Here is a 72,089-nt window from a genome sequence, read left to right as displayed (position 1 = left end):
ACCATCAGGCAGTAAGAGAAGAGATATCCCCTTTGTGGGATTGTGTATGCGTTGCTTTTTAAACTGGCCAGTACTCCTGCGTCATTCCCTATGAGATAATGCGAACATGCTACTATGCAGTATATACAGGGTGAAGTGTCCGTATGTCTGTCTGCTCCACCTAGAAACTGGTCTCAAGGAATTCTGTGTCACTTCAGCTGTTTTGCATCCTAACTAATTCAGAAAGACGTAGGCACAATCTGTCTTCAATATTCTTCATGGTGCAGTTAAAATGGATTTCCAACCAGTTGTAAAATGCATTTGAAACTGGTTCTAATCCAGCTTCCTTGGAAATCATTTTTAAATTGGTTTTAAAATAACCAAAGGGTCGCTCTCCGGTCAACAAGGGAGACTTGCTGTTAGGTTAGAAAGAGAGGCGCAGGACTGAGGGCATGGCAAATTAAAATAAGGGAGGATTTGATATTTATTCTGGGGTTTTACAGTGCTCTCTGGTTCAGGCCTCAGTTGATTGCCACCTTTGCCCGTTTCCTTGGATGCCCTGCGGCTGGCGGGAAGTGAAAATGAAACAGAGGTTGGAATTAGCGACGCTTTCACTCTGCTGTTCCTCCCTTAATTCTTGCGCCCTGCGGAACATGTCAGGTGTGCTCGATGCTTTTGTCCGGCAGTGAATAATCAGGTCACGTGGGTAAGTAGGAAGAGCGCTACCATGCACTACCGGAGCCCGAATTTGAGGGCATTTAGCGGTGAACTGTTGCACAAAAAGAATCAGAAGTCACTGAGCACCTTCTACTAGAGCTAAAGTTGTTGGTTAACAGTCAGTGTGATTTTGTGAAACAGACTTTTTACCCCCCCCCCCCCCCCGACCCTGTGAACTGGAGCTGAAAGCTGCTGATGTTTCGGGGGCTCGCATCAGTTCAAGAGAGATACCGTGGCTTTTGGATGGATGATAGCTCTACCATTTGTGAAATCCTCATGTAGTCCGGGGTCAGAAAACGTGATATCTAACAGGATGTCCAAATTTAAGATCTTGTGAGGATGGGGTTGCAGCCCGGCCCTTATCTTCTCATTAGAATAGGGTTCATTTGTTAAGACACCTCGGGCCGTGGTTCCTCGGCATTTTTCCCACGATACAGATCGAGAGAAAACTTGGAGAAGTCAATTATCAAAGTGATTTATGCGAGTAAAAAACCTGTTTTCCCTGCATCGATCGGCCACCAAAGAGCACCCTCTTCTCTCAATGCGGGTGAAAGTCCCTGCGCTCGTCCACGACGTGCACGCTTTTATCTGCATTGAGAGGAAGCGTTCACAGCGAGGAGGGGGGAAGGGGTGGAGTTTAGGTTGTGGGAGGGAGACACTCTTACCAGGCTGATGCAATAAGAAGTGCGGGAGAGCCAGTGCTCCGAGTTGAGTGCCCGCTCTCCCGACGTGCGCCCAGGCACCTCTCCTGGGCGCACGATTCAAATGAGGCCGCGCGCTATTAAGGAGGCGCCTCCTTATTAGCGGAAGCAGCAGCTGTCAGCAGGTCCGACAACCAATGCCGAATTTTACTAGCTTTGGTTTTCAAACCCACTGACAGCCCAGGGTTAGGAAAATGGACGCCGGCAAAATTGAGCATCCATTTTCGAACCCGCCAACTGGTGGGCAGATTTTTTTTTTTAATTATTTTTGGTGCCTCTGACTTAATATCGCTTCGATATTAAGTTGGAGGGTGTACAGTAAAGCAGGTTTTTTCTGCTTTTCTGTACCACTTTTCCCCGTGCTTTCAAAGTTAACGCCTGCCGCGTTAATTTCTGAGAGTAAAACGTGCGGCTTGGCCACACATTTTGCTTTCTGTATTGCAGGTGACTACCTAATAGGCTCATCAACATGCATTTGCATGTGATGAGCGCTATTAGTTTCGAGGGGATTGGCTGCTCGTTTTCCACGCGCTATTACTACCCCTTACAGTATAAGGTGTAATAATAGCGCGTCTAAAACGTGCGGCCAAACAGGGGCTAAATGATGCGCTCGGCTGAGCGCACTGTTCTGTATCAGCCTGTATATGTGTTATTTTCCATGAATAAAGCGTGCGCAGGAAAGGCTGGTGAAAAATGTCCATGGGCAGAAAGGTACGCTCAGGAACTTTCAAAGTGAAAGCCCACGCCTACCTGTGTTTTAGAAATTGGTGCAGAGCCTGCGGGTTGAAAGTAGCTACGCATTTTGTCCCAGTGTGGAGAGTCTGAAAATGCCCCCTTTAGGACCTTGGTCCCATAATGCCCCTGGAGCTGGAGTATTACAGTCATGTAGAGATATGGAGGTAGAGATTCAGTGGGCTGGTGAGTTGGTAATGTTACTGGGGTAACTTTACATTTATTCAGTTGCACTTATCTGGTTAAAGCTGCGACTGAATAGACCCTGATAAAGTCATCTGGAGAAAGTTTTCTGCAATAAGACTTACCCACTGCCCAATTAAAGTGTTAATTGCGTCCCAGGAATGCCTCCATCCCTGCCTCTTCCCATGGCGGATACATTTTGTCTAGGCCATGATTTGACCGTACAAAATGCACCTACTCAGAGGGAGGAGGTGCATTTGTCCAGCTAACTCTGATAAGGTAGTCAAACAATATGGACCTCCTGGTGCCTAGACGGGCATGACCGAAGGACAGATTCTGTTTTCAAATTTTTATTACAAATAAAAGTACATTTTTTTAAAAAGTTCCTTTTCCAGAAGGGTTAATCATAAAAAAACCAAAGGCAGTTGTGTGATCTATATGGCACTGCCTTCAAAACAAGGAGCACGCATTAAGGGATCGATTTTTGTTAAGCCAGATGGTGACAAAGTACATGGGTACTTGTGTATCATGTGCTTTTAGCGAGTTTTTAAAAGGTGATTAACCTGATGGGGTTGGGTTTGAGAACCTACAGCATATATTTGACACCAATTTATCCCCTTCATGACTGTGTAGTCAACTGAAGGTGTGATCCCCAAGGCCATTAGTAGCCTGTATAATGGCAAAGCAAGTCTGACAGAGTCCAACTGGAACAACAGAAGGGCATCTTCTGCCCGCGATAGCCATCTTCTCCATGGGTTGATGGTGACCAGCAGGGCTTAGGGAGGAGGGGCCAGAACCAGCACTAAACAGGGACACAGTTGGAAGTACAAGAAACACTGGAAACTGGAAGGCTAGATGAAATGAATCAGCAGATCCAAAGAAGAAAGGAATATGCTGAAGTCAATGCAGCGAGATGAACTCTGGAAGCAGGACGTCAAGGAAAGGGCTGGCGAATGAGAGCCTGCTGATTGGAAGCCTGGAAATTCTGTGTCCAGACAGGAAACAAGATGGCCATCAGCAAGAAGCTGATAAGACTGACCAGATAGTCTCAGATGCCCACAGAGACTCCTGCTGGTGGGATGCAAAAACTGCCTATCGGGACCTCGCACCCCCTAACCGTCTCCTGAAATGCCCATTTTTGGGGGCTAGTAATTATATCTGTACAGTGAAACTTACAGCATCAAATTATTAACTAAGAGATCTAAACACCTAACATCATGGTAAAACACCTGAGACATCTTTGAAACACTGTTCTCCCCAAGTACATGTGATTTCCCCATAGATATAACATGCAAAGTGCAAACCACATCATTTAAAATGCCCATCCACTGCACAAATTGTAGAGACCTCCCCCACAATGGTCCATGGTCTAGTATCCAGCATGGCCAATGACGAGCAGGCAGTATAATATACAGGGGGTTTCTGTTCCTGTTGGCATCTTTTGATAAATCTCAGGAAACAAAAAGCATGGGATAGTCTGGAACTTTTAATCTGTTTTGTGTATTTGTACATTGATCTTGCACTGCACGCAACAGGGGGTAAAACAGTCGCCTACAGCGAGGCACGTAAGCCCCATGTTACATATTTTCTAAATGTGAGGCCTACATGTTCCTTGCATGTGACACATGCTATTCTGCAGGCATTGTGCACACACACACACACACACAGGCCATGAACCTCGTGCACACAAGAAATTCCAATATTATTTGCATAATAATGGCTTGAAGCACACAAATGTAAACTCAGTTTATAAAAGGTTGCACAAAAGAGACATTTTTTTTGTGCATATACTTGTCAAAAATTAGAGTGAACATTGGCTGAGGTGGGGGAGGGAGAGGAGTATCAGCTTTATCAATATGGAAGCAGCTTCAGGGATCATTAAAAAGAGATTTCGTATGGTGATGAGCAGGGCCCATTTGATTTTGCTGCAAAATCCTTTTTGTACAACGAAAAGAAAATATCCATTTCTGTACGCTTGCCTTCCAGCTCATCTCATGGTATTGCAGGAGGTATATGGAGAGCAAGGGCCTGGTTTGGCAAAGATGTTTCTGGTAAACACAGACGTAGGGGAAAACACCGGGATAAATCAGGCTAGTGGTGTGTTTCTCCCGTACAGTGTTCATGGCAGGGTTGCCATCTAGAAGGGTCAAGATTGCCTATAAGATCTTTCCATAATGATATTCCTTCCCCATCATAAATCTATCTCTCGAATGTCTTGACTTTCTTGGGACATCTCTTCTTGTGTGTACCATAGTCCCATCTAATGAAAAAAAAAAACACCCCCACAAAGAAAACCTCATTTTTTTAATGCTATGGCTTTTTATCTGGCTCTGAGAAAAAAGTCTCCCAGGAATTATCAGGAAGTAGTCATTTTTTAGAATGCCAATTTTAATGGACCTCATCAACCGTGGTTGTCACACTTGAGTGAACTTGTACATTTGTTTAGTGCATGGTCAAGTGTAAAATTGTTATTGGTCCAAGTGCCAGTCAATCAAATTCCAACCTCGGGGGTCGCATCGAGTAGAACAGAAGAGGTAAAACATATTCGGTGTGCTGCCAATGTCACTTAAACCGATGGTGACCTTTAAGCAGGCGCGCAGACTCGCATGTGCGCGCGCTTGCCGGCTCACGCCCGTGGACACAGCCGTTTTATAACACGGGCGCCTAGATGCGCGCACGTTATAAAACAGGCTGAGCACGTGCACCGTTTTAGGTGGGCCCCGTGCATAGGCGCGCAAATCCCGCTTCCACCGTGGCCAATTTCACCAGTTCATTCTCAGTTCGCCCAGGCAAGGGATAAGACTTCCAAACCCTTCTATTTTAGCAGCCTCCTTTTTCGTCAATCCCCACCCTTAAAACCCTGACGTGCCTTATATTTTTTTTTTACGACTTGCACGCCATCCGTAGCAGAAGTAAAGTTACGCAGCAGGGAACCCCCAGCGCGCGCTTGTGCCCCACCCAGATCATGCGCGTGCTCCGCCCCCTTTTTTTGGGGAACGTTCCATTTGTGGGCCCAGCAGGAGATACTCACCTACCCGGGCGGCTTTTAAAATCCGCTCGGCGCGCACCGGCCCAACATATTTGCGTACCTCCTGGTTTTTGGCGAGCACGGGGCTTTTAAAATTTGCCTTTATGGCTACAAGAGGTTGAGTAGTTACAAATACATAAGAGCGTAACAAGATGAACTGTAAATAAAGTCAATAGCAGCCTCATTGGAACTATGAAAGGGCGGTAAATGGGAGCAAAGAAACAAAATCAGTGTCCCTGGAAATTTGACGGATTCAAATTAGGTGTCAGCAAAATTTTCCATTTTGCTGACACCTAACAAATGTCATAACAAAACTTAGTTTGCACAAGAAGTTTCATTAATGCTTTGTTGAGTCTTTGCTAAACTGAAGTCCTGCCGTTGCCTGGCAGGAACCAGTGAGCAGTACACAGAAGGTTGAAAGGGGCCAAACAGTTGCACATAACAAGAGTCCTGGGTTCACTTCTTGGCTGCTTCTCTTGCTATTCAAGATGGCACTGGCGAGAGCTCTGCCAAGCACTGAATCTACCAATAGTCCAGCAAGGAGCTCTGAAGAGAGCGACTGCTCCCAGCCAAGGAGGGCACCTCAGGCCTTCAACTGCGCTGTACATGGGGGGTGAACAGAGGGTAAAAGTAATAGAAGGTGTGTACGATGATTCATTGATGAAAGCCAATGCAAAGAGACAGTTTATAAGGAGAAAAGCCCTGTCCTTCCAAGAACAAATGCATAAACGCTGTAGACCAGAACCCTCATCTCGTGCAAAGGCAGTCCAGCCCATTGCACAGCCTGCAAAATCCCGCAGAAACATCCCACATTCTGTTCTGCAAGCTGTTTCATGAAGTACATTGTGACTTTCATAAGAGATTTTATTTTTTTTTACTAGACATAGGAAATGCACAGACTTAATTGAAAATTTCTCCGGCAGCTCAGAGTCTGCACAAGTGCTTTCTCCTTCGAACCTCACTGCAAAACGGCTGAAGGGAGTTGGGGATTTTTCGAGTCCAATTGCATTGGTCTCATGTTCTGGTGTTAGCAGAGGGTGAGTAGTCTGAGCTGATGATTTTCTACTGCTGTAGGGCTGTGGGAAAGGCACTGAAACCTCTCCACTGCTGTCACTTGGCACTTGCCTTGCTATGGCTGCATTTTGGGTCAGAACTGGAAGAGTTTCAGGATGAAGACAAACAAACTGGATTAACCTATTTTCATTTTCAGCAGTTGCTGCCTTGGAATTGTAAGAGTGAGCTTTTCCTGCATGATTTGCGGGTATTTGTGAGTAAATGGGATGGCATATAGCAGTGTTGGATTTGATCTGTTTGATCACAGTCTCAAATCAACTTCTATCGACACATCACAAGCTGAGTTACATAACCATTCCATTCCTTCTAGAAAGTGGTGTGCAATGAGAGAACCCAACTTCGACCAAAGAGTACGAGTAGTGCCGCAATCTTCCAGTAAAAGAGGGTATGCTTCACCACATGTGAATGGATCCATGAAAGACTCTCAGAGGTCAGAGCAACATATTCATCTGGGATATTTAGCAGAGCGGGTGGGCTTTTGAATATAGCTTGCTACCTTAAAGTTAGTGGGATAGGTTTTGGACTACTCGTCAACTGTCCTAACATTATCTGGCTACATTAGCCAGACAATGCTGAAATTCAGTGTTATCTAGCTAACTTAGCTGGATAACGGTGCTTCTGCCTGGAATCCCCCACTCCCTCCCGGGACATAGCCAGTTAAGTTTTTAGCTCGCCAAAACGCACTGAATATGGACCTTTCTGTGTTTATAGTCCTTCAGGTAATCCATACACGTTCTATTGAGGTGACCACCATGAATCTGAAGTGTTTTGAGGTCAGCAGATGTCTAGGAGAACCCTTCATATCAGGATAAGAAGGTCTCAGCTAACTTTGCAGATGTACGGTAGGGCACATAGAAATAGCAATGAGATGCCAGGAGTTGCCAGTGTTTTACAGTTTATCACTCCAGCGGACAGTTATGTTTGCGTAGTAATTTGTATTTGAGAGAGTCTCTGCCACAGATATGAGGCTCTGGCATGCAAAGTGATGGAATCAGTTGATTGGCTGATGAAGAGAGGTCATGCAGTTGAACAGTTCTGAGATCAAAAGCAAGACAAGCCAGTGCACTCTTTCCATGCTAAGAGGGATACATGGCCCCCTCCATTATCATGAAAAATAAGCACAGGGGAAAATCTGTCACTCAACATTGTTGGTGCTGACAGGAGAGAAATTTCTTGGTTTCCTACTAACCTCTCTTGCTTTGGTCATCTTTTAATGCAACTGAATAAAGATGACTAATTATTCTTCACGTTTTTATGCTTTGAGAAATCCCTGTATTTTTTCTGCCCTTTCTAAAAAGGACTTGGCACATGTAGCACACACATTTGGGTTGTGCAGTGCGTGCACATCATGCCAAGATTTCTACTGCAGAGGCGCACATATATATATATATATATATATATATATATCTGTAATGTATCCTATCAGCATTTCAGTTTTAATTCCACATCTGTTAGCAATGTGAAAGCCAATTAAAAAATAAGGTAATGGTGGCATCTTATTGGCCATTGCCTACTTGTACCTTGCTGCCTTCATGAACTCATGAACAGTTTCAGTGTATTTCAGCAATAGTACAGTATTATATTCAAGATAGAGATATGCATAAGCCTGGAATTCAGAATTCTATGCAAAATCTTATTGGGGCAATGATTTTCCAGTTTTCCTACAAGGATTGTGACATGACATGATGTGGCTTCCCAACTTATCCCCTTTGTGTTATCCCCTTTGTAATTTATGACATTTCACTTGATGTGTCACAAAGCAGAAGACAGCAGATAACACCCAGTTGTGGCCCATCCAGTCTGCCCAGCCTAAGCTGCCACACCAGGGGTAATCCAGGATACTGCAGACTGGTGAGCCTGGCATCGGTGCTAGGCAAAATGGTAGCAGCTGTTCTGAAGAACAGCATTACTTGGCCATCTGAGTAGGGACAGAGCCAACATGGATTTAGCAAAGAGAAGTCTTTCCCTACAGATCTGTTGGAATTTTTTTGACGGGGTTAAAAAACATGGACAAAGATGATTCTGATGATATAGTGTATCTGGATTTTCAAAGGGCGTTTGACAAAGTTGCTCATGAGAAACTATCAGGAAATGTAAAAGTCATGGGAAAGGAGGCAATGTTTTGTGTGGACTGGCTAAAAGACAGGAAAGAGAGGATAGGACGGAATGGTCAGTTTTCCCAAATGGAGAAAGTCACTAGTGCAGTGCCCCCCCCCCCCCCCCCCCCCACCCGTGATCTGTACCAGGACTGATGCTTTGTAATCTATTTATAAAACGATCTGGAAAAGAGAGCGCTGAGTGAGGCGATCAGGTTTTCAAACGACAAAAAAATTATTCAAAGTTGTTAGATCATGAGCCGATTGTGAAAAATTGCAAGAGGACCTTGTGAGATTGCAAGATTGGGCATCTAAATGGCAGATGAAATTTAACGTGGACAAGTGCAAGGTGATGCATGTGAGTGCACAGTGCTGGGTTCCATATTGGGTGTCGCTCCCAGGAAAAGGATGTTTGGGTCATTGTACACAGTACTTTGAAATCCTCAGCTCACTGTGTGGCAGTGGTCAAAAAAAGCAAATATTAGGGAAGGAATGGAAAATAAAGCATATCATGCTTGTAGCTCTATATCGATTCCTGGTATGACCTTGAGTATTGTATGCAGCTCTGGTCGCCCCATCTCAAAAAAGGACATAGTGCAACTGGGAAAGGTACAGACAATGAAAAAGGGGATGGAATGGTCCTCCTATGAGAAAAGGGTAAACAGGTTAGGGTACAAGTTGGAGAAAAGAAAGCCGAGAGGAGATATGATAAAGGTCTATAAAGTCTTGGATGGAACAGGTAACTAGGAAATGGTTAGTAACCTTTTCAAATGGTACTAGGACTAAGGAACACGCCATAAAGCTAAGAGTGTATCTTATTGAAAACAAATTAGAGAAACTGTTTTTTTCACTCAGTGCACAATTGTGGAATTTGGTATGGGAGGATGTGGTGAAAGCAGTTAGCATAGCAGGGTTTAAAAAGGGTTTAGACATTCCTGGAGGAAAAATCCATAAGCCATTATTAGCTACGTAGACTAGGGAAAGCCACTGCAAGAAGGATTAGATCTATTCTTTGGGATCCTACTGGGTACTTGGGACCTGGATTTGCCACTGACGGAGACAGGATGCTGGGCTTGATGGACCTTTGGTCTGATCCAGAATGACAGATGCTTAGCTGCTTGTCAGCTGTCACTTCTTATCCAAGAAGCATGTCTCCATTGTATGGATTGCATAGTCCTGGCCAGTAACCTGAACGCCAAAAGATGATCATGTGAATAAGTATCATCTGTATGCTAATGACAACAAAACGGGATTATGAGCAACAATAGACACATTATGGATGTAAGGGACATATTTCACTGTAGGTTGGAGAGTGGATGCAGGCCGAAGGAAATCATAGTCCCCATGCAGTAATCCCATCTGGTTTGATCTGGCTATCTGGGAAGGAAAGGGGGTGCTTTCCCCTGAAGCTGCCTTCTAGAGATGTGAATCGTGTCCTCGATCGTCTTAACGATCGATTTCGGCTGGGAGGGGGAGGGAATCGTATTGTTGCCGTTTGTGTGTGTAAAGTATCGTGATAATCGTTAAAATCGTGAGCCGGCACACTAAAACCCCCTAAAACCCACCCCCGACCCTTTAAATTAAATCCCCCCCCCCCCAATGCCTTAAATTACCTGGTGGTCCAGCGGCACACTAAAACCCCCTAAAACCCACCCCGACCCTTTAAATTAAATCCCCCCACCTTCCCGAACCCCCCCCCCAAATGCATTAAATTACCTGGGAGTCCTCCGTAGCGGCGGTCCGTGGCTAAATCGGGGGAAGGGGGAGAGCACGAAAACCGGCACACTAAATCGTGAGGTCTTCAGCCGGCGCCATTTTTCAAAATGGCCGCCGCAAAATGGCGGCGGCCATAGACGAAAACGATTCGAAGCAAGAGGTCGTTCCGGACCCCCGCTGGACTTTTGGCAAGTCTTGTGGGGGTCAGGAGGCCCCCCCAAGCTGGCCAAAAGTTCCTGGGGGTCCAGCGGGGGTCAAGGAGCGATTTCTTGCCGCGAATCGTTTTCCGTACGGAAAATGGCGCCGGCAGGAGATCGACTGCAGGAGGTCGTTCAGCGAGGTCCGGAACCCTCGCGAGAGGTCCGGACCTCGCTGAACGACCTCCTGCAGTCGATCTCCTGCCGGCGCCATTTTCCGTACGGAAAACGATTCGCGGCAAGAAATCGCTCCTTGACCCCCGCTGGACCCCCAGGAACTTTTGGCCAGCTTGGGGGGGCCTCCTGACCCCCACAAGACTTGCCAAAAGTCCAGCGGGGGTCCGGAACGACCTCTTGCTTCGAATCGTTTTCGTCTATGGCCGCCGCCATTTTGCGGCGGCCATTTTGAAAAATGGCGCCGGCTGAAGACCTCACGATTTAGTGTGCCGGTTTTCGTGCTCTCCCCCTTCCCCCGATTTAGCCACGGACCGCCGCTACGGAGGACTCCCAGGTAATTTAAGGCATTTGGGGGGGGGTTCGGGAAGGTGGGGGGATTTAATTTAAAGGGTCGGGGTGGGTTTTAGGGGGTTTTAGTGTGCCGGTTTTCCTGCCCTCCCCCTTCCCCCGATTTACGATTTTTTGACGATAAATCGGGGGAATTGGTATTGTATCGTGGCCCTAACGATTTTTGACGATTTAAAATATATCGGACGATATTTTAAATCGTCAAAAAACGATTCACATCCCTACGTGCCTTCTAGTTATTAGCACTGTACTTGCTGAGAGAGAATAAGAAAGCCATTCAATCGGCTTTAGAGGCGAGAACTGTGAAGAAGGGTTGAATCATCATGGTTGCACTTGAGCACAGAGTGAGTTTCCTGTGAGATAGGAGACACTTTGCTGCAGCAGCAGCAAATACTATGATTAAATTCACAAGACATGCCATGTTGAGAATGTGAATGTGCCCTTCAGTTCGTTTTACTAATTCCTCATTTGCTCTTTGAAGGCTGGGGCAAGCTAGGCGAAGAGCTGTTTCCAATTATAATCTGATTGAAACCAGCCCCCAAATTAGGCTTTAACAAATTCCATATTTACTATCGGAGATTTTGATTGAATTTAACTTGATATTTTAGGTTTCTTCAGGATTGACACAGTTGGACTCCCCTCCCCTCTGAGGAGGGCCAGCCTTCCGCATGCATGAGCGAACTCCTCTCTGATTCATGCTACTGAGCGAAACCTTCTCCACTCAGCTTAATCTGATTACTCTGCAGGCTTTGCAATATCAATAATGGGAAGCTCCTTTATTGTGGTCAATAAAATATGCCTCTCTTATCTGGGTACCTTATCTTAATCTAAGCATATGGAAATATATGACACTTCTCTTAAAAAGAAGGCTTTATAACAACTAAATATGGAAACGGTTTGTTTCAGCCATGAAATGTAATGAATGGACACCTTAAATCAGCAGTTAAGTGTTAACAGAAGGCTAAGGGCTGGGTTCACTCAAATTACATTAGCTTCTGGAGACTGAACTGTGAGAAATATTTAGGTTTTGCTGAATAGCAAATGCTGTAAAAGTAGCTGTTCGGAAGAAAACAAAAAGGTATTTCAGCACAGCCTGAAAGAAATCCATTAAGAGCGTGCAGAGGGAGAAGCCACAACAGACGCTCCGGTTCTGCTCATCACTCTGCCCCCAGACATGCCAACAGCACTTAAGCTATCCAGACACATAAGGGCCTTTTATTAATCTGCAACGACCCCCCCCCCCCAGGCTGAAAACCCAATCTGTAGGCTTTCTTCCATTCACTCCTGCCAAGGTTTGACAGAGGCATGCACTCCCTCTTTTGATATTTTTTTTCTGACGTTAACATACGTCCTTAGCTCCTGTGAAATATAACCGTCTAAGTTATGACCTTATAAAATTATTTTCATACACAGTATAGAAACAATTTCTATTCTCCATTTATTTATTCTTGTCTTTTTGTTGATTCCTATGAACATAAGAACATGCCAATACTGGGTCAGACCAAGGGTCCATCAAGCCCAGCATCCTGTTTCCAACAGTGGCCAATCCAAGTCACAAGTACCTGGCAGGTACCCAAACGTTGGATGACATATTTAACTAAGGCAGCTTGTGATGGAAGTGTGGGTGAGGGTCCTTGCCTTCTTGCCCTTAGTTTGAGCTGACGTCACAGCCAGAGCATGCTCGGAGCCCTTCCTCCGTCTACCTGTGAACGTTGGAGAAGTGAAGAGAGCAGCTCTGTTTCTGAAAAGCAATTATGAAACTCTTGCATGTTAAACTAAAGCTTATAATATATTATGTGATTCCAAGTAGAACCTGGTCTTAAAACCAGCATAAAAGGGGGTTAGATTTTCTTGAGGCACACAGGGCTTCCAAATCATGTTTTCTTAACACCAGATTGGAACATCTTTATTCACCAAAGCCAACAAATATATTGTTTTAAGTCCTTATTTTGAGTGAATCAAGCCAAAAAGTCAGTTATTAATGAGCTGCATTAGCTCATTAGACTTCATCGGGGGTCACTCTTTTTGTAGACCATCAGTAAACTACTCCTATTTCAATTTTTAGTTACATTTTTAAATGCAGTTCCCATCCAATCCTAAATAATTGGCTGCATGGTTTAAGTAGGCATTTTTGTAAAGTATTGGTCAGACTAGGAAACCTCCCAGGCTGTGAAATGCATTCACTTGCATTTCTCCATGGGCCAATTTCCACTGGAGGGAAGGTATTTCACAGCCTGTTTGCTATAAAGGTTGGAAAACCTGATATGGGAATTTTCAAATTAACGTGTCCTTGAGAAAAAAAAAAAAAAGAATCAACTTTGCAAGAAGAAAGTAGGGAAACAGATGATTGCAAATTAGGATCTTAATATAAAGCCAGGCGAGACCATTAAAATTCCCTAATTTAATGACATCTTATAGGGCCTGTAACAAAAATATATGTATTGTAATTTCTGTTATCAAAAAAATATTAGCTGTTACAAAGAGTAGGAAAAGCTTACAGGTTGAAGCAGATTAGTTATTACAGGAGCACACTGTTATGTTAATTTTGCAGAACTATCCATCCCCTCAATAAAGAAGCACCCTGTACATTATTCTGACTCCTGCGTGGTGCAACAGATGTCCTTGAAACACCAGCAACACAAAAATCAACTAAGTCACCCGTGCCCTTTCCAAGCAGCTGGGCCACTATTGATGTCTCCCCTGCTCAGTGCTAATGTTATTTTACCTGTAAAACAGAAGAAGTTTAACATCTGGAATGTGGGTATGGTTCTCCAGGACACAGACGGAGCTCTCAGCAGAATGGCAACATCCGTGGCCAGCCAATCTCATCAGAAGGAACAGGGCTTATACCAGAGGCTCTCAGATAGGGGAGCAGACAGAGCTCGTTTTTAGGATGTGCGTTATGAAAATTCTAAAGAACAAAGTCTAATGGTCTATGAACAAGGTCTAATGGTCTAAGAACAAGGCTAATTTGCCAAGCTAAGTTACCTTGAAAACAAAATCCATTTGTAGCCCCTGTAGATCAGAGCTGAAATGCCCCTGGTTTATGCAATTGTCCTTGAGCATGTAGGTGCCTTCACCATTTAATTGGGACAGTTACACAATCACTTGGTGATAGATCTCTTTTCTGTGGGAACTAAACTTATTGTGATAAATATTCAGCCGCTAAGCGGTTAGTTAAGTTAGCCGGATACCTATATCCAGCTAACTTGACCGAGATATTCAGCAGCACAGTCATGCTACTGAATATTCACGGATAAGTTACAGTTAGCTGGATATGTTGTCTCTGGCTACCTTTGGATCTGCCCTATGGCACGCCTAGAGTTAGTTAACGTAACCAGCTAACTCAGCTCCTCCCCAGAACACCGACCTCCCACCACAGGAACGCCCCTGCCTTACCCACCTAAATTGTAGCCGTATAATTTATCTGGCTAGAATTTAGCCACGTAAGCATTTTACAAATGCGGCTTAAGCCATTTAGACAGACAACTTTCCTGATATCCGTCTAAATGGCTTTTGAGTGCGTACCCCGTTGTTTTCAAAGGAAAACTACGTGAGGCATTTCCCTTTGCAAATGAACCTGCAGACATGCAAAATGCACACGGCCTGCCAACTACCTGCAGGGTTTGTGCCACCATTCGTTTCATTTTGGGTACGTTCATTATTTTAGCGCTCACTAAAGTTATTTAGTGCACGGCAATGTCAAGGCACACAATGGTCCGTGGCCTGTGCTAACACCATTTACCGCGTGCCAAAATGAAACGAGACAAAACGAAATGGGAAGCAAACAAAAACAAAACAACAGAAATGGAAATGTTTCGGCTGCACAGTCCTGTTGAAAATTGCCCTTATGGTGACTATGTTGCTGACTGTTCACACTCAGGACCCCCGACACATTTTATACTAAGCATTTTGTTCACATATTTTCCTGCTCGTTGCTATCTAGGTGGACGGCATGTTTACTGGCACAGAGGTCTGACTACCAGATTCCTTGCTTGTGAAAGAGGAGTGTAATTCACAGTGCTGATGGATTTCTTTCTTTCCCTTCCCACTACTGAGGGCATCCCAGTCCCAGACACTGCAGCTTTCATTAAAATCCACTGCAGGTTTCATTAAAATCTCGCGTCTCCGTAGTGATATTTTGCATTCCAGTAGCTAAGCAAGTGGGCTAAGCTTTGGTACCACTGGTTCCTTCTAGTGTTTCTCTCATTACGCCTGCTGCCTCCATTCCCCCACAAGGTGAGGAGAGACCAGTGGTCCAGGTGCCGAAGCTTCATCCAGTGGCAAAAACTGATCCCGTGCCGCCCTGCAGATCTCAACACTCTCTGCCCTTGTCTCTGCCAGTGCCTCTGGCTGCAGGAAGTTCCAGCTGAGCCTCAAATCCACCAGTTCGGGATATTTGCATGTTAGGTCCTGTGATTTTATCGGCACCGATCATAAATGTTTTTCAAGTGTGGATAATAATGTAAGTGCTTATCAGAAATGTCTCTCGGCATAAATACTGCAAACTAAAACCCATGACCCCCAAAATAAATAGATGAAGTAACTAAAATACAGTGCAGGGTAGGTGTGACACCAAGCAAGTCCAGGAAAAAACAAGTGTAGTGAGACAAATGAAGAAAAGCTGACAGAAGTTAATGACCTTCTGGACTCTGAGATAGCAACTTGATGGGCCACAAGGAAGGAGAACACAAAATAGGCAAAGTATCCTAGTTTGCAGAGTAATCGCTAGGCAGATAGATCTGATTCATTCCTGACATCCTGACAACCAAATCCATTCGTGGCCCTCAAGAAGCAGAGTTTCCTACTCCTACAAGTTTGTCCACATTCCCAAACTACAGCAATACCACAGTCATCATCATCTCCGGCTTTCCACCTTTGTCAAGAATTTGATTTGATAAGGGCAATTTTGAGGGAATAGAATTAAGTCTGAATATTTGGTGCTTTTTACTGCATTTGTCCCAGTTTGCAGGGCAGACGCACAGGTTTGCATATTTGCACAAGTTTGTGTGTTTCTTGCCGGGTCTACATTGTACTCACGTAGATTTATAGGTATAATATAGTGGCTTGGTTTGTAGTGTATTTGCTTAAGTTTCTGGGGAGGTTAAAAAGCCTGATTATATGTTATATATGTTTGCAAGTTATTTGCACAGGTTTGCCTGGGATTTGTATGGTGTAGCGAGGTATTTATACAGTCTTGAATGGAGATTGAATACATTCCGACGGTACTATAATTGCACAAGCTTGCATCGCTTTTAAGTCTTGCTGAGATTTGCATGATATTTGCACAGGTTTGCTTGGCTTTGAGGTACGATTGAAAGGGGCTTCAGAAGGTGTGCATGGTATTTACATAGATTTTAATGGGCTTTAGTGTAGATTTGCAAAGTGTTTTTGTGGGATTTTATTGGTGTTTTCAAAGATTTGGAAAGCAGAATATCCTGAATATGCAAATCACTAGTGTCCTAGCCAACATCCCAGAGTGCTACTGGCTGGTGAATGGCCTTACGGTTATCTGGCCATGGCCTCCTGCATTGCTTGTATATCATTTCCCAGTGTCATCCTTTTAAAATAGGTATTTACAGCTTAGTTTAGAAGTGCTATTGGGCAGCATTTGACTGCACAATAACAATTTCTAAAAAGGCTGACAACCATTAACTTTTTCAACAAAGTTCTTCAGCATGAAGCACCATTTTAAGATCAATTTTTGCTATAATTTAAAAAATGCTTTTGTTTTGCATTGCAGATTTTCTGTCTGATTGGTTCTTAATAAACTCTAATCACTTGGGGCTCAATTCACCCAGACTTGGAATTAAGAAAAATGCTTGTCAGAAAGATAGAGGTGGTGTCAGTGAATAAAACTCATCACACCCTCTGTTAAAGGAAAATGTGGCTTAGATGCCCTGTACATCCTGTAAAAAAATGAATAAACCACTTTTACCTTCTTTGGGGTTTTTTTTTTTTCCTGGCCTCCACTTGTTCATACAATTCACTCTCAGCCTAATTTTGTTATGCACAATGTTTGTTATCCCTTTCCCGATGTACAGTCACCTTGCTGGTGTCACTGGATCCCAGAACTGGGCAGAGGAAGCCTCCTGAGAATGATTTAAATATGCTCAAGGGCACGCCGCTCAGGGCCCAGAAATCAGGTGGGGGGAGAGTAATGAAAACTGGAACTACTGCATGCCGGGCGGGGAAAAAAAAATCTCACGCCATAATTGCAAGGAAGTTATACCGGAGTCAGGAAAGCTCATGTGAAAAAAAAAAAAAGAAAAGAAAGTGTCTTTGGAGCCCAAGAGTGAGTGCACGAGGAATAGTAGAATAAGAATGAAAAGTTACTAATGAAAGCAAACAGAATAGGGCGAGAGAGATGTCGCATGGACCAACGTGGTCCTTAAATGCGAGCTCTGTGATCCCCAACAGGAAGCGGTGGCGTTAGCGTTTGCACGGGAAACAAGACCGTGTTTAATACCGGGGGAAGGTTGTTACTTGTATTCAGTTTTGGTGTTTCACAATAGCTGTCCTTTTACGCCATCCTTTCTGGGTTTCTCGAAAAACGAAAATGTGCCCAAATTGCTGACCTAGACGTGGAAGCTGCCTGGCCGGGACTGCGCTCTGAAGCAGCCTCAGTCAGGAGGAAATAAAAAGGGGCTTTTGTGAAGGGAGTCTATATGGGCAGTATCTGGGCCGGCTTTTCCTCTTGCAGACTCAAATGTCTTTTTTTTTTTCCCCAGAGATGAAAACTGTTTTCTTTCTCTCTTATTGCCAAATATTTGATGTTCTCCTTTCGTGTGAGTTGCCGTTCTGCAATTCCAGAATATTTCGTCGACCCTGAAGACCAGACAGAACGTGAGCGAATCGGGCCCCGTGCGCATTTTGAAAAGAAGCGCGCGTTATCCCGTCAGCGCGGGAATCTGTTGGGCATTCATGCAGCCCGTGTGATAGTCCACCTGACTCTGCTCCTGGCAAAGCCTTAAATATAAAAAAAAAGCATGCTGAAAGTGTAGCGCACCGGTCAGAACTCGGGCCGGGTCATTTTCAAAGCCATTTCCATGGAAATGGCCTGCTGTAAGATTACGCTCCCAATAGGGAGGGTAAACGTGTGCGTTTACCCACGGAGAGTAGAGGGGGTTCACAGGGGTGGAGTTGCCCTTTGCTCATAATTTCGCAACTTCAAAATGTTGCACCTGTTTCCCCACCCCACAGACACACTCAAAAATAAAAACTCTGTGAACAAATTGTGTGCAGGTAGTCGTGATGGGATATTTTTCAAAGGGAGCGTACGCACGGACTTCCCCTTTGAAAATGGGTGTAGCTTACACATGTGCTTGATTTAAAATGTGTGTATGGGTTGTGACAAACTTAACTCCATAGGGGGTCATTTTCAAAGGAATTACGCATGTAAATGTGACATACTATCGTAGCAATTTTCAAAAGCTATTTAATCGAGTAAAGTGCACTTACTTGAGTAAATCCTATGGACAATTCAATGGCATATATTGTAGCAATTTTGAAAAGCCCACTTACTTGAGTAAAGTGTATTTACTCGAGCAAAAACCAGTTTTGCTCGAGTAAATGCTTTTTAAAATCTACCTCATAGTGAGCACATTTATTTCCATGTCAGCCATGGATTTACCAATCATCACATTGCTGAAAGCGCGGTGGTTGCCAGGTGGCTATGTGTTGAGCCTCACGTTGGAAGAAACAGATTCTAGGCAGCCAAGCCTGCGTCGCTGTGGCTTGGTGCCTTAACCTTCAAGTTTTGCCGCTTTTTTGTTGGCTTGCATCTGGCTCTTGGTATGGTTTTAATGTAGTTTTTGTTTGTTAAAGAACAGATGGATGGACAGACAAATGGAGGTCCTTAAAGAAACATAGTAATATGATAGCAGAAAGAGGCTACGAAGCCCATCTACTCTGTCCATTTCCCCATCCTGTCACACATCTTACACTGGGTTCGGTATACAGTCCATACATGTCTGTATTTACAGTGGGTGGAGTAGCACAGGATCTTATGAAGCACTGGGTTGGACACTTTGTGACCAGCATGTCACCTTGCCTTGGATTTATTGTGGACAAGTCCAAAAGTGTGTCTGCTCAAAAGCAGGCAACAAAACCCTTTCCTGGGGTCTATCCAATGACTCAGTTGGTAAGTGCTGTGCACTGCCATGTGCAAGGTGCCTGGTTTGATCATTAGATCGGATCTTCCGCACCCTGAGTTCGCCAGGACCCGGGTGTGATATGGGGGCAGTGTTCACAGTCCCTGGAGCAGGAGGGAATTGTGCTGATTGCCTAAGGGTGACATCCAGTGGCTGGTTTCAGGGCTCATGATTGCAGCTTTTTGGAAGAAGCCCTGATGCATGCCCCCCCGGTTCAGGACTGCCGCTGCAGTGACCAGACCAAAGATAGGAGGGGAAATAAAACAGGGAAGAATTCCCAGGTAGTTACAAATGAGAGCTCATGGTGTCAAACATAAGCCCTGGAAGTACAAAGGAGCAAGCGCAGATGGCTGGGTCCAAAAAAAAGTAAAAGAAACCTTTTCCTACATAAGAGGAGAGAGGTGTGGCCTGATGGTTACAAAAGGGAGCAAGATCCTTACAAAAGAGTCTGAATCCCTGCTCGGGCCACCGATTCTCCCTTTACACTTGGCTAGGCCATTTCAGCCTCCCAGGCCTCTGATTTCGATGCAGAGGCCTGTACAACGCTTTTATCTCCCTTTTCCAATTGTAATTGGACAACAGCCAGATCAGAAATGTTTCGTTCGCCTGCACCTAACATAGTGAATGGCAGCAGCTATAGATTAAATGATCCATCTAGTCTGCCCGGCAAGTTATTTTTGGCAGTAATGGCCGGGGGAGGGCGCGAAGGGGCGAGCCCCCAAAAACCCCTTGAGTCATTTTATGAAATCAAATAATGTTTCCCTGTGTGACGTGCGGGCAACACAAGCCGCTTGATAAGAAATTGATAGCATTTGACTGCCTGTCCCCCTTTAAAAGTTGTTGTGCCTCTCTTGCACCTCAGAGATGGCTGTAGATGTATGGATATGAAGCACATATGCTATGCTAGAGATCAATCAAAAGCCCCAATTACAGTAATTATAGTAAATACTTATGTGTATACAGATATCTATATCTAACTAATAAGTTCCTAATACTACTTATAAAGTCCTATGTATAACCACATACTGTGTTGCACAAATTCACTTGATTTTACTATATTTTCTGATTAGTCTTTGCTGTTTCCTAATTGGCATGTGGCGCTTGTACCTCTGGTAACCACAGGGGTCTCAACATTCCCGGCCAATGCTACTAGCAAAATGTAAAAGAAGCATTAGCAATTCAAAGCTGAGCAGGATCCTCCAGGCAGTTTAAAAAACTCCCCTAAGCACAGAGGGGAATCACCTGTGTCAAGGAGAGGCTGGCAAGCAGCGTTTGCCCCAAATATTCCCCCCCCCCCCCCCCCTGGCCTACCAGAGGCTATCTCTTGTCGCAGGTGAAGCTCTGGAACGAAGGTGATGGTTTGGGGGGAGTCCTACGCATCGCTGTTTCTCCGTGTGCAAGTACCCAAGACGTTTTCCAAGTTCGCCTACGAACTGCGTCTTAAATAGAAGACGTGAAGGGCGGAAAATACGCAAGTATACGTCATTAAACGTTTTACCGCCCGATGAGAGTTTGTCTCGGTTCAGATCTCATACTTCCTGCCTTTAATATGATGTTCAGGGGGGAGTGAGGGGAGGGAATATGGCAGAAGTGTTTTAAAAAAAAATGACAAGAGAATGGGCGAGCCGCTTTTCTGGGCCAATAAAGATGCGACCGCATTGAAAACCGCACGGCTGCCTTCCAGAAGACTTGGGGGGGGGTTGTCTGTTTCTGCTGTGCGCCCTGCTTTCGCGGGAAAAGAAAAGCAGGGAGCATTCCCAGACGGCAGCGGGTACAGCTCCGTTATTTGGGGCGTGAATCCTCCACCGCAGGGGGTGAGATGCCGAGCTCCAGCAGGTGAATAGGGAGGAACCCGAGAATAAATCGGCAGTAAAGCAGGACAGGGCTGGCAAGCGTTGGGAGTCTCTGTAAGTTCTGATACCTTTCAGGAGACCCACAAAATTGTCTGCGTCTTACCTTGTGATGGGGCCCTGCAGATTCCCCCCTGCATAGGTAGTAGACCCCATTTGAAGGCTTCTCCACGGCAGCCCAGCTGCCCCGTGCTCATTTTTATTTCAGTGGCTTTTATTTTGACCTTTCTGACCAGAACGATATCCTGGCATTCTCCCAGTCCTGATTATCAGTGAACCACGATTCAATCACTGCAACCGGGGTGGAAGAGTGTCCTCTTCCACCCCGGTGCTAGACGAGGAATGTTACAAGTAGCTTTTCCTATTTTCCTCTCCCATATCCTCTTCATGCCACACTAGGTCAGACCAAGGGTCCATCAAGCCCAGCATCCTGTTTCCAACAGAGGCCAATCCAGGCCATAAGAACCTGGCAATTACCCAAACACCAAGAAGATCCCATGCTACTGATGCAATTAATAGCAGTGGCTATCACCTTGTAAATTGACCCACCGTCACGCTCTCTAAAGACGTGGCTGCACATATATGCCTGCGCAATAATTTACTTCTGGCATCGTAGTGGCGTTAGCCCCCTGGCTCCCCCCCAGGCAGGCCCTGGCCTTGCCCGTTCTTTCAAAACAGCTCTGCATATGATCTCCGTCCCCACTAGCCTTACCCAAGCAGCCCTCCGATTAACTTAAAAATGAGCTCTGACTTAAAAATTCTCCCTGTAAAATGAAATCCCGCCTGTAACAGGGCTGACAGTTTATCTGCTCATACAGGTGGACGCGAGGTTGCCAAGGAACTCGGCCTTTTTTTTTCAGGACAGGGCTGATCCCGGCTTACGGTCAGGCCTGTAGTGTTCCGATTTCCCCATGAGAAGCAGGACTTGCAAATCCATGTGTGTGATCAGCTAAAGCCTCCGGGACGAGAGCAGTAAAAAAAAAAAATCTCCAGCCTTCTCTTTGCCTGGATTCTGAGCCCGGCATTATTGATGGGGCCTTTCTCCGTTTGAATTAACCTTTTAGTGGCAGCCTCGGTAGCAAACAAAGGCACAGTGGCCGCAGAAAAGGCTACTGCAATGCATTCCCATTCTCCCATCTCCTTCCCCTGGACAAACTGTGCGGCTTACCCCCCCCCCCCCCCCCCCCCACAGCTGTACCCGATGTGCCCGCCACGACGGGCGCTGGCCGCGATCCGCTCTCAGCACGATCCGAGAACAGCAGTAGCCCAGGCACTGGGAATATTATGATGGGCGGACGCATTGCGAGAGGGAAAAGCGAGGGAGCGCCTGCCAGGGCCCACCTATACCGCAGGCGGGATAATTTTATTAAATGTGAGCGGTAGGGGGGGAAAGTTGGCGTCTACCTTTATTGTGTAGACTTCACCCCCAAATTTTCTAAACGACGTGCGTGCGTGACTTTTGCTCCGAATATTCGCACGCATGGCCCCCCCCCCCCCCCCCCCACCCCGAGTACCAGCACAAAATCACAGCCGCTCTGTCCCGGGCGTAACTTGTGTGAGCCAACGTATGGGCATACAGGTGAATTTTCAAAGGATTTGCACCTGTAAATGTAACATATCATCATAGCAATTTTCAAAAGCCATTCACCCATGTAAGTGCACCCAGCACAGGTAAATCCTATGGATAATTTAATAGCATATATTGTAGCCATTTTCAAAAACCCACTAACACGTACACATGTAAAGCCCATCTTCAAGTGTGTAAATACTTTTGAAAATCAGGCCCGTACCTATTAATATCTTTATGCATGCAAGACGCGCCCCCTCCGCTGACTTACACGCATGCTTTTAACACATACTGAGCCTTGACTGATTTCCGAAACGGCGCGTGACACAGAAAACTGGGCTTTATGTGCATTAGTTGTTTTGAAAATCAGGCCCTAAAGGTACCCGAGGGCCTGGAAGCAGAGGTGAGAGGAGGGGGGGTGGGCCGGCCCCCCCCCCCCCCCGCGCTTTTTCCTCCAAGGATGCAGGGGACGGGTGAAACTGCCACGCGAGGCCCATAAAACAGGGCACCTCCTCTGCGCGGTGGCGAACAGAGCGCTGGGTCCTCCTTCCTGGCGGCGCGTTCCTCAAGGGGGAGGGGGAGGGGAACCAACAGCGATTGTGTTTCAAAACATTTTTATTTTTCCTCTTCATTTATTTATTTATTTTATTTATTTAAATTTCTTATATACCGGCATTCGCGATGGGAGTCGCATCATGCCGGTTTACAAATAACAAGGTGTGACAACAGAATAAATACTTAATAACTTAAAAACATTAACATGTGATAGAAGAATAAGGTAGCAGTTACAATAAAACAGGGATAAAATGCAACTTGGAATGAAGAGAAGGCAAAAGAGAGATTAACACTGAGATAACAAAAGAATGACCAAGGTAAATAAAACCAAGGTAAATAAAACCTGCCTCATTAAAAAAACATTATTGAGTTGTCAAAGGTTGTTGATTACCCTGACGGGAGTTCTTAGTTGCTTGAGTTGAGAGTGGGTTCAGTTGGTGTCTGGAAAGGCTTTCAAGAATAGCCAGGTTTTAAGTCTTTTTCTGAAAGTGGGGAGGCAAGGTTCCTGTCTCAGTTCTGGTGGGATAGAATTCCACAAGGTAGGTCCTGCTGTAGAGAAAGCCCTGTCTCTGAGAGTCCTATGGTTAAAGGTTTTTGCAGGAGGCACCTGTAATGAGTCTCTGTAGGACTCTCTGATAGGTCTGATGGAGGTATGTTTTTTAAATGGGATTTGGAGGTTAAGCGGAGAGAGTTGATGGAATGCTTTGTAGATGGTAGTAATGGATTTATATAAAAGATTCTATAGTGCACTGGCAGCCAATGTAAGTCTTTGAGAATCGGAGATATGTGGTCTCTTCTTCTTGTGTTTGTCAAAATTCTGGCCGCCGTGTTCTGAACCATCTGAAGAGGTTTAGTATGAGAAGACGGGAGACCTAATAGAATAGAATTGCAATAATCTAACTTAGAGAAGATTATTGATTGCAAAACTGTTCTGTAATCGTGGAAATGGAAAAGTGGTTTGATTCTTTTTAAGACGTGTAATTTATAAAAGCAGTCCTTCGTGGTTTGATTAATAAAAGATTTTAGATTTAGCCGATTGTCGATAATGGCTCCTAGGTCTCTTAAATGTGAAGTTTGAAAGCCGGTTGGAGGATTTGAGGTGAGGTTACTGTTTTCAGGGGAAATTATGAGGACTTCGGTTTTAGCGGAATTTAAGATTAGATTTAGGCTGGAGAGGAGGTTGTCAATATTTTGAAGACAGTTTTCCCAGATTTTGATAGTTTTTGTAAGGGATTCTTTGATAGGGATGACAATCTGGATGTCATCTGCGTATAGAAAGTATTTGAGGTTAAGATTGGTTAATAGTTGACATTAAATATAATCAAGGCCGCCGATGTTTAGCAGCTGGATAAATAGGGACTTATCCAGCCAAGTGACAGCTGCTGAATATCCAGCTATGTTCAGCAGCTGCCACTTAGTCAGCTACCTTGGGGGCAGGGAATGGGAATATCAGGGCGGGACTACGTTACAGGCCCCGGAGTGCGGGAAACCCACCTGGGGAACTGCATGGGTTTGGGGCAAGACAAGGGCTGGTCTTCCGCCTAGCCAGCCCCCCCCCCCCCCCCAGGTCGAGCCCTTGGGTTGTGACAGTCAGTGGGTCTCTGCAGCGGCAGAACATGAATAGGCACAGTAAGGCTGCACAGACAAGGCTTGGACAAGGCAGGCAGGCTGCTAAGCAGGACCTGGAACTAGACACAGTTAGGCCAAAGCAAGGGCAAGACTCTGGTACAGGCGAGACTGGACAAGGATATTGGGACAGACAGGACAAGACCAACAAGGCAGACTAGAGCAGGGCTTAGAAGAGGCAGACCAGGGAAACACCAAACAAGAACACAGAAGGCAGCAAGGCTTAGAACAGGCAGAAAAGGCCTCAAGGCAAGATACAAGAGAGAATAGGCCAGAGGCCTCAAGGCAAGGCAAGAATAAAGGTCAGGTCACGGAGCCAGAAGTGACACCATGAGAAGATGAGGAGCTTCTGGCAAGGCAGGGTTACACAGGGCTGGGACTTGGGGCATGGCAAGGGCAGTGAGAAGGAACCTGACAAAACTAGAGGTGAGGCTTACTGAGGACCTCTGCTGGTGGGACACTTCATGAAGGTAGGATAAGGCTGCATAACAGGCGACCGGATATATGACGATATTTGGATTTATCTGATTAAGTTAACCAAATAAGTTAGACTTGCTCAACAGCAAGTCTAAAGTTGACCAAATCTAACTTATCCAGCTAACCAGAACTTAGTCTGATATACTCAGTGGTATGGCCGTGCCACTGAATAACCCCTCTAACGGGCCGATACAGTAAGGAGCGGTAGGAAGAGCTGCGTTAGTGCCGGGCGCACCCGCGTTTGCCGCACGCACAGTCCTGCTCACCTACCGCTCAATACTGTATTTAAATAGCTTGCAAATGCAAGCCGCGTCCAAGAAGCATCCGTGAAGCGTTAGGCCCGCGCAACCCATTTTACTATATAGGCGCTTAATACAGTGCCTATACAGTATCCTGGGTGTGCTGGTACCTGTCATTTCAAATGTCATATCAAATGACAGGCACCAGGAAGTGGATCCCAACTTTAACCCATGAAAACCGAAAACCCCCTCCTCCTGAAGTGGCTCGACATGTACCAACTAACCTTTTGTTGTTTTTCAGCCCTTTCAGCCTTCTCTGCCGTCCTCCAGAGGGGGCAGCCAGCGGCGAAAGCAGCTTGCAGCGGTGTCCCCCCCCGCAAGTCCAGGTTCTCCTGGGAGCCAGCTCTACTTCTGGCTGACAGCTAACCCCCCCCAAGACTGCTGAGTTACGGCCTTGGAAGCGAAGCAAAGCGTACTTTCATGGGCTTGAGTGCCCAAATTGACGGGCGCTCAAGCCAATGAAAGCACAGGGACGGGTGGGCGTGACGCACGCTGTGACGTCACGCCCACCCTTCCATGTGCTTTCATTGGCTTGAGCACCCAAATTGACGGGCGCTCAAGCCAATGACAGCACAGGGACGGGCGGGCGTGACGCACGCCATGACGTCACGCCCGCCCTTCCATTGGCTTGAGCGCCCAAAGTTATATCCGGCTAACTTAGCTAACCAGATCTCTTTGAATACCGGGCCCAATCATTTATAAACATTCATGGAAACTTTCACAGCATGCTACTCTCCAATCTTGTCCAGCGTTATACTGAACTTACCCTGTTTACTTGTGTACTGCTCTTATAATGATGCTTCCTAGTGCTGAACTTTCATCTTTTTTTCAAACAGGAATGATAATCCTTCAGGTCTGGCCAAGATCCACCGCCGTTTTGTGCCCAGTGAAGTCAGGTGGCAGGACATTATCCTGACATCGTCCAGGCTCTCAATCTAAGAATCTACGACGGGCCCTTCTCAGCTAATAGCGCCAACCAAGCACTTGGATCTTAGCCAAAATTCAGAGATAAAATATGTACAGTCTGGCTCACATGGTATGTTAGCCAAAAAGAGGCTAAGATGTGTTAAAGGCAATTTGCATAGCTGGGTTTATAAAAGCTCCTGGAGGAGAAGTCCATAAAACGTTATTAACCAGATAGACTTGGGGAAAGTTACTGCTTATCCCCGGGCCTAAGCAGCATGGGATCTGTTTGGGTACCTGCCAGGTACTTGTGACTTGGCTTGGCCACTGTTGGAAACAGGATTCTGGGCTTGAAGGACCCTGGGTCTGACCCAGTATGGCCTGGTCTTATGTTAAGTGATGACTTTACAATCTCCCTCTCCCCCCACTGCAGCGGGGTATCACAAGACCCGTGTTCCTCAGAGTCAGAGTCTTCCTATGCCACGGAGATCATTTTCAGCCTGGCTTCCTCATGCAGATCCATCTCTCTCTCCTCCCCTCCCCCCCCCCTCCACTGAATCACTACTTAGTCTGTTACTGCAAAATGAGGATCAATTCTTCCAAAGCCAGAGGCTATAAAGCAATATCATAGGAATAACTTCCACTTCTATCTCCCACGCCCCTTCCCCCTCCCCCTGAGTAGTCTCTTACTGCAAAACGATGATAGATTTTCTTCCTCCGGAAGCAAGACGGCGATTAACCATCACGATGCCGCTGCCGTGCGCATGAGGTGTCGCCGTTTAAGGACGCAGGATCACAGAATGAGCCCCCGAGAGCTTCTTCAAAATAATCTGATTCCAATTAACTTCACTGCGGATTTCAAGCCACAAAGCCGTGACATCTAATTTCACTTGCCATCTTGCCAATCCTTTTCTCCCCCACTCTGAACGGCCCACTTCCCCCTACCTCAGCCCCCGGAGGGGGGGGTCGCCTCATCTCCTCGTTATTCAGGCCGTAGTGAGGCCGTGCTAAATATCGAGCAGCATCCCAGCAGGCCTACCTTGCTTCAGAAATTTCCAACGTAATCCATCAAAGACAGTTGTGGATCCCCAAAGAACCTGTTCCAGCTAATTCGGTATTCATGCTGTTAGAAATCACTGCTGATTTCCCATCACTGTGTTATTAAGCAATGAAACGTGGATTTGGATCAGGGGGAATCTGTGTGTAGTTCCAGATGCATCACTACAAATAGCCGTTAAATAAAAGTATTTTGGGCTAATGCCACAGAGAGCCATTTGCATGGGAACATTTAAAAAAAAAAATAGTAGCGTTTGTTTGGTCCAGGAAGGTGCGAAAGACTTTTCGTTATTATAGCAAATTCATTTTGTAATAGGTACAAATCTGACCATGCTTGGTCATATCTGAGATAATCAAATAAAAAGTTAAAAAACAAGAAAGAAATCTGGCATGCTTTGGCTAATTGCAAGAATTGTACCTTCGCCGCTAACTCTGGGGTGACTTTGAGTAAGCTTTTCCCTGCCTGTGACTTGGGTTTCCCCCCAACTTTAAATGGGCAATCCTTAATAGTAATAATTTCTCCTCCCTTCCCTTGGAAACTCATCATCTAGATCACACAGCAAAACTGGGGTCCAGACCCTGCACCCTACAGAGGACTACATGAAGTTTTCTGGAGCACAAATCCCATTCAACTGGAAGTTGTAAATGCCTGAGAACATAAGAAATGGCCATGCTGGGTCAGACAGAGGGTCCATCAAGCCCAGCATCCTGTTTCCAACACAGTGGCCAACCCAAGTCATAAATACCTGGCAAGATCCCCAAAACAGTAGAGAGATCCCATGCCTTCTAACGCCCAGGGATAAGTCATGGCTTTCCCCAAGTCAGCCTGGTTAATAGAAGTTCCTGGGCTTCTGCTCCAGGAACGTATCTAAACCTTTTTTTAAACCCAGCTACACTGATTGCCACCAGTTAAGTTGCAGTGTCTTGCACAGAAGGAGGACCCCCTGATGACAATCTGTAGAGCAAAGAAGTTGGAGTGAAGTTTGCGTATGCAGCTTTTCTCAAGTGTGCAATAACACTGCCCTAGATAAGTGCCGCGTGCATTTTACAAAGGGCCCGGCCATGCGCGTAACCCTCGTTATGCACTGAAGTGCCGGGCCCAAATACGCGGTGACACGCGCAGATTATAAAATCAGCATGTCCATGTGCGCGCGCCGGGAATTGGCCCTGCATAGTATTACTTTCTTTCTTCCCCCCTAACCTTTTCCTCTACATTATGGCCTCCTGCCAGTAGGGGGAGACAGAGAACAGAGCATCCTATCTACTGTTGCTGCAGCCTTTTCTGCTGGCTTCCTTCTAAAGTCAGAACCATGTGGCTCTGTGAACCCGTAATTTTGTGAGATCCACTGGCAGCTCACTGTTCTGACTTTAGAGAGGAGGCAGTGGTGGCAGCAGGTAAGAAGCAGCACTCACCGGATTCGCCTTTTTACTTGGAGACCATTAAGGGGAGGAGAGGGAAAGTGGTGCCAGGTGCATTGCGAAGGAAGGAAAGAGGATGCTGATGCCAGGGGGATAGGAAGGAGGGAGAGAAGATGGTGGTGATCCCAGGGAGTGTTGAAAGGACAGGAAAATGCTAAAGCCAGGGGGGGTGAGAGGGGAGGGAAGGGAAGAGGGTACCAATGCCAGGGGCCGTGAGAGGGAAGGGAAGTAGTGATGTCAGGTGCGGTGAGAGGAATGATGGTTATGTTAGGGGAGTGGGGAGGAGGGAAAAGAAACTGCCGGATGTGGAGGTAGGAGGGAGAGAGAGGGAAGGTGATGGTGTGCCACAACAAAGTGAACCCAGTGCCAGCCTGGGTGTGCCATAGCAAAATCACTGCTGTACAAGGGTTGTGTGTGTGCAGTTTTGTGAGCCTTGAGCCGCAGTTCAGTTTGTGAGGCAGTGAGTGGAGCTGAAAGAGAAGCCACTAGACCTGTGGCTGTCAACCTTTTTCCCATCGTGACACACCTGACAGACCATGCTCATGTGTGTGAAAAACTGCTCATTACAATTCACAGCGGAAATAGAAAATAAAGGCCCAGGATTATTTTTATTGTTAAGAATGACACAAGGGAAAGACAAGTACTCTGTCTGAACAGAAATTGCATAAATAGTAAACTTCCCATACCTGAACAGCACCAATTTTCCAGCACTCAAACAGTAAGGCAACACTGAAAATATTACACTAGGCCTTAAGACACCAATACACCTCCTATTAGGAAAACGGACCAAGCCAGGCTGCTACAGAGCCCTACGTAGAAACTACACGCCAGCAGGAAACCTCACCTCAGTCACCTAACAAAGAATAGAGAAACCATAAAGCATAACTATAAGCATGCAGACAAAAACTGAACTGGATACCGCAACAAGCCAGAGTCTCTGTATACAGTTTAACAAAGGAAAAAGAGAAACATCCCCAGTCCTCAAAACAAATCAAGAAATGTAAAATCAATAGCAGTAAAACCATACTAACAAAAAGAACGGTTGATGAATGGAATATCCAATAATTAAAAACTCATCAAAAATTTCCAGATACCAATAAAATATTTCAAAATAGCAGACACAAAGACCCAATAATGAAAAATAAGTATTAAAAAAATGCTTTGCTCTGCTAACCTGGGAACGTTTGATATCCAGGTGCCCTGAGATTGTTTTGAATTTGCAGGAGGAGGGATGGTTTGCTTGCAACTTTCTCCTCTCTCTGTCACACACAAGCTCTCTCTCTCACACTGGCTCTCAATCTCTCTCACACACACACACACACACATGCCCTCACTTATATAGGCTCTCAATCATGAACATATACACATGCTTTATCTCTCTCATATAGGCTCTTAATTACACATTTACACAACATGCTGTCTTTTCACACATACACACACATAGGCTTTCAATCACACACATACATGCTGTCTCTTTCTCTCACATACGTAGGCTCTCATTTACACACTTGCACACATGCTCTTTTTCTTTTTCTCACTTACACACAGGCTCCCTCATCTACACCACTCTCAGTCACACACACAGTCATACATGCTCTCTCTTATACACACAGGCTCTTAATCATACATACACAAGATCTCTCTCACAGACATACAGGTTCTCAATCATACACTTATATTCATGCTATCTTTATCACACACAAAAGATCTCAATCACACCACAGGCTCTCAAGCTCACACACAAACTCTTTCAAACAGGTTCTCAATCACACACATACATGCTCTCACACACATACACAGAATGCACGCACTTGTACCTACGATGGTCTCTTCTTCCCACGTGCGCGGCCGCTGCGCACCACTTCCTCTTCCGGGCCGCGAAGGGGTGGGTGGGAAGAAGACACCCTGCTGCTGCTGCTGCTGACTCCAGCTCTCCTGCTGCGGTCTCCGCCCGGGGGGGGTGCAGCTGGGCCAGCGGGAGACCGGGAAGTGTGGCGACAAACCGGTTCGGAACCGCTGCACTAGAGGAATGACTGGAGAGAGAGAGAAAAGCAATCTTAGGGAACCCTACACATGGGATTTTCCGGTCAGGGAGGACAACTGGAACAGCGAGCAAAAAGGGATCTTCTGAGCACACATGTACGCTCTAGGAATGAAACCCTACCGCAGGAGTCACAAACTTGTATCCTATAAGAAAGGGAAGTGTTCAGTAGATCAAGGATTCCCAAACTGTGGACTGGGTCTCTAAATGGGGTCACAAAACCTTCAGCTGGACTGAGTAACCAAGTTAAACATACCAGAAGAAAAGGTTTCCAAGGGGAGGCTTCATGAAGTCTGTGAGCTGTGAAATGGCAAGAGGACGTGGACCCCCCACGATGCTCATCACAGATGATTAAAGCCCGTGCAGCAGTTCAGTTTGTACTTGTGGAGCAGCTTTTAAATACCCGTCTGCAAAGAAAAGTCAGACCAGTCGGAGCCTCCCACGGCTACTGGGGCTACCTGAAGTCATTTCAGATCTTTAACTTAAGGCACATCAGAGCTGCCGTCATCAAGTGGATTTCTTCACCCTTGCTTTTGAGTGATCGAGCACATTTTAAAGAATCCATAGACTGTCAGGAAATGACCCCCCCCCCGAACAAATGATCACGCAGGTTTCAGACATCAAATAAAGGGACAATTTTACATGTAAGCTTGTGGATTATCGGTCGCGCGCACACACACACACACACACACAAAAAGAAAGGCTTATGTAGCCTTCGTCCCAGGCAGCACAGGGGCCCAAGGGGAGGGCCACATACCACACAAGGCCCCTTGACCCCACCCGGGGTGCCACTTTTCAAGGCCTGTAGGGGGGAAGCTCCTCTGCACACCGGTCAGTCACACCAAAAAATCCCTTGCAGCTTATTGTTCAAAATAAGGTCTCTGACTCTGGTGAACCCTCCCAGGCAGGTCACTCTCTTGTCTGACAGCGCCGGCCCATCAAATCTTTCCGAGCTCCCCCTCTCTTCTGGACTGTGCCCTCCTCCGCTCACTCACTCCTGGCACCTCTCAGGGGGAAGCAGGGTCCTATGGAGCCTCGATGGGGGTGAGGTGGCTGGAAAATACTCTTAGGACACTCCAGAGCTCGGGATCCTCTCCTTATTCAATCCATCCTAAAACAAAAAGATACTCTTCTCCTACTCCCCCTGTCACTACTTTACCCCTCCCATTGGGGAGTGCTGCTCCTCCAGCATCGCCTCTGTCATTCTGAGGGCACTCAGGATCAGCTGAAGCCAGTTTCCTCGTGCTTGTAAAGGGTGGGGGGACACTCCCCTCAGGCTACAAATATTATGCTTAAATATGTTTATTGAAGTTTCCAGAAAAACGGGTGCATCGTCCGTGAACATGTTTAAAAAAAAAAGAACAGAAACATGACAGTGTCCCCCAAAAAGTACATGCACCATGGCATTCTGCCCCATACAGGTTACCCGTCCCACCGGCCACCCCTCCCCCAAACACAGACACACACCAGGGGAATTAAAAGGATGCATATCCCAACATGCCAGGGCCTCTTTCCTAAAATCAAAGAGATTGGAAAATTCAAAATATACCTTTTACATGCTTTTGCTGACTAGAACTTAATGGTATTATTATAACATCGCTTGTTTGTTTACACGTGTTACCAAGCACTGGCCATCCTCCCACAAACACCACCTTGCAACCTTGGCAATACAAACAAATAACTAAGGAGACAGCCAATGGGAATGCAGAAATATGCCTCCAGCTAACAAACTGCTCCCCCAGTTGACACTTTTTGGCATATCGGCAACATTTTCTGTTAGTGCACACTAACTCTGAAATTAGTGAAACCCGAAATAAAAGTCCCCCCAAACCATTTAAAAAATGAAATCAGACAGATAATGACCCAAAACGAAAATGACACACACACACAAAAAAAAAAAGGCACTGCATATAATACTGGATTCTTTTTACAGGGGGACAGAGTGAATCTCGGTTAGTCCCTCTGATAACTTGGGACACAGGCATACGCTAGTCCGGCTGTCTTCCTCTCCAGATAATATGCGGCGCACTAGATTGTGCGCTTCCCAAATAAAAATTAGTCTTGCCGAAAACATTTATAGCAAAGAATATATTTGCAGCACACTGTCCGGGTGCTATTCTCTGCTCGTATATGGACAAGCTTTTAGAAGAGCATCACTCAGTCGAACTACTCACTGAAGGGCTGGCAGGCACACAGCCACAAACTGGCAACATTTTCTCCTCCAACCCTCCACTGCAGAAAATCACGCAGACTGCAGAGAGTTCTGCTTGGTGCAGCGCGACTCCGGCCTATGCTCGAGTCTCCTGCGCAGTGGAGTGAGGGGGAAACATCCCAGGCAATTCACTCGGCATCTAAAGAACAGGGAGGGGCTTTTGCAGCTTCTGCTGAACTTAAGTACCAAAATAGCAGCCAAGCATTCAGTCTCAGAGGAAACGTCTCCTCCAAAGGGGGGCCTCCCAGTTTGCTGCTTGGTCAGTCATCCCAGGGGGGAGGGATTGAAGAGAAAATGGATGCAAACAAAAAAAAAAAAAGCAGGTGAAATGACAAAACAGCAAAGGAAGTAATAGGATGAAAAAAAAATATATATAAATCGACCGAGAGCAAAAAAAAAAGCCCCCAGGGAAATCTGTGCTTCTCCCTCTGCAGTATGGGGGAGAAGGAACGTCAGTAGGTGGAAGAGCAGATGAAATGGGACACGGGTGTTGCAGCTCCTGCGCTGTTGCACCTTGCCGCAGACATCAAGGCATATCTTTTGGCAGGTATTGCGGTTTATTTTGATAACAGACCTACTGTTTTCATAAAAGCCGATGCTAGGATTGTCTGGGAAGTTCATTTTATTTGCAGAGTATCACTGTATCCTTAGTTAACGGGACAGCGAATTAAGCGGTCCTTGAGGGAAGGGAAGCTGCCGGCGCGTCCTGACAGAAGCACAAGCTCAGACCCGTGCGCATTAGAGAGCAGGTTGTAGAATGGTGCATTTTTCACTATTGTTATTAAAGCTTTTGTATTTAAAAACCATACGAATGATTCATAACTTTTTGAGGCAGAGCTAGCTGTATCAGCCTGTCTCTCTTGCGGCCTGCAGGGACAAATCTCAGCACGAGCTTATTGCACGCCATCGTCTGGCCTCAGCTCCGGTCTCTCAACGGGCTGATCATCCTTCACGTGCCATTATAGTGCGCCAAGAGACCAGCGCACGTTATAGCTCCCAAATTACTGTAGTTTTGAAAGGCTGCCGCAAGGAATATGTAAACAGGCCTCTCGCGCAAGGATTTCATCCAGCAGTGGAGCTGCGGCTTTTAGCCTTTTTCACACAATCTGGCGTTATTTGTTATCTGAATGAGCGAACCACGATATGCCAACCCACTTCGGCTCTGTAAATGGGGCCGTTCCTCTGAAGTTTCCCTATCTCGGCCAGAAGAACTCATGTTAGGATTTCATAAAGGCGCTGTGTGTTTCAGATAATAGCTGCCTCTTTTCTCTCAAGGTAGCAAGTAGGGACCATGAGATGGGTGATTTATCCCACTGCAGGCTCCCAGTAGTTATTATATCAACAGAGTGAACACAAACATTCGCCAGTGTGTGGCATCACTGGATTTGGGAGCAGTGGCGAAGCCAGAACTGAATTTTTGCTAAACTTTGCTGCCTCGGTTGACGCTTCACTCTACCTAATGATCGAACTGCCCCTGAAGAGTGGGGAAGCCCAACACATGACAATTTTGCAAAGTAAGTGTACCGAGTAACAGTTACATCAGCACTGAGAAACAGGCGTGCAGACGGCCCTCTAGGGCAACCTAGGAAATGGCCAGTTCATTTGCAATTTCTGGAATATAATGAGCAAAACTACCTGAGGTGTAAATTTATAAGCAGGGAATTAGCTCCGGGGAATTTTTTTCAGAACCAGCCTATGGGATATCTGGCTTCCCCATGACTTCACCACGAAATAGGGTCTGGTAGCACGCGTTTCAACAGCTCCCAAAAGCTCACCCCTTGAGAGGAACATCGTGCAACCCAGAACGTGGCAAAATTGAGCCAAAAAAAAATCTCTTAAAGATTTCACAGTTTGTTTGTTTTTTTTAAATAATTTTTTTTTTAATTTATTTATGCAGTTTAAAAAGATTTTGACAGCAAATAAACATGTCAATTACAAGGCAATTTATGTATATAATTGATCAAATTGATCAGTACGCAAGACAAACAAATTAAAGGAAAATTCTTTATACATTGCCAGTTATAAGGAAAAGGAAGGCCCCAATTCAATTAGTCTGGAGCATAATTACGCAAAATTACTTAAGGAATAGGTGCGTTTAAATGCAATTACAAATATATAAACCAATGACCAACCTGGTGAAAGTTCATTTTTTAACTCTTGAGTCTATAAATTTTTTGAGTTCCAATGGTTCTAAAAATACTTTTTTTAAATAATTAAATAGTAGGAGTGCATCCTAGACCAGGAGAGAACAGAGGTGCAATCTCCCTTCCATCCACGTAATTTATTTGGCTTCCACAGTTATATCTCTCATATATATATATATAGTATTTATCCTGGATTCCTGGTCTGGTGTTAGCTGCTTGCCAACCAATCAGCTCTTGAATCAGTTGCCAAATAATGAGACAACCACACTGCCAACCAGTGTCAGGCGCGCACGCACACACACACTCCCTCTCTCCCTGTCTCGCTCTGAAACAAAGACACATATCATATACTACACGTTCTGTAGCTCTCAGTATGTGGGTGTGTCTGTGTCTGAGCCACAAAGAGAGGGTATGTGTCTGTATCAGAAAGATTCACACCCACACTTTACGGCACAAAGGTTGAGTGTGGATGGGGAGAGAGCCACTGACCCAAAGCTGCACAGCTCCAGATGGACTCCTGCTTTCCCACGTGGAGCCAGTGCAGTCAGGGTTGGCGTAAGAGTATTTGACACCACAGATGAACTTTTACAGCCTCCAGCCCCACCCACCCCATACGCAATTTATATTTATGCATTTATAAATAATTTTACATGAAGGAGGACGGCCAAAGTACAGCCTTTAGAGGTAAAAAATATCACAACATGAATACTGTATTTACATGTGTCGCTTACTGCCAACTAGAAAACACTGCCAAAAAAAAAAAAAAGACATGGAACCTGTATTTCTCCTCAATAAACTAAAAAGCCATGGGATAGGAGGTGTTGTGTTAATGTCTTGATGTGGACTGGTAACTGGTTAAAAGACAGGAAACAGAGTAGGACTAATTGGTCAGTTGTTTTCAGTGGAGAAAAGGTGAATTGTTGTGCACCCCAAAGATCTGTCCTGGGACCAGCGCTGTTCAACCTTTCGTTAGTGATCTGGAAAGGGGAGAAACAATGAAGTGAACAAGTTTGCAGATTAACACAGATATTCAGGATAATTAAAACACGGGCAGATTGTAAGGAACTGCAGAAGGACTTTGCACGACTGGAGAACTGGGCATCTAAACGGCAGATGAAATTTAATATGGACAAAAGCAAAACAATGCACATAGGGAAAAATAACCCTAATTTTACACACAGAATGATGGATTCTGCACGACGAGTAACCACCATTGTTAGTTTCAGCGCGCATCCCCTAGTCCTAGTGTTATTTGAAAGGGTAAATAGCTGTTCCTTTTTTACCTGTTCTACTCCATTCACAATTTTTTAGTCCTCAATCTTATCCTGCCTGTTGTCTCTTTTTTTCACTCGATGCACAATCAAGTTATGGAATTCACTGCCCGAGGATGGGATCATGACAACTGGCATAACTGAATTTAAAAAGAGTCTGGGCAAGTTCATGGAAGACAAGTCCATAATTATTAACCAGGTGACTCAGGGAGACCCACCATTTGTCACAGGGAGGTAGCAGCAAGACACTGAATCTTTTAGGGCCTGCCTGGCCACTTTTGATGGACCTCTGGTCTGAACCAGCAAGGCACTTATCTTCTTATACAAAATATCAAAAATGGTTTGCTGGTAACTCTTTATATCAATACAATTGGCCACACCAATATTAATTAAATGTAATACATTTTGTAGGACCAATACGCAAAGAGTCTGTATGCCAATCAGACCCACCATGGAACGGTCACATTACTTTATTTTATTTTTAAACAATTTTTAGAATTTTTTTGTATATTATGTCTTAAAATGTTCCATACTGCCACAGGAGACTCAGTGCAAAACAGACTAATAAGCCATTTTATTTATTTATTTATTTATAACTTTTATATACCAGCATTCGTAAAAAACATCATGTCGGTTTACAGACAACTGAGAAAAGAAATTACAATGATAGGTGGAGGAAGGATAGATAGTTAAAAGGTAAATTAACTTTACTGTAGAGCCAACGGGCGCCACAGTTATTAAATGAGATTACATATGGTTAACCAAGTTAGACATAATTAATTATATACAAGAGGTGACAGTGTGGGGGATAGGGTGGGGGGAAGGGGATGAAGCGCACATGGGAGGCGGGGTGGGGTTGGAACTGTACAAGGGAGTTAGACATAATTAATTATATACAAGGGGTGACAGTGTGGGGGAAAGGGCGGGGGGAAGGGGATGAAGCGCACATGGGAGGCGGGGGTGGGGTTGGAACTGTACAAGGGAGCAGGGGGTGGCGATTTTGGTCAAATAATCCAGACGTCAAAACAACCCTAATAAAATATCCATTCAAAAGAACACAAGTCATAGTACTTAACTCGAGGTAAGATCCCGACGCGATCGCGTTTCGAACCAAAGGTTCTGCTTCAGGGGAAACACCAAATGTACGTCTTCTTCAAAGAAATCATCATATCTTGCAGAAACAATCTTCTCTTAGTGGCTGCTTAAGTCTTTCCTCAGTGGTCTGCTTTCACTGGAATTTTCTGTAGAGTGTCCTTTACGGAAACCATGTTGATCCGCATGTAGGATATCGTGTTCCGATAGAAAACCCGAAAGCTGGTGTAGCACCAGTGATTCAAGAAGCTTGCCTAAAGAAGGTAAACATGCAATGGGTCTAAGATGATTAAGATCAGAAGGGTCTTTAGATTTATTTTTGATTATCGGAAGAATAGAGGTTTGCTTCAGACTGTCAGGAAACTGCCCTGACTCGAGAGATTCATTCACCAACGTGCAAAGAAAATTGCTAACATGGGGCCCAAGGGCTTTGATGAAGGAGCCAGAGCACGGATTTAGTGGTGAATTGGAAGTATTCTGCTTCTGTATTATAGTTAGAATTGAGGTTTCAGATAGTGGTGTAAATTCTGACCAATTACAATTATATACAGTATTGCCGAGGGTAGGATAAGGTAAACGTTTAAATTCTCTGGATATATTATTAACTTTGGTTTTATTACATGTAGGAGTGTCGTAGATAGTAGGGTTATTATTATTAATTGTAGTTAAGGATCTTACAATATTAAAAAGGACATTTGGATTTCCGTTTGCCATTGAAATTTTCTTGGCGAAATAGGTTTTCTTTGCTATGTTTAATTCTTTATTATATCGACGTAAAGTAAGATAGTATGCATTTTTTGCATCAGAAGTTTTTTTACGTCGCTAGCTGCGTTCTATCCTTCTTAGCAAGGTCTTAAAGGAGTGAAGAGACTTAGTATATACCAAGGAGCATTTGGTTTCGCTTTATTATGCATAATCTTTTTTAATGGGGCTATTGCATCTAAAGTTGCAGTAATTGCTGAGTTCCACTTAGTAACAGTGTCATCAATATTGGAAGCTGGAGCTAAAGGCAAGTTTGGCGCAAACGCCTCAATAAAGGAATCTGCAGTAATAAACTTCTGTTTTACTGCTATATAATTACTTCTGGTGTTAGAACTGACATTTTCTATATTTAAAGTAAAATGAATAAGATAATGGTCCAACCAAGGTATAGGGTTAATGATTTTTTTTTCTGGAATAGGGAATGCAAAGGATGGATTGACGAAGGCAAGATCTAGGGTATGTCCCCGGATGTGGGTGGGTACTTGGATCAGCTGTTCCCAACCCAAACCTATCATAGCATCTAAAAAAGAGGTTGCCACTGGAGAAGGTGGAGCGGCATTAATATGCAAGTTGAAATCTCCAACTAGGATTGTTTTGGATAAGTCTACCGGTATAGATGAGATTATCTCTACAAAAAACTAGATAAATCAGAGTGGAAATATCCGGGGGGCAGTATATAATACAAATATTTAAAACACTAGTGGTTACGAGTAAAATTTCATAGGGAGCTGTCAAAATGAATTTTTTTTTATAGGACATAAGGAAGATTTTATAATGGCTAGTAAGCCACCCCCTCTACGATTTGGCCTAGGTTCCGAGATGATAGTGTAGCCTGTAGGACATAGGTTATTTATGGTAACTGAATCTGAGTCAGTTAGCCAAGATTCAGTAAGCAAGAAAAAATCAGGGCTATTAGCATGTAACAAGTCACTGGAATTTTCTTTCTAACCAATTGAGCATTGCAAAATATAAATGACACTCAGGCCGATTCAGTACGGTGTGCTCAGGCCGAGCGCACCGTTAGCCCCCGTTTGGATGTACGTTTTCTACGCGCTATTATTACCCCTTATACATTAAGGGGTAGTAATAGCACGTGGAAAACGCGCGTCCAACCCCCCCGAAACTAATAGCGCCCTCAACATGCAAATGCAGGTTGATGAGGTTATTAGTTAGTCCCGCACGATACAGAAAGTAAAATGTGCAGCCAAGCTGCACATTTTACTGAAATCGGCCCGATTGACATTAAAACTAGAGCAGCAGGTACAATGGACACCAAAGAGTTCTGGTGGGAAGATTTTGATTTTGAGACGTGCAGTGGGTGCAGGGCTATGGCTTTACTGTTACTGTTATTGTTGTTGCTTGCAGCAACTGCAGGAACAAAAATTAGACTAAAGATTTCTCGTGGACTAAATCAAATAATCTACTCATAGGCTAAAGACCTCTATCCTGAAGAGCCCCCCAGAAGATCCTTGAGATGAGACAATTTTGCGATTCGTTTCAGGGCTCCCCGAATGAAATGCCTCATTCATCGCGTTTTTAAAATTCGTTTGAAACAAATGCACATCTCTACTGGCAAATGCACGCCTGCTCTTTAAATGTACCTCTAAATGATTAAATAATAAATTTTACCTGGGTTGCAAGATGCCCTTTGCAATGGATCTGGCATCTATAATCTGCCCTGTGGAAATGAAAAGCAAATAATACTTTAAACTGGTGGTACTATATATGAGAAGATAGAAAAGAGTTAAAAAAAATGCACCTTACCTGTTTAAATGGTAATGATTACTCTTTCTGAAGACAATCTAATTCTTAATTGTATTTACTATCACTACTGCCACCAGTAATTCTTGCAGGAAAAAAAAATAAAATTGAAATACATTTATTTTGTGTGTTTTTGTCTCATCTTATAGATCCACTAAACTTCATCCTTGCTCTGGGAGACCAGACTGGATGAGTTTAGACTCCAAATATTTTAGAACCCACTGGAAAACAGGGCCTTGGTGGAGAGACCCTTTTAGGTATCATCGTGGGTCCCAAAATAAACCTCTACATTCTACCCCGGTCACCATAATGGGTATTAGTGGACCCCTGCCCCAGCAGAGGGTGGCATACAGAAGTCTCAACTTCTATAAGACTGAATAAGTGTCTTTACTGAACTGCCAAAGAAAGAATTCTAAAAGGGAATGAGCTTTATTTGCTGCTGAAATTGTTATCTTTGGCAGTCCGCAGGCTACTCCCGCGGACTGCCTCACTCACTTCCCTGGCCAGGCTGCTTCTGCCTGCTCCCAACATGTTGCCCGGGCTCCACAAGGCAGCCCGCCGTGCTCTGATGTGGCAAGACGCCGCTGACTGCTCACATGGCTTGACGCCGCAGGCCCCAGCTGACATACCTTTCCCTAGGCGTGCACATACACTCAACCTCTCTTGATTTAAAGGGCCAGTGGCGGGAAAGATCCCACGGTGCTGGATGATGAAGTCACTACTAAAGCCCTGTAAAGGGCTCACTCACTTGTGTCCTTATCGCTTCAGCAACAGGTCCCTCTGCTTCTGTGGTAGAGCGTGTGGTAGAGCGTGTTGCTCCAGTGTCTTGTCTTCAGTTCCAGCATCTTGTCCTCAGTTCCAGTGTCTTGTCTTCAGTATTAGCCTTGTCCTTCGGTCTAGGATCTTATCTTCAGTCCCAGCCTTGTCTTCAGTTTTCCTTGTCTGCCTGTGCTACTCCTTGCCTGACCTATCCTGCCTATCCATCCATTCTTTCCTTTCGGACAGATATTCGGTTTGACCTCAGCCTGATCTTGGACACTGTCTGCCACTGACCACTGCCTGCCACTGGATACGTCTGACCACTGCCTACCCCTGACCATCGCCCGGACCTTGGATTCATCTGACCTCTGACTGCTTCGACCTAGCTACTCTAGAATGAGCACACTGCCATCAGCAGAGGCCCCCATCTGCCAGCCCCAGCACCCAAGCACTCAACCCAAGGGAAACGAGGGCTGGTATAGGCAAAGCTTCAGCTGGGACTCTACTTCATCTGGGTCCACCTGCCGACAGTGGGAACCTGCAGGGCTTCTCCCTTCAGGTTGCACCAATCCAGCCTTGGCCCAAGCGTCCACTAATTCAACAGTAATGTGCTGCTGTCTTATAATGAACTTTTGTTGTCGAGCTTGTGGCTTGAATTTGGTTGGGGTAACCCTACTTTTTGAATATTAAATACTCAACCACCATGCCATGTTTGGACTGAATTTAATTCCAGGGTTTTTATTAGAGTGAGGGGTAGGTTGCCAGCCAGTTGGTGCTTATGAGAAGAAACCAATCACTTAGGTGGTTAACCTTCCAGCCACAGCTGGGGAAAATATCCTTGTCCAGTGAAGGATATAAACTTGAACCCGGTCCACTATAACAACTGTTTGACCACTTTCTAAAGAACCCAGTAACCAGTGAAAGATATGGACACCTCATTACCAGTAACAGATTATATCTTATGTGCCCCAAACTGGGGTAACACATCAATAGTATTGTGCAAGAAACCCCAATTTCCTTAAAACTGTTTAAAATTGAGTACAAATAAGCTGATGGCAGTGAATTCTCCAGTGACAGAAAGGTACTCAAGATCTTATTCTCAGGGATTGCTGAATTACCAACACATGGGGGCTGATGCAAAATCGTGCACTCAGGCTAGCACACAGCTTTACCCATGGTTGGACACATTTTGGACATGCGAAATGAGCATCCAATACAATAAAGGTATTAGCGCATCCATAACGAGCATGTAAACCAGCGTGTACCAAATAGTGCTGATCATTGATCTGGATCAGACAGACATCCGAGTTTGCTATCCAGGCAGATAAACTTTCTTTCCAAACAATCCTCAAGACAAAGATTCTTTAAGTTTGAAATTATTTATTGTACAGGTAGATTCTACTTACAATTGTTGCATCTCAAACGTAAGCCCCAAGGCAAAGATCTTTGGTAACTGGAGACAGGGTAGCAGGAGGGAAAAGGAAGTTTCTTGTGTTGCAGGAGTCAGTTTGTGATAGAGGTAGGGAGCTTGAGGGATATGAGGCTGATTTAGTCTTTAGAAGAAGGCAGTAAAAAAGAAGGTAAAAACTCGATCGTTTCAGGGAGCTTCGCTGAAGCCCGCATGGGCAAGACTGAGCTTTCCTTGGGAGCTGCTAAAAGAAATGCCTCCTCAAGCTGGGGGCAGGGGGGCAAGGCCCAATGGCAGTGAGCCTAAGAACCATGTGACACAGGGGGAACATGAAGGACAGTCCCTTGAGCCGAAAAGGCACCTAGGAAGACTCAAGTTAGATTGAGGGGCATTCGAGCTCTTCGGATAGTGAGAGAAAGTGGAGGGAGGAGGGAGCTTCTCTTAAGGGCAAAGGCTCCTCTTACAGGCAAGGCTCACAGACTTTTGTCATGGGTTACAAAAAGTGTTTCAGTATCAAGAATCCTCAGAAGGGAGGGACTGCACTAAACACAGTTAAACTACAGTATATACAGATACAAACATGAACCCACTGCTGGGGACAGGACAATCATATTTAAATTCCATTGAAATTACTTGATTAGCTATTACCCCCCAATGCATGAACGTGTATCCAAAACCTGTGCGTCCATGAGTTTTTTTATGCTTGAAATTTTGTACTATCCATGTCCCTGGTGTTATTAGGAGTGGAGGAGTAGCCTGGTGGTTAGAGCAGTGGGCTATGAAGTAGGAGACCAGGAGTTCAAGTCCCACTGTTACTCCTTGTGACCTTGGGCAAGTCACTTTACCCTCCATTGCCTCAGGTACAAACTTAGATGATAAGCCCTCTGAGGCTGGGCAGGTCATGTGGGAGTTTCCATAGCAACCAGCCCTCATGCTTATGACTCATGTGTGAAGTCAGAGGAGAACTGGGATCTATTGTCAAGGAATCCCAATTGACAAAGTAAGGGAACATAGAGGGAAGTATTTTTCTAAATCACTGAACTTTCCATCCTTTATCTTGCAATCCCTGACTGTTTCAGCTTGCAATTGGATTTTATCTCTCACTTGTGAAGGATACATCCTGCGTTGCTGTTGTCTTAGAATTCTGTATTACTACAGTCTTCTGTATCAACAGTGCTTTGGTTCAAGATTAGAAACATTTCATCTCTTCTAATCCTGTTAGCTGATGTCACATTGTGTTATTTTGCACAAGTTTATAATTTTTTTTAACGTCTCACTACTCAGTGCTACTGATTTAGAGGAAGTTAGTTTTCTCCAACATTCCCTTCCCTTTAGGGGGAAGTCACTCCAGGCTGCCTGGCCTGCCTGGTTGGCACTGGATATTTTTGCAGCTATTTATGAAATTTTAAACCTATAGCTAACTGAACTCTGCCACATAGAGAGGCTGCTTTAACTCTCTTTGTCTGGGTCTGTATCTGTTAGATATGTCAGTGCATCCACACAGTAGGTCTATGACAGTTACCACCATAGCTACAGCCAGCCACTTTGGGGATTATTTTATTTTGCTACTGCATTTAAATTACTAGTGTACTCACCTTTACTTCTGTTTTACCAGTATTGAGCTCACACACATAGTATAGCATTATACCATTCTTTACTTTTTCTGTGTGTGTTGGGTGCATCAGCGTGCACTGTAGTCACTACCAGAGCAAAATACTAAAATTGTTGTTCTATGTAGTGTTGTTAAGCCTTACACACAGAAGAATCACTGTAATGTTTTGCACGCTAGTGTCGTCAGTGTGACTAACCACCAAATTTTCAGAAATAAAGATTGACACCTTTTTTTCCAGCTCTGCAGTAGAACAAAAAAATCTATCATGTCAGGCAAAGAACATGGGAAGCCCCCAATTGTTGGCAGGAGACTTGCTAGACAGACAACAGTAAGTCTCCCAACTAAGATAAAGAAGGATATTTTCAAATCCCATATGTCAGCAGGAGAGACAGGCATGTCAAGTTGCAAGACGTTGAAATTTGGGGAAGATATGCCAGTTGTTCCATCAGTGATTCAGCCAGATCCTGCTATCTCAGAGAAGGAAAGGGAAGACACTACTAGTAGCAGCAGAGTACAACCACCAGTACCTTTAGAAGTACAAGTACAAGTGGTGAAACCTAAACCATTAGTGCAAACATTTAGTGCGGCAGAGACTATAAAATCAGTTTTGTCATCCTCTTCTGATTCAGCTTGATGAATCTCCCTTGAAAGGATTTCCTGAAGCAGAGATGGGAGAGGTATTAGCTGAAGACCCTGCATTACGAGGTTTAGTTAGTACTGTGCTAGCTTCCACTTCACTGAGAGGAGAGAGAGTGGCAGGGCGGACATTTTAGTGAGGGAGAGCAAGCCACACTGAGAGTGCAGGATCAGAGGATGAGTGAATGCTCTGCGGCAGTTCCTCAGGCTCCATCTGTGACCACACACACTTCACTGCCAGCAGCGCCATCCACCCCAATGGATGAAGACAGAGGCAAGGGATCACAAAAGAAATCTGTGATTTGGAGCCATTTTCAAATGAGGGAAGACCCACGCTTTGCACAATGCAACTATTGCGCAAAGGACCTCAGCCGAGGGAAGCAACTGGGCCATTTAAGCAATTCTGGAATGGAACATCACCTTCCATCTGCACCTAGGGATAATAGTAGTAATAGTCAGAGGGCCCTTTCTGCAAGACAGAGGATGCTAGTATTTGAAAAGAGGAATGAGTGTTCCTCAAGCTCCTTCCATGACTTTGGCTCCTTCTACGAGTCGGGTGGCAGGCCAGCAGCAGCAATCCCCAGCTATATCTAAGAAGCGACAGCCCACAATGGAGGAAATGAGGTGGTATTCGGTGGCACTGTCATGGGGGAAAGAGACAGGCAGCATCCAAAGTGGTGACATGGACTATCGGTGAGATGATGGCTTTAGATGATCAGCCCCTGCACGTCATTGAGAACATGGGTCTCAGGCATTTATGGCAGCATCTAGCACCAAACTATAAAGTGCCCTCTAGGTCATCCCCAATTTGTACAAACATTGTCGTAGCCGTGTGCAGATGCTGGTGTGAAAGCACAGGAGACGGTGTCCATTTCACAAATGACATATTGACATCCACAAATGCCTCACACTCCTTCTCTCTATTGGCATACTGGTGGGATCTGGCCAAGGTAGGGGCAGGCAGCAGCTCCACAGGGGCCGGAGCAACAGAATGCAGGTGGGCTTTGCTGTACACTCACTTGGCAGACAGTTCCCATATCTCTGCCAATATTTTAGCAGCTGGACTCCCAGCAGCGATTTATATACCCTGCAGGCTTATGACCTCACATCATGATGCCACGCTGGGGGTGCACCATTCCAGTTCAAAGTAGTAATTTTCTAATAAACATTCCCCATATTCCATTTGACAGAATGTATGCATGTCCACATGGTACATGCGTGATGCAATATGAATGTCCCATGAAATAAACTGGGTAGCGCTTTGGAGGCTCTTTTTCAAACAACGCACACTCTTTTGGCAGCCTTTTTCATTTCAGTTTCATTTGAAAACTGCATCGGGCGCCCAGGAGAGGTGGATGTACGCGGGTTGAAAAAAAACAGGCGCCCACTTTGGACGCACGTTTTTTCACGCATGGTATTGCATCAGCCCCATAGAGGGCAGTAATAGTAAAGAGAGAGATTAAGGGGGACACAAATGCCATTAAGTTGGGAGACTCCACTAGCAGAGCACTTAAAGATACTGAGGACAATTTTTGAAGCGATTAAAGTGGGTAAAAAGTGTATTACTCGTGTTAATCAGATGTCTGAAAATGGAGCTACCAGTGCCTATGGTGTTTTGCAGTGCATGCATTTTTTAATTGCATCGAGAGGAGGTGTGGGTTTAAACTGGGGGGGGGGGGGGGGGGCGGGAGGAGAGGTACACACGTAAATGGTATTTCATAATCTTGGAGAAAAAAATCCATCCAGAGAAAAGTCAGTTGCAAGCAACAGTGCATCTTCTGTACTGGCTGCAAGGTTCATAATTAAAGCATGCATGTGTGGTTTTGCTTTAAAAATGGGTGCAAAGTCAGAAGGCAAAAAGTGGTCTTTGTCCCAGTATGGACAGTTTGAAAATTGCCCCCATTGAAGACAAAATTACTGGTCACAAAGGGCACTCGGAAATATTAGAGAATCGCATTGTGGGGCTTCATACCTGAAGGCAGAGAATGCTAAAATTAATTCTAAAATGCTTAAGGTGCCAGAAAAAGCCAACGACCTTGGAAACAGATCCTGGCGTAATAACCTAACCCATGAATTATAGCAGGGAAAGACATGGCTCATTATGTTAATGTATTATTTAGGGACGCCTTGGAACCTGCAGACAGGGACAACATTCTTCTGTTTTTTTGAGCCAACTCCTTTGTATTTCCAGTCATTGCAGGATTAGTCCTGGGTCAGGAGCAGAGCACCAGGGTTTTTTCCAAAACCCTGTAATCATGAGGCCTGAATCCGGCCACTAGGTGTCACTTTTAAATAACGACCTTGATCTCCATCCTCCTGGGGAGCAGTGAATGCCGCCTCTACAGCATTCCTCAGCCCCAGCCAACTGAGGGAGTGGAAGACCCGACTTGGGGATTGAACTGGGGATCTTCCACTGAGCCACCAGGCCAGCCAAGGAGATAACATCCCGAATGAATGGGTACAACACATATCGGCAAGAAAACTCAATGATGTCAGCTGCGCTTAGAATTGCTCAGTTTCCAGGATAAGGAAAGTACCACAGCAGCATATTGCACCAAGAAGCAGATTGTAGTAGAACATACTCTAGTGAAACTTTTTCATGACTGCTTCTATAATCTGTTGATGAAACGTTTTTCAAGCTGGTCATTTTGCCTGGTAAGACAGCAATCCTGAGTTACCCAGCTATCATAGACATCTCTCTCAAAGGTAATGTGCTACATTTGCCATCCCTGTTGCGTCGGAGGTGGACCCTTGGGCCAAGGTGGGGTTGACGCAACCCGTAGGCAAGGACCTATGAGTTCCCACCGTTGGCAGGCAGAGTGTGCTGATGAACAAAGGCCAACTGGAGCTTCACCAATACCAGCCCTCGTTCCCTGCGAGTTGAGCCTTTGGGTGCCAGGGTCGGCTGGACTTAGGTGGGCCTCTGTATGTAGTTGATGTAGAGATCAGTTCAGCCCAGAGACAGCAGGTGAGAGATGGTGCAGTCTTACACTGGAGACTCAGGCGCCAAAGGAACAGAGGCAGACAGGGGGCACCTGAGCAACAGCAGGCCAAAGCCTCTATAGACCAAGTCCAGGAGGTAAGCTGGAGAATCGTCGAGGAACAGGCTGAGTGAGGGCTGGAGGCAATCCAGAGGCAGTGGCAAGAAAGGATGAGGTCTGATCTCGGAGATAGTCAAACGTAGTCAGATGAAGCAGAGGTCTGGGTCTGGAGATAGGCAATAGCGTAGTCAGGCGAAGCAGAGATCCGGGCTTGGAGAGAGTCAATGGCGTGGTCAGGCGAAGCAGAGGTCCGGGCTTGGAAAGAGAGTCAATGGCATGGTCAGGCAAAAAAGAGATCCGGCTTGGAGAGAGTCAATGGCGTGGTCAAGCGAAGCAGAGGTCCGGGCTTGGAGAGAGTCAATGGCGTGGTCAGGCGAAGCAGAGGTCCGGGCTTGGAAAGAGAGTCAATGGCATGGTCAGGCAAAAAAGAGATCCGGCTTGGAGAGAGTCAATGGCGTGGTCAAGCGAAGCAGAGGTCCGGGCTTGGAGAGAGTCAATGGCGTGGTCAGGCGAAGCAGAGATCTGGGCTTGGAGAGAGTCAATGGCGTGGTCAGGCAAAGCCAAGTCAAAGTCCATGTAGGCAATCCGAGGTATGGAGCAAGACAGGAAAAAGGAGACAGAAACAAGGAACAAACGAAGAACAGGAACGGAGGAGTGAGACGAATCTCTAGGAGGCAATGAGTACTCGACCAGCGAGGAGACCTGTTGCAAAGGCAAAGCTAGGGAGCGGAGCCTGCACTTAAATACTGAAGCTCCGTTGACATCATCACCCGGGGCCGCGGCTAGGTTCCCGTTGCGGTCCCTACTTAAAACATCTGTGATGCGCGCCTAGGGAGGGTTGCGGCGCCAAGAAGGAGCGTCTCTCCGCGGGTCATGCGGAGAGGCCCGACAAGAAGCAATGGACGTGATGGCTGGACCGGGAGCGCCAGGGACTGCAGCTGGGCCGGAGGCACTGGGGGAGGCCGAGGGTGGAGCTGATGGCCCACTGCTACCAGCGAGGAGGAACCAGCAGCTGGAGTCACAGTAGAAAGGGGAATGGGCCGTGCCGCGGGTCTGCCGCGGATGGCATGCGTAACAATCCCAGAGGCAGCAGAAGCATTTCCTAACAAAATTGGTGTAGGAGTGCCGGGTTTGACCAGTAAGGCAGATGGGAAGGACACAGAGACAGCACCGGGCCGTCAAGATCACTTCCTCCCTGATAATGTTAGTGGAAGAAAGAAATAGGGCAGGGCCCGTGAACCGGTAATGTCACCATCTCCTTTTTTCTATTTAATAGTTTCTCATCAGCTTAGCATTGCATGAGACACATCTATCTATATTATAAGAAGAGTTATACCATCTGCTGCAAACATTTGTTTGATTCCTTTGGATTTGCAGTTCTCTTGCACAATCTGGATTTTCACATGCCGGAGGCAGCAGTGACGGAATATTGATGTACAGGGTGTGCAAGTTCAGAATTATCAGAACAGACGCTTGTATGTGGTTAAGGTCCTAATGTTATCGCTAAATTAGTTTAGTGGCTAATACAGAGATGGGCAAACGTTTGGACCCAAGGGCCAGCTGGAGCTGGAGATGCTGCAGAGACAGGGCTGATGGCTCCTGGAGGGAGGGAGTCATAGTCGGGGCACAGCCATGGCCGGATTGAAGGCTCACGACTGCAGGGTTTCGGAAGCTTATGGTCCCCTCAGTCAGGGGCTACTGCTGTGGTAAGCGGGCTAGATGAGGTTATAAAAGAGTGGGGGAAATCCGCGGGTCGCTGTGAACAAAGGTCTCACTAAACCGTATCCCAGCACCAGTACTAATTGCGCTGGAATCCAAAAGGACTGGGAGAAGACTGTTTGGTTCCATCACACACACACCCAAAACAAAACAAAAAAAAGAAAACAGAGAAGGGGCAGAAGAGGCAGAAGAGGCAGAAGGGAAACTTTGCCTGCTTGCAGATGACTTGAAAATTTGCAACACAGTAGACATACCAAAGGGCTAGATAGTAAATGGCGTGGTCAGGCAAAAAAGAGGTCCGGGCTTGGAGAGAGTCAATGGTGTGGTCAGGTGAAGCAGAGGTCTGGGCTTAGAGTCAATGGCGTGGTCAGGCAATGCAGAGGTCCAGGCTTGGAGAGAGTCAATGGCGTGGTCAGGTGAAGCAGAGGTCCGGGCTTAAAGTCAATGGCGTGGTCAGGCAATGCAGAGGTCCAGGCTTGGAGAGAGTCAATGGCGTGGTCAGGTGAAGCAGAGGTCCGGGCTTAGAGTCAATGGCGTGGTCAGGCAAAGCAGAGATCCGGGCTTGGAGAGAGTCAATGGCGTGGTCAGGCAATGCAGAGGTCCAGGCTTGGAGAGAGTCAATGGCGTGGTCAGGCGAAGCAGAGGTCCGGGCTGGAAAATAGTCACAGACATGGCAACTACAATCAATTCCTGAGTTGGTGCTTCTTGCTCCCTCTCTGGCCGTATTCAAGTCCCCCCTTTCATACTGCTTTAAAATCCAAAATCCCTAACTCTTCCAAGAAATATAGAAACACAGAAAATGACGGCAGAAAGGCCCAAATGGTCCACAGTCTGCCCAGCAAGCTTATAGTAACATCTGCCAGGCCGTGCAGGTCACCCCCACACTTAGTTTCCCAAACCGTCAAAGTCAGAGCCCTGGTTGGATGCTGTCTGAGTCTAATTTTCCGTTACTTCTTGCTGTTGAAATTGGAGTTGCATCAGAAGTTATCAGCCTTATTGGTTAAGGGTAGTAACCACCACACCAGCAAGTTACCCCCATACACTCGTTTCTTCATTCCCGTCCTCTAGCCTTTAGGGATCCACAGTGTTTATCCCATGCCCCTTTGAATTCCTTCAATGTTTTCATCTTCACCACCTATCATAATTGTACTCTTATGATACTGTCCTGGCCTGCACCATCAATACCACCTAAAAATCATTTTCAGAAGGAGATGGAGATAAGCGCTAATTTATGACTCATGGAATTCACTAAAGTTAGTTACAATTCTTTGACACATTTAGCTAGTTGATGGATATTATATGCCCCACAACTGCTGTATACTCCATTTCACTGATAAAAAGCAATAAATATAATGTCTATTTACAAATGTTATATAGCACATGACATATGATTTAAACAAAAGCCTGTAATTTGATTCATAACTGTTTCATTAGACGGCAAATATGCCCTTGACTTTGGCTGCATGAGACATTATTAAGTGTTCGTTCATCGTAAAGATCTGGCAGACAACATAAGCAAAGTCTCGGGGATATACAGACTAAGGGGGTGTGATGATCATGGAAGAAATGACCCACAGGACGTCATTCAAGCTGCGGGAGCGGTGGGAATGGATCGGCGTTGTGCAAGTTAAAATATCCAGGTGTTTTGCAGGAAAAAAAAGTGCAGACTCAGGCAAGACTGAAAACTTTTTTTTTTTTTAAACAGAGTTTGAGTAAAAAAAAAAAAAAAATTACTGTCTTGATCATGCAAGGCCTGCACCTTTTGTGACATGAAAATTATTCTGCACCTTGATACCAAGAGGATCTTAGAGTTGAGTAGAATTCTAGCGATCTAATTAGAAACAAAAGAATAGAAATAGCAAATTTTAATTGAAGACTGAGAGGTGCTCTCCAGAGCATCCTCTATCAGTTCTACATTTTTAGCATTGCCGAGGAAAGGATAAAACATCCAATTAATTTTTCATTCTAAAACTTTAAATTATAATTAAAGCAACAGTCATAACAAGAAAGATTTCTCTTGATATTGAGTCATGCGGAGCTAAGTGTAGTCATTTTGACTTGGGGATTTATTTTATTACTTTAAATTCTTTCTTAGCAGAGTTTGAAGAAAGCATTAAAATACGTTTCCTCTGAAGCTTCCTGTGCAATATTCTACAGACCTGGTCTCCCTGCCTTTGCAGACACAGAAAGGGGATGAATTAGCACGTGTCTGAAACTTGTTACCGAGCAGCCTCTCACCTTCTCTTCGGCCAGCCCGGCCCGTCCCCCGACATCATTTTGCCGGCACGGCAGGAGCCATGACGCGAATTCCTGCAGCAGCAGGAGCTGCGCCGGGGATCTTCCTCGCGGCATGGAGCTGCTCCGGTCCTGCCTCCGCGGTCCTGTGGCCACCATCTTGCCGCCCCTGCGGCTGCCCGAGGCTGTGCCTGTTTTCTTCACCTCGGCAGAGGCCGCTAACATCGTCTTCTTTGATGCAGCCCGGAGGCCGCAGCCCCTGGGGTCTTCTTGCGGCAGGAGCCGCCCCTGGACCTTCTCCTAAGCAGTAGGACGCCGCCGCTTCAGTGTCAGGGCCTGCAAGGCCCAGCTCCTGCTTCAGCTCCTCCTTTCTTCTCGATGTCAGCGTCTGCAGGGCTGCTGTCCAGGATCCTGCAACTTCCTGTTCCTGCCCTCTGGGGGGGGGGGGGGGAGCATCTCTCTCCTCCAGAGTTAAAGGGCCAGGAGGGAGTGGTCCCTCTGGCCCCACCTGCAAGCTCCTCCCTGTTTCCTGCTGCAGCCTACAAAAGGCTTCCACCATCATTCCAGCTTTGCCTTTGCAAGGAGTAAGTCCTCCCTAGGACTCCATAATCTGTTTTCCTCCTAGGCACGCTGTTCCATGTGGGATCCTGAGTCTTTGTCTAGATGTTCTTTGTTCCTTGGTACTCTTGCCTTCATCTTTGTTCCAGATGTTCTCCTGATGTCTTCTGCTTTCCTGATGTTCCTGTCTCCAAGTTATTCCAGATGTCTTCAGCTTCATTTTGACCCGTCCCTCGTGGTCTGCGACCAACCCGGCTGGGCTGAGTAGGGTGCGTAGTGATCCAGTGGTCTGTGACCATCCCTGTTGGGGTGTGTAGGGCACTGGTGGGTCCTTCCATCATATGGTGCTGAGGAGTCTTCCCATCCTATCCAAGTCCCATTTTCGGATTGTCGCCCTCCAACGTCTGAGCCTTAGTCGCCCATCTCCAAGCCGAGTTTGCCTTTGTTCTCGAATGAACTCTGTCTTGTCAGTCCTAGGTGTGGTCCAAGCCTGGCATTGGTTAGCTGTGGTGGACGCCCTTCTGCATTGGCCCTAGAGTCTTTGTTTGCCCTGCCATACCTGAGTCTTCGTCTGCCTTGCATGCCCGATGTCTTCGTTTGCCTTGTCCTCTGTCCGGCCTGCTGCACCCCGCCGCTCCCTAGCGGCAGTCCGAAAGGGCTTAGAACGGTCGGAGGACCATTCAGAGACCACCATTGTGTTGGTGGTCTCAAGGAAGCATGCAGTTCCGGTCGAGGCTCAGGGTAAGGACGTTTCACCGCAAGGGCACACATCTCATCCCACGCTGGAGAGTGCTCCCTTGGTGCTCTCTTCCATCCGCAGTGCAACACTTGTGAGCAGTCGGCCGCAGCAGTAGCGTCTATGTGCAATGCCATGCGCGCATAATTTTCTTACCCTTTGCGGGAAATGCTTAACAGAGGCCAAACTGATTTTCAGGACCCTAAGGGAACTTGGCTTTCATGCCGAAAATGGGGTTCCTTTAACAGCTACATTGTCTGCAGTTCATCATACCAAAACACAGCATAAGATGCTAAAATAAGGAAGATTTCGGTTCAAAGAATCCGACGGCGTGGTGGAAGATATTTCACTCCTGAGCATTCTAACCAAAGGAGCTGAAAGGTGTGGCTGACCTACACACCATCTGCTATCTGGCATTTCCAGAACAGCGCCAAGCCCTGCAAAAAAGGTTTGTGGTACCAGAGTCAGTAGGCTAGCATGGAGTGAGCCTTACAGGCTCTCACCAAGGGGCAGCAGAAAACCTGGGGATCAGTGCACACTGCACACCCTGACGGAACATATTGGCCAGCAACAAGCAAATGATTGTGAATCAGTTGGCACAAACACTGCAAACTACAATGATGTAGGCATGGCCTCCACCTCCAGTTCTCTTTAAGTTAAAGACAGGGGAGGACCTGGACATCTTCCTGAATAACTTTGAAAGAATTGCCCGCCTGATGGGCTGGCTGGAACTGATCAAAAATTAGGCCGACATGAGGAAAGGTTAACTGGGTTGGATGATGATGTGTTGCAATTACAAACAGAAGAAACGATGACTTGGAAAATCGGAGTAGGCGGAATAATATGCACATCCTTGGTTTGCCAGAATCGATACAAGAGGAGGATCTATTGATGTGGTGTGAATCACACTTACCTGAGCTACTGGGAGTAAACACATATTCACAGCAAATGATAATTGAGCACACACATCGTATTGGGCCATTCTCAAGTACTGCTCAACGCCCACTTCAAGTTATTGTGAAATTGCTCAACCTCCTTGATAAAATGCACATTTAAACCATCTGGATTAGCTGCTTTTCAAGCAGCTAATCCAGATGGAAGGGCCACCTATGCACAAGTCAAGATTGCTATCCTGAAAAGAGCAGGATATATTTCAGAAACCTATAGGCAACAGTTCCAAAGGGGCATCTTACAGCCCAGGGAAGTCCCTGAAACCTGTTCCCTCAACTGAAATATGCTAGATGGAAGTCGCTACAGCCAGAGACAAAGACTGGCCTTGAGGTAGTCAACCAGAAGCTTCTTGAACAGTTCCTAGACAGATTTGACTGGCCCATGCGGAACTGGATCTGTAGGCACCCAGGACTCACTTTGGAGAAAAAGCACTAGAAGTGGCAGATGCCTTCCACCAGGCCCAAGTAATGCCTGATTTAATCTGGAGGCTGCAAAGGCAGCCCGCACAAGCCCCCTGGTGCAGTAATGAGCGTGGAGGACCCCAGCAATGAACCAAAGAAGTGGACAGCTCATGGCCTGGGCCCAGCCTGCAGGCCATAGCCTTTCCCATTTGTTTCAACTATGAGAGGAGAAGTCACTTGGCCAGAGTCCATCAATATGATCAAAGCGAAGCAATGGGCATTAATAAGGTGACAGGACCTCTGATGATGATGCAGGACTAGGCATAGGTAACGAGCCTGAGCTCCTAGGGAATCGCTAATCATCTGTATATTAAACCTGCAAATATCTTGGATCGACCACTGATTTAGAAGTATTGGACAATTTTATGGTGTGCTGCAAGTGTAACATGTCCACTAGACTAAAAAGAACTGGGGCGGAGAATCAGACAGTGCAGGAGGATAAGATGGCAGCTGAGGCCAGAGCAACGCCAGAAGGTATCTCTGAGCAGCTATTAAGTGCTATTATGAAGGTTGTGTCTGCCACTGTGAATGCACAGTTTAAAAAACTGCAGACATCTTTAGACAAGTTAAATGAGAAATGTCCTAATCAAAATATGATGCTCTTGACCACTGATCAAAAATTAGGCCGACATGAGGAAAGGTTAACTGGGTTGGATGATGATGTGTTGCAATTACAAACAGAAGAAACGATGACTTGGAAAATCGGAGTAGGCGGAATAACATGCACATCCTTGGTTTGCCAGAATCGATACAAGAGGAGGATCTATTGATGTGGTGTGAATCACACTTACCTGAGCTACTGGGAGTAAACACATATTCACAGCAAATGATAATTGAGCACACACATCGTATTGGGCCATTCTCAAGTACTGCTCAACGCCCACTTCAAGTTATTGTGAAATTGCTCAACCTCCTTGATAAAATGCACATTTAAATGCGTTTCACAATAAAAGAAGAAGTGCTGTATGAAAACGCCAAGCTGTTATGGTTCCCAGATTCGGCCCATGTTACTGCGTCACAGCGCAAGCTGACATAATTTTGCTCTTGACTGCACAGAAAACGAATCACGTTTTCACTCCATTTTCCTGCCTGTCTAAAAGTCTTTTGTAAGGGGGAGATGAGGTTGTTTGACTCCAAGGCAGAAATTCAGGACTTCATGGCCTCTATAGCCTGAGCTGATGTGGGTCAATTTTCTGTTTTTGATATCTTTACGATTGCGGAGTTAACCTGACCTAATGACCGGTGCAATGGTTCAGATATTCGTTTTCTGTTTTGAGCAGGTCGCTGGAGCACCTCTCCATTTGTCTTTTCTCTTACTGAAGTTCTGGGAAGTAAACCCGGTAATGGCACTGTACAAAGGAAGAAATGGCCGATCAGCACTTCATAGGAAAAGGTCAAAATTAAGATCAAGACGCTTCTAACCAGTGTGGTGAGGACCTGAGCGAATATGACAGGGGTGTTGGGGTAAATGGGGTAGGAAGAGAGTGTGTGCAATGGTGATGTGTGAGTATGAGTATGTATTGTGTGTGAGAGGATTCACATAATTGGCGACTGAAACACATCTGTGGGCCTTTTTTGAACGGGAGAGGGTATCTAGGCTGGGGGGTTCCATCTGATGCCACGATACTACGGTTTGCATTTATAGTTGTGATTAAGATGAATGGCTAGTTTGGTATTGTATTCACTGAATACTGATGGCTTGCACTCCCCTATAAAGAGGAAAAAATGGCTAATGGAACTTAAAAGAAAGAATACTGAAATCGCCATTTTTTTAAAAATAATTTTCTTTATTAAACGTATTGATTACAACCACAAAGTAATACTTTGTTAAAGACATTTTCCAGAGAGTACAATTTAAGGCAATATAAATCAGGTAATTGACCATTACAGAAACATATTACAAACTCTCTCCATCACAGAGGTAATTCAAACTGGGGGAAGGATAGGAAAAAAAAAAAAGATAAAGGAGGAGATCAATGAATCCGTATAATAAAAGGAAAATTGCAGCGTGAAAACATCCCCACATTAAGTACCCCAGCATTTAAGAACTCCTGCAACTGTTCAGGACTGAAGAAAATATAAGTATTATCCTGTAATTTAACCATGCATTTACATGGATACCGCAAAAGAAAACTTGCTCCAAGAGAAGCAATTCAGATCTCATATTCAAAAAAGTCTTCTGGCGCATCTGGGTATGCCTAGCTAGACACGAACTATACCACTCAGAAAGGAAATATTTATATTTTTAAAGTAATAACGCATAACAAGGCTTATATCTTGTTCAGAAAAAAAGGAAACTAACAACATTGATCTAGCAATCATTTCTATAGAAGAATTTTCTAGGTATTCAGACAAATTGGAGAAGTTACCTTCATTATTGGACTGTGGCAAAACTTCTGAGATAAAAACGCAATCTTAAGAACATAAGAACATGCCATACTGGGTCAGACCAAGGGTCCATCAAGCCCAGCATCCTGTTACCAACAGTGGCCAATCCAGGCCATAAGAACCTGGCAAGTACCCAAAAAATTAAGTCTATTCCATGTTACCGTTGCTAGTAATAGCAGTGGCTATTTTCTAAGTCAACTTAATTAATAGCAGGTAATGGACTTCTCCTCCAAGAACTTATCCAATCCTTTTTTAAACCCAGCTACACTAACTGCACTAACCACATCCTCTGGCAACAAATTCCAGAGCTTTATTGTGCGTTGAGTAAAAAAGACCTTTCTCCGATTAGTTTTAAATGTGCCTTCTTGGTAGCTGGGAGTTTAATATCTCAACTAGATATTTTTTAAAGAAATTAATTTGGGAAATTTTTTAAAGAAATTAAAGAAATTAATTTGGGAAATTAAGTTGCCACAAGTTCAAATGTCAAAGAGAGTTTTCCAGAAATTCCAGCCTCCTAACAGAGGCCAAACACTGCCGAATAATTGCAGCATTAGTACCCTGTACATTTTTAGCATCTTCTTCCAATTTCTGAATAAAAGACAAATGATCTTGCAAGATTCGTTGATGGTCTTGGGCAACCGTATCCAATTTCAGTTTAAAAGTAGAGGACATACCTGCTATTAAATCCCAAAGAGATTCCAGAGTGACAACAGCCGGTCTCAAAATCTCCTGGGGTGATTGATCTACTATTCCACTTCCCATAGCACAAACACTCCCATTAGATATAACCGGGTGGACATCCCCGCTCTCTCCAACACTCCCCGCAGGGTCCTCCAACCTCTGGGCAGGAATAAAGGTCAGTACCCATTCTGGGGAAATGCCGGCGGCTCCATCCGACAAAGGCTTTCCGACTGAGTCTCCTCTCGGAGCCTCAGCACCGATGACGTCACCTCGGGAAGAAGCTATCAGCTGTTGTCGTGGGTCAGGAGGGCTCAAAGATATCTCCCCAGGTGAAAACAGAGCTCCTCTCTCTGCTTCACTAGTGGGCATAGAGGCCCTCAGCTCCATAGTGGGGGGGTCGCAAACTCTGTGATACATCGCTGGTCCACGGGGAGGTTAGGTTCAGATGGATAAACCCTTACCTTCCCTTTGTGCAGCATAGCAATAAAGTACCAGAAAAAAAAAGTAACGAGGAAAATCTCGAGGACATTGCAGAGCAGCGGGAGTAAGGTCCTCTCCCGCGGCCATCTTGGTTCCGCCCCTTAAATTGCCTTTCTACAAGAAACATATTTAGATAACAAGGAGCACAAAAAGTTATTCCATGAATGGGTGGGCCAGTGTTATTATGCCTTGTTCAATTCGAGACAACATGGGATGGCTATTTTGGTTAACAAAACCAAAACCTTTGGTTGAAGAATGGCATATAATGGATCCAAATGGGAGATATAGAAACATAGAAACATAGAAATGACGGCAGAAGAAGACCAAATGGCCCATCCAGTCTGCCCAGCAAGCTTCACACACTTTTTTCTCTCATACTTATCTGTTTCTCTTAGCTCTTGGTTCTATTTCCTTTCCACCCCCACCATTAATGTAGAAAGCAGTGATGGAGCTGCATCCAAGTGAATATCTAGCTGATAAGTTAGGGGTAGTAGGGGTAGTAAACGCCGCAATAAGCAAGCTACACCCATGCTTATTTGTTCTACTCAGACTATGTTATACAGCCCTTATTGGTTGTTTATCTTCTCCCATGCTGTTGAAGCAGGGAGCCATGCTGGATATGCATCGAAAGTGAAGTATCAGGCACATTTGGTTTGGGGTAGTAACCGCCATAACAAGCCAGCTACTCCCCGCTTTGTGAGTGTGAACCCTTTTTTCTTCTCCCCTGCCGTTGAAGCAGGGAGCTATGCTGGATATGTGTGAAGTATCAGTTTTTTCTTCTCCCCTGCCTTTGAAGCAGAGAACTATGCTGTATATGCATAGAAATAGAAGTAACAGGCTTATTTGGTTTGGCGTAGTAACCGCCGTAACAAGCCAGCTACTCCCCCCTTTGTGAGTGCAGATCCTTTATTCCACATTTCCTCTTGCTGTTGAAGCTAGAACGATATTGGAGTCACAGTAAGCATGTGTATGTTTATTGAATAAGGGTATTGTCTCCAGGCAGTAGCCATCATTCTGGTGAGTCACCCACTCTTCATTGGCGGCCTCTTGACTTTATGGATCCACAGTGTTTATCCCACGCCCCTTTGAAGTCCTTCACAGTTCTGGTCTTCACCACATCCTCCGGAAGGGCATTCCAGGCATCCACCACCCTCTCCGTGAAGAAATACTTCCTAACATTGGTTCTGAATCTTCCTCCCTAGAGCTTCAAATCGTGACCCCTGGTTCTGCTGATTTTTTTCCTACGGAAAAGGTTTGTCGTTGTCTTTGGATCATTAAAACCTTTCAAGTATCTGAAAGTCTGTATCATATCGCCTCTGGTATTTGGTATTCTGGTATTTGGCTCCTTGTATGATCACAAGGTGATTTTGCTCAATATTTATACCCCAAGCCGCTACTCCCATGCATTCTTTATGGATATACTTGACTTGGTGAGTAGATGGGAAGACTATTCAATTATTTTAGGCAGAAACTTGTCTGATAATCCATTAGTGGACTGCAAGCCTTTCAAAATACCCAGAAAAGACCAAGCTGAGATTGGAGTGGGGGTTTTGTGCAAGGAACTATGTCTTGTGGGTTCTTGTAGAGTGCTATATCCAAATGATATGGAATATTCTTTTTTTCACAAGTACATCATGTCGAATCTCAAATTGACTATGTTTTGATGTCTGAGTCAGATCCATTTCAACAGCTTCAAGATACTTGATCACTCTCTGTGGGACATTTCTTATTTACAAGCAGGACATCAATATGGTGGCACAGCCAGCACTAGAAAGTGAAGTCCATTTGGACAAAGGAAAATCGTCAAAGCAAGGACAATTCTCAAGCTGGGAAAAAAAAAGGGAGTCTCATTCAATCCAGTAATATTTTCTCCTTCTGTGCCATTTGTGTGGGGAACGGACATGAGGGGGAGGATATGTGAAAGAGTATACACAAGAAAATCCCAGAATACCTTAAAGGATCGCATCCAGAGATCTGGTCCGGTCCACCTTAAGCCTCAGACAGCAGGGAATGATGGCTGGGGGTGGAGCCTGCTGGGAAGGTGGATACCTAGCTGTGCCCTGCAAGGAATAGGAGGCCCCAAGGAATGAAGGAACCAAGAGAAGGCCCAGATCGAGAGACGGGCCTGTAAATGTTCTAAGCTGCGAAGGTCCGCAGAACTGATTCTTGTTTTTATATATTAATAAAAGTGCATGGGAAAACCAGCCAGAGCCTAGCCTGTGCCTATTCTCTAGCCATTCTGACCCCATGCAGTGCCACATTGCCTCTTACAAACTTGTATTTAGAGATTTCATGGGAGGTCATGGGGCCTTGTGTGGCTCGTGGCCCTCCCCTTGTGCCCAGGGTCAGAACGGGATGGAGGCTACATTTGAACGATCGGAACCACGCGGTTCCACAGCGAGATCTGCTGCGGTATAAGGCCTTCTGTGGCTTTTACCCAAATCTGTAGAGAATGGTTGTTCTGAATGAATGCTTAAGGCTCGTGGGCATCGGCCATGGAGGAGCCAATGTAAACGTGACTGGGTGATGCCCATGATCATAGCAAAATGCACTGTATGAGGGAGCTATTTTTCCTTCCTACCAGAAACACTAATGAGACCATTACAAACTGGGGACATTCTTTTTTTCTAAGTTCAAACATAGAATCATGGCTAAAGAGATCAAGTTAAAATGAGATATTATCTGCGATCTTAAGGCAAATAGGGCCCCCAACTGTACCCAACAAAAGTCAATTATTTTCTCCAAGATGTCAACACAGTATGATGCATCCTCCCAAATGATTCCCACCACTATAATTCATTCTTATAATGTGCCCAGTGTGTGTGAGGTGAGACGGGGTTTATTGCTCAGCCAGTCATGCCTTATTGCTTTTGACATATCTTGTGAGTAACACAGTGAATATATCTGTGGACACTTTGCCTGCCAGCAAAACATAATATTGCATACACGGTGTAGCTCTGAAATGTGCAATACGCTGATGATAACAGTGCGAATAATAATAATAGATTATTTCCAAGTAAGAAAAATGCCAAGGGTTATCAGATTTGAGGTGGCTACTCATACTGGGTCACACCGGCGACTGGGTCACGGGCCCCATTCCCGACACTCCCGCTCAGCACGGCTCAGTCACTTCTTGGTTCTCTCACCACCAGAACAGCGCTGCGAGCGTGGGCAAGCACGTGACTCAGACTCACCCCCACCCCCCCAGAGCCACACGGTACCTGTGCTTTGGGTGCTCTTCCCGCGGTGAGGGCTGAGAAGCGCGAGACGGCAGGCGCCGTGCGGCTTAGAGTGACCGAGCCAGGAGGAGCAGGAACATTAGAGAGTGAATGGTGGGACCGGGAGTCGGAAGAGGGGAGGGGGGCTGGAGGGTAGGGAGGAGGTAAATAAGCACTGGGGGGGGGAGCTGAGGAGTAAGGAGGTAGTGAGCGTGAGTAGTGGGTGCTAGGGGAGACCAGAATGGTCTTATCGACAGCTTTGTCCGATGATCTTTATTTCTAAGTATCTAAGTGAACTAACGAGAGAGCTGTACTACTTTAATTGATTTTAAAGACTAATTACATTTTTATCTGCCTTCCCACTGCAGTACTGCAGAACCTTTCCGATCTTTGACTTTACCTTTTAACTTCGCTGCGACTAAAAGGTCCTCTCTGTTTATTCCGGGCTTTCTTGAACTGCTTTACTAATTATTTGCCTCCATCACCTCCCCTGGGATCCGACCCATGCATCCATGGCCCGTTCCGGGAAGAAATATATTTTCTGGTGCTCCTCCCGAATGCGCTCCTGTCCAGTCCCACGCCACAGTTCCTCGATCAGAGCTCGCTTCTCGAGTGCTATTTATTTCCGGCGGTCCCTCTGGATGTCCCCCGTCACATTTACCTCCCTTCAGCTAGGGTAGGACATATTTAGGTCCCTGGGTCTCGCCTCCTCATCGAGCTCGCGTGCTTTTTTGGTGCCCCCTTCTCACTGCTTTCGCTCTGAATCTTATCCTTTTGGGGGATAACGACTTCCAAAACTGGACAGGATACTCCAGAAGGCGTCCCATCAAAGGTTTGTGCAGAGGTTGCGTCACCTCCCTCAGGAGCAGATTTCCAAAGGGGGCTCCACTCGTAAAGCTAGCACGTGCAGGCGTTTATGCTGGTTTAGAAGAGATTAGACAACTTATTGGCTAATTTTACAGGGCTTCCCAACCTTTCCAAGCGCAAGGCGCAGCTACATTCACAAAAATATTGTGTGGTACCCCAGACTCCATGGAGCAGGCGGTGCGGACGTAGAAAGGATTCATATGGCCAAGAAAAAAAGCTAGGGAAGCACAGGAAGGCACCAATAGCATCGCTTTCAAATTTTAAAACGGAGACAGGGGGTGAAGAACATACGAACCTGTCAGGATGCACCAGCTCCCGCAGGAGAAGGGAGAAGCTGGTACGGCGCGAGTAGCTGGCTCGGTGACTTACCTTGGCTGCCGCCCGTGGCTGTGAGAGCTCCTTCACCGCTACTGCCGCGCACAACTCACAGACTGAGTCACATCCGGTGCATGTTCTCCCCGTCTCACTCAGCCCGGGGAAAAGACAGAGGCTCGAAGAGCTCACAGAGGAGATGTGGCTGTCTGCCCCTGCGTGTGCTGCACCAAGCAGCTCCCCAACTATCTGTGCTCTACATGCGGCCCGTTAATCGCCAAACTCCAGGGTTCATGCCGCAGCCAGGAAGAAGAGGTGCGCATGATTATTGCACAGGTTCTCAGATAGGAGTTCCTACACATTTAAAAGCCACTGCTGGTATCTCTTGCTGCTTCATGGTGCTGGCCTCGATCTAAGCATCAGGCAGTGGAGACTTCCCGGTGGCACACCTGGTCAGATCTGAAGGCACGCTGGCTGGGAAGCTCTCATCTAGCACAATCGATATCAGACTCGTCTGCTATTACTGGGTGGGAGATCCGGGTGAATCCGGGGGGAGCGCAGAGTGAAGTGCTAGCAGAGCCTCAAAGAAGTGGAAATGAACTGGTGAAAGTATTGGCAAACTGGTGATGTCAAATGCACCCTCATGTTTGAAAGTACGCTGACTTCCGCAGAGAAATCAGGGTTTTATGCAAACAAGTTATATTTTTTCCGGACGTAAAATGTGCTGTTGATGCCTTGCAAATATTCCCAAGTGCTGAAACATACGCGCGTGTTATAATCTGCATGGACCAGATACGCGCAGGCTATAAAATACTATAGTAGATCTCCGTGCATTACTCTCTCTGTACGTATTTTCGGTCTCATACGTACATTTTATCAGGGAAAGAAAGGGGTGGATATAGGGGTGTACCGGCGAGGGGTTCAGAACTATGCATGGTAGCTGCTGTTTTGTAAGTGATATATGCGCATACTTTACCAAACTTATTCATACACTTTAGTCTCTCACACAAGTGAAATCAGACGACTCTTTTCTGCACTTTTTGGGTGGAAGGTGTGGCCGTACAGTGAAGTACTACAGGATCTAGCACTGATGGCTTCTGCTGTGGGTGGAATATAAATATTTTAAATAAATAAAAATAAAATAAAAAGGGTGACCTGGACAAGGACTAGATGAATTGGCAGAGATATGAACAAACTGGTGATCCCAAGTACACACACACATATACACACACAAGTATTTTTTAAAACGGTATCCGCACATACTATACAAAATACCTGCCTCCGTTTGTGATTTCTGGGTGTTTGTGCAGTGTCATGATTATTGCATGTGTCAATTATACGCGCGTATGTTTATAAAATAGGTAGAAAACGTATGCGCTTTCCCGCATTGGAAATGTTTGCACGCACTGAAATATGCACGCATGCCTTCGGAGCAGAACTGCGTGGCATTTTACAGATGGTGCAGCTCCCACCACACAGTTTATAAAATTCTAGGATTAATCTCCGCCACCTCCAGTTAGGCACATGAATGCTGGACTTGCTAGAAGTAAAAAAAAAAGACATCATAGAAAAGCAAATGGAATGAGCTCCAGCTGCTCCCGCGGCTGTGATTGACTGCTCGGGGTACAAGGTGACTTGAAAGAGCCAGAGAAGGAACAATGCACAACGGGGAAAGCCATCGAGCTATCCTGAAGCTCAGGGGAGCCACAGAGCAGGATCGTGGACGGATCGGTTCAGAGGGACTGATACCTCCGGTCCAGAGGTGCTTCCAGAGGTGCACGTTCGGCTGGTATGCAGCCGGCACTTCGGAAGTGGAACAGGACAAGGCAACACTCTAACCAGGAGCCCCCATCCCCACCCACCCCCCCCTACCACACTGAACCGGGGCACATTAGAAAGCAAAATTACCGTGGTCTGCACTGGCAGCATGGAACACAAATTTAAGAGGACAACTGGAAGAAAACAAAGGACTGTTTGGTATGAAAAGCAAACAATCCAGCGAGCGATTGTCTCCCGTGCTAATGAATTGTGCTGCGGTTGAAAGCAAGCCACTGTGGCGCCCATCGATCAGAAGTCACCAACAAGAATGTGTTAGGCGAGAGCACGCGCTCAAACAAATCGCTCTTAATGAGCTAAAATTTCAATTAACTTTTCCCCCCACTGGATATGAAAGCCTGGCATATTGCACGGCCTGCGTCTAGCCCTGCACCACTGCTACCTGCAGGAATGCGTTAAGGATGTCTTAGGTCACAAGCGGTGGCCCAGCCAGGGACTCCACCTGCTACTGTTGCCTTTACTCTTCCCCCCTCCTGCATTCAACGCCGGCTGCCTGCCAAAGCAGCTTTGAGGAGCCACCAGCATAATCTGGGCTGACAGATAAAGACAAGATTTGAATACATACAAATGCAATATTTTCTGTCAAGCAACCAAATTAGTTGTTAGGTGTCCAGGGCTTATGCTCTAACATTGTCAAGGATAAAGGCCTGATTTCTAGAGATGTGCATCGGGTGCCCGCTTTCGGGTTCGTGTGGCTGTGAGAAAATCTCGTATTCCTGTGGATCGGCATTTGTTTTTCGTGAAAAATCATTTTTCGGCTTAGTGCGTGCAAACGGGAGTTAGTGTGCACTAATACCTGTTAGTGCGCACTAAGAAAAAACCATTAGGTTTTGTTACTTTTTGTTATTTTTGTTAGTGCATACTAAGCCGAAAAACGATTTTTTAACAGAAATTCGGGGGAAATGCAATCGTTTTATCGGCTTCCCGATCCGTGACGATTTAGGAAATATCGTATGAATTTCCTAATCGTCAAAAAGCGATTGCACATCCCTACTGATTTCCAAGATACAAGCCCGTCTCTTCCTTAAAAGTGGAGAGTAAAGCCAAGCGCATGCTTTCCTGTGAGCAGGATCTGGGATGAGAACCTTATGCAGTTTTGTGGGATGTGTTTCTGGTGGACCTGCAAGGAGATCTCTTTCCACTTTGATGGTTGGAAGCAGCTATAAGGTCCTTTCACCGTGGTATCTGATGCCGCCTAAGCCGCATAGGAATCCTTCCCACCATATCTGGCGAATGCTGATACCAACGTGGTGAAAGTGGATCATTCAAGTCTGGTGGAGCTGTGTACGTGTGCAGTCGATCTGGGGGGGGGGGGGGGGAATCGTGCGATTGGTTGAGGAGGTGCTAGATCTGACATTATTGATCTCAAGATATTTCTCCTATGTTCCCTAATGATTTACCTGTACGACAAGTTATTATTTTTGCAGCCAAATGTGAAATTGCAGCTTATTGGAGGAAAAGTCTCTGCCCCCCTCATTGGCATCTTTAACTACACGTATCTGGGGAAATGAACTGCTTTACAGAAGGACTCACTCTTTTCTTATCTGAACACGTGGGAAGCGAATGCTAAATTGTGTCAAAGAAATTCCTAATTTTAGGTTTGGGAGATTATCTGCTGATCCACCTATATGTAACAAGGTGTTGTATATGGAAGAGGGTAGGAGTAGGGGAGAGGGGAAGGCATGGGAGGGGTTGTTTTTTTTTTTCAAAAACCCTGAACCATGTATGTGATTGCACTGCATTGATGCTGGGTTGTTGTTTGTTTTTTTTTTAATGTAGTCTTAATGTTATACTATTTATGGTGGTTAAATAAAAGAAAAACCAATAAAGCCAATGGATACCCTGAACATAAAAACAAACATATTGAGATGACCCCAACAGGCATATCATTTATGAATAATTTTTTAAAATAATTTTTAAATAATTTTTATAGGAGGAAAAAAGACTTCATAAACCATGGCAAACAGATTTGCTTAAAGCGGTTGGGGTGCTTAATCATGAGTCTTAAAAACCGCCATTTTTAAACTGAACGAACTTAACCTGATGATTTACAGATTCCTTCTTTGTTTTCCATCAAACTCCACATAAGAAATCATCCTTTTGAAAAACTCCGATATTGGCCAGCGTTTCGCCAATCTGCAGCTGTTGCTCCTTTCTGGTTTTTCCTAACCATTTTCCCCATTATATCATAGTCTCCCTTTTGAAGGTTAAATGCTATCGAGGTGAATTTCCTTAGTGTCCTCCCTCTAGTTATCAAGTCAAATTTGATTAAGTTGTGATCATTATTGCCAAGTTTTTCCAACACTCGCACCAAATCCTGTGTTCCACTAAGAGCTAGCTGTAAAACTTACCATACTTACCATACCCTTCAAACCACACTCCTCTGCTAGACCCACCAGATCTGCATATAGAGATTCCCTCCAAGTTCCCCCCAAAAAATCTGTTTTTCACAACTCTATTGAAAAACGGGCACTATCAATTGCTGGTCCGCATCACTGGAACTCCCTCCCGCCAGATCTCCGCCAGGAACATTGCCATATCACGTTCAGAAAAAAATTAAAAACTTGGCTGTTCGCCCAAGCTTACCCCTAAAAAAAGCCTCAGGGTCACCCACACAGTCTCTTACCCCACGGATGCGTCCATTTCCGCAACTCAAAGGAACTGTTGTCCGACTAATTGCACTATCTTATAATTTGCTTAATTTCATATACACTATGTAAATTTGTACATAATTTTATCCTGTAAGCACCCTCTCCTCCTTTTGCCCTTCTCTCCAGTTAGAATTTGTATAACCTATCTTTTTCTCTAACAGCCTAGTTCCACATTCCCTGTTATAATGTAACTTTTGTTTTTGTTTGCTCTGTTAACTGGTTCCCCCTAGTTTACTGTAAACCGGTACGATAAGACCTGGTCTTGAGCATCGGTATATTAAAAGAATTTAAATAAATAAATAAAATCGCTCCCCCTCTTGTCAGTTCCTGTACCAGCTGCTCCATGAAGCAGTCACTGATTTCATCTAGGAACCTTACCTCATTAGCATGTTCTGATGTGACATTTACCCAGACAGTACTGGGGGTCATTGAAATCACCCATTACTGTGTTGCTAGTTTCCCTTACTTCTGTTGGCATTTCATCATCCGTCTGTACATTCTGGCCAGGAGGATGGTAATACACCCCCACTGCTATTCTATTCCCCTTCTCACACGGAATTTCCATCCATAAAGATTCAATGTTACATTTTGTTTCCTGCAGAACTTTTATCTTGTTTGACTCAATGCCCTCTTTAGCATATAGTGCCATCTCTCCACTAATTTGCTCCATTCTCTCATTACAAAATAGGCCTTTCAATAAGAGATTATAAAAAGAACACCTTAATGATTTTATTTATTTCACAGTAATTATCTACTAATTATTTTGTTAGTACCACTGCTTTACAGACCAGTCTGTTTTCCTCCACTTTATATTGCGTCCTTCAGTCTGTTAGCACAGAGCTTCCTTATCCTAGTAAAATGATTGAACATCATCTTGATATGGTTTAATATTGTTGCACTGTGGAAATCTTGAGTAAATCATAAGCTCTAAGACTGACACATAAGGTTGGTACCAGCTCTTGCCCTACATCACTGAAAGGGAGCTATTTTTTACTAAATACCCTCTTGAAAATAGGGTAACTAAAACAGTTATAGTAATACAATTACAAAACAATATTTGTTTCAATTGTAAATCCTCTCTGAGTCACTAGCTACCGATGCAATTATAAAATAAAATATTGAAGAGGAATTATGCAAACACTTTAAACAGCAGTGTGTGTATACTTTCAGTTCTCCGTTATGACTGTCACTGCAAAATGGGGAAAGTGTCATTATGTCCTTGCTCTGTGAAGCTGCTCACGTGTGATACATGCTTGGCCTCTAGACGCATGCTCACAGTCATCCTGTAGGTTCAGCAACACTGTTATATTGCTTTTTCTCCCCTGAAAACATACGGATCTTCTTGGACTTGGTTCTGTAACTGCTGTGTCAGTGCTCAGACTGAGGGGAGGCAGATAACTTCTGTTTATTCAGGGAACAGGATCTGGACATCTTCTTTCCACAGACAGACTGACGCAGTTCTGACACGGTACAGCAGTGGACAGATGAGTGCTTGCTTAGCTGCAATAGACCTGGCTGCCACCCAGAGTCGCTACCCCTTCACCTGCGAGGTTGAATGTCTCAGCCATGAGTTCAAGATTCCTTCCGCTGACCTTGACTAAGTCACTTTATCTCTCTGCGCCTTTGACATCCAATTCAAAATAAGGTGTTTGGCTTAATGTGGGTTTTCCCAGCTGTCATATTGAACAAAATGGTGATTACGAGATTCGTTGTTCAATGTCTATGGAGAAACCCCTTGATAACTCCTTACTATGCTGGAGGCCATACAGTGAGTAGTGAAAGGGGGGGAGGGTCCTGAAGGGAGGGCTTCGTCAGTCCCATGTATCATAGCATGTACCCTTTTTTATTGAATTAATGAATTTCTTGAACTAGTTTTATTGTTTTATTTTATTTTAGTATATTTATCATGATTCTTAGTCTATTTAGTTGTTTTAAGACATGAATCATGTATGCATTGTATTTTATGCGCTTGCTATTTTGTATTGTACACCAGTGTGAAGCTGCCACGAACGTCTGTATAGAAAAATGAACAAATAAATAAATAATGGGGAAAAAAAACCCAGCTTTCTCCATTGACATAAAGCCAAAAACGAATGCTTTGACAAAAGAGCCTTAAACATGAGTGAAGGGCCTATGGTCCCTTCAGAGGGCCTGTGCTCCTGCTAGCGAGGGACACGTTGAGACTGGCAGAGTACTGCGTTGGACTAAAGGGTTTTGCAATGGCACTTCCCTCTAGGAGCAACCGTAGGGGTAGAGGCTTGGGTTGGGTTGATGCAGCCCAAGGCAGTTCTGGTCAGAAGCTCAGAAGTAAGAGGGCAGAGGTAAAGCAAAGGGGGAAAATAGAAGTCTGTATCTCTGTATGAGAGCATGCGGTTTGGGAAGAGGTCAAAATGGACCTTTGATTCTGTTTGCTTATTAGTTTGTAATGGGTAGAGAGGAGCACCCAGACAGATCCCTCTGAGGGAGGAAACCTCTCACCCTGGGCCTGCCATTCTGCGGGGGGAAAGGAGGCCCCCGGATCTGAGTTCGCGATGGATGCAGATGTTCACAGGAACAGAGAGATGTGGGCATCAGGTGCCTGTCCAGAGGTGGCCATTCAGTGTGGAAGGACCGGAAGAGGGAGGAAGGGAGCGGGCCATGGGGGTGCTCTGTTCCAGTGCTCCAGGAGTCCAAAAGAGTCTGGGCTGAGGGAAGGAGAAATGTGTGCAGCCCTGGCAATTCACGTACAGGGGCCCCATCTTTCCAAGGGGACCTTTAATCCCCAGAGTCGTGAGGGGTTCCTAGGAGGGTACACAAGCAAGGATATTTCAGTATCTATTTTAAGGCCAAAGACTAGGGATGAGCATTCATTTTTAAAATGAACGGTAATCCAAACGGGACTGGGCATTTTTGTTTCAGTTTGTTTTACTCCAAATGAATGCACGATCCCCCCCCCCCCACACACAAATCCCCAAAATGTGGGGGTTTATTCATTTTGGAAAAGAGTGCATACTGTTCACCGTAAAGTGTGTGTGCACTATTTTCCAAAATGAATAAAAATGAAGGCAAAAAGCCCACAAAAATAATAATAATAAAAAAAAAAAAAAGATTAAAAAAAAATGAATAAAACAAACCAAACCAAAAAAAGAATGTCCTTGCATATTCATTCATACCAAAGACTATGGCCATCTTTGTCAACTGGCACTATTTTTTTCAGTAACGATGTTCATTCTGGGACACTGTACTGATGTCCAGCGTCTCTTTGCTGTCGTAGCATTTAAACCCCTTGAGCCCTGCAGGTTAATCCTCCCCCCTTTCAGAGAATACAAGCCAGGGTTGGGACGAAGCCCTGGTAGTTTCCCCGCGCTCCTTCCCCACCCCATAACGTTTACAGTGGAAAGGGGGGGGGGGGGACTACACATAGTTGTGCTATGGATTCGTTGGATGTTTAGCAATTATATATTTCCAGGGAAATCATCTGAAATCCAGTAGGCATTCTCCCAGAAACCTGACACTATTTCAGAGAAAGCAGGAAAAAAAAAAAAGAGCACTTTAAAATTGTTTCTCAATCCGGTCCTGGAGTGCCCTTAGCCGGCCTGGTGTTCAGGGTATCCACAGTGAATCTGCAGGAGGTAAATCTGCACGCACTGCCTCCATCCCCCTGCGGATCTACCCCCTGCAGACTCACTGTGGCCATCCTGAGCATCAGACTGGCTTAGGGGGTGCTCCAGGACTGGCTCGAGAAATTACCGAGACACTCGTAAGCAAGCTTGCTGGGCAACGTGCCTAAAATGAACAGTTACCTTCTTGTACAAATACAGTTTTTAATTAAAGTTCTCCCCTCCTATACCTTTTATTTTTCTAGCTCTGTGGGATCCAAAGATCCTTGCTGCAAAGGTGAAATGCCTGATTTCAGTAATCATACAATACAAGTCCAGCTGTACTCTGCAGCCCACATGTAAATTTGACTTACAAATACATGCAACTACTATATAATTCTCTGCAGGTATTTGCATAATACTTCTAATCCCAGGCTCTGTACAGGTTCATGTGCGCTCAGTTCTCCAAAATTCTTTTTTAACCTCTGCAGGGGGTGAGCCAATAAAGCAAAATAGCGCTGTCATAGAAACATATAATTCGGGTGATATTCCACCTAAAATTCAGAAAATATTCCTCATGACTTAATCATATGCCTTAATCATATGCCATGGCTTATGCTGGTTCCTAAATTAGCATCCACAGATCTTGCACAACTTTGCATTACTTCGCTGGCAGGAGTTTTGGAAGGAATACTCAGCCACTCATTAAATTACTGGTCTTAGGGGCAGATAAGGCTAGCAATATAAATAATATCAGAAGTTATCTTTTTTATTGGACTAACCTGACTCTCGGGAGCTGCACTCGCCATCGAATCTGATAAACAGGGAGGATCATTTTAAAAGACCTGCGTGCGCACCCATACGCACGCGAATATGGCTACGCATAGATCGACCCCAGTATTTTGCAATCCACATCTATCACATACACGCGAGTTATAAAATAGGTGCAATTCTTCCCTGCAACACTCGCGCGTGTGTGTGTGTGTGTAACAAAACACGCATGAATAGATATTCAAGTTAGCCGGATGAGTTTCTATTTATCTGGCTAAGTGCTTAGTCCGATACGTTTTAAAAACCCTACACATCTGGCTAAGTAAGATAGCATGATAGGTCTCAAATAGAGCTACTTACGCAGATAAGTAAGACAGCCGGGTAACCAGTCCCGTCTGTCCCCCGTTTGGTGCTTTATCCGTCACTAAGTGATGCTATGGTTCCGAGGATGAAGCGCAATCTTCCAGGGCCCCTGGCGTGTCTATCCACTCTCAAGGGTCACACTGGATGGCGGTAGAGGTGCCTCCGGCAGGTGCCAAACACAAGAAGGAGCGATGAAGGCAATATCAGCAGCAAGGGTACACAAATGGATTCTCACCGATGACCAGCCATACAGGTCAACCACTGAAAAAGGGGTAGGAAAACCAGGAGTCCGAGAATGGTGTTCAAATCACATAGTCTTGGATAATCCAGGACGCTATACCAAAAACCAAGAACAGCATCAGAAATGTAACAGCAATGAAGATGACTGTCAGTTCGTCCATCTTGGGTGTAACCTCACGTCTTTTGCACCATTACCCATGGAGAAAAACTGCTCCCCATGCAGTGTGGGAAAACTGGAATGGGTTTCCAGCATCAACTCGACCACCAAACAGAAGAAAAATCCCCAAACGCAAAAACTGCAGGACAACCGTTCCCATGCACAAAAACATCCAACTGCAGCAAGTCTGTTTTAACTTTTCTTCAGACTGAAAAAAACTGTGTCACACTGTCTCAATGGGGAATAGCCCTTTGAGTTCTGGTATCAATATCTTCTTACCCTTCCTTCTGCAGGT

At 45.3% G+C, this 72,089-nt stretch overlaps 1 long non-coding RNA gene across 1 annotated transcript; it reads right to left on the bottom strand.

The window, feature by feature from the left end:
- Window positions 1-35,004: 35,004 nt before the first annotated feature.
- LOC115099313 lies at window positions 35,005-51,972 on the bottom strand. Its single transcript, XR_003858741.1, has 3 exons — window positions 51,550-51,972; window positions 40,005-40,053; window positions 35,005-36,227 (listed from the first exon to the last, which is right to left on the bottom strand). It is a non-coding gene; the product is annotated as an uncharacterized LOC115099313 (long non-coding RNA).
- Window positions 51,973-72,089: the final 20,117 nt, after the last annotated feature.

The sequence above is a fragment of the Rhinatrema bivittatum genome, chromosome 9 (assembly GCF_901001135.1).
Source record: "Rhinatrema bivittatum chromosome 9, aRhiBiv1.1, whole genome shotgun sequence".
NCBI lineage: Eukaryota > Metazoa > Chordata > Amphibia > Gymnophiona > Rhinatrematidae > Rhinatrema > Rhinatrema bivittatum.
Note: the sequence above shows the minus strand (reverse complement) of the source record. Positions and strands in the feature narration are given on the sequence as shown.